Source organism: Equus caballus, chromosome 6 (assembly GCF_041296265.1).
Source record: "Equus caballus isolate H_3958 breed thoroughbred chromosome 6, TB-T2T, whole genome shotgun sequence".
Lineage (NCBI taxonomy): Eukaryota > Metazoa > Chordata > Mammalia > Perissodactyla > Equidae > Equus > Equus caballus.
The window spans coordinates 10,947,105-11,019,193 of NC_091689.1; the positions used below are offsets into that span (position 1 = coordinate 10,947,105).

A 72,089-nucleotide genomic window follows, 5' to 3' on the forward strand; every position below is an offset into this window, starting at 1 on the left:
TAATCAGCAGAGAAACAGGAGCCTCTGAAGGACAGGCCTGCAATGGGGAGGCGAGGGGAGAAGAGGAGACTTTTAAGTTGGACTCTGCTGAGTTTGCTGTTGTTTAAATTACTGAGACATCAGGCCTAGATGCCATTATGAGGCTTGAAAGGGAGATTAGATGGGCTATAGTTGGAGGAAAATTAAACTTTCATGTTTGTATCCCAGCAGTCCAAAATGTTGATGAAACTGATAACACAGCTGTTAAAAAGACTGCGGAACTGTTAAGTCAAATAAAGCGAGTATCTGGTTTCACTGTTAAGTAAAAGAAACAAGTCACAGAACAATGGGTATGATACAATACTGTTTATATAAAAGCAAATTTTTAAAAGACTGTTTCTAAATATTTTCCTATCTATATGCCTATCCATCTGTCTACCTAAGTGAAACATATTGTGTCATACACTAGCTCTGTGACCTTGGGTAAGATGCTTAGCCTCTCTGTGCCTCAGGTTCTCCCTTCACCCCCACTGGTAAAAGAGGAATAATAGCGGTAAATGTTTTCTGGAATTTTGTGAAGATTATATGAGTTGATCTAGGTCAATGGTTTAGAATTACATCTGGCATTTGGTAAGTGCCGTAAGTTTTGATATTATTCTTCTGATGTTTAATGAATAGGAAAAGGTCTGGAAAGATATTTAGCAAACTGTTTATGGCAATTATCTCAGGATGGAAGAGGATATTGGGTAGAGAGCTAAAGATTCATTTTTACTTTTTACTCCAAAATGGCCCCACTTAGGATTATTAGAATATTTATGCAGAAAATATATTCGTGTGATACTTGTGTCATTTTAAAACACAAAAATAAAACGTTGGCTCTAAAAGATAACCATTTGCCCTTCTAACAATACTCTTCTATGAATCTTCCAACACTTACTGGTCTTTTTCGCTTCTTATCAGCCCCCTGCTGATACTAGCCCTTGTTTTGTGATCCTGTACCAGGAGTTATCTTTTCTATGTGCAAGTTTTTTCTTTCCAGGTGGATATTCGGGCACCTCGATGCCTGCACTGTCTCACACCTCTATTGTAACTCCCCCCATGATAAATGCAATGTGGCAAATGTGGTCAATGTCTAGGTTAACTTATTAACCACCTCTTAAATCCAGAGATGCAGAGTAGATCAGCTCTTTAAGCTCCTCTTAGGCATCCAATCCTCAGGCTTCGTTGACCACACTAGCTTCCCTGAGTCGCCAACAGAATCCCCATCACAAACAATCCAGCTTTTAGGTCTCATACTAACAATAACAGTGACAGTTACCATTGAGATAGTTCCTATATGTTATTAGACAATGTTCTAACTTAGCTGTCCTCAAATATTTGGTCTTTGGCCCCCTTTACATTCTTCCTCGAGAAAACCAAAGAACTTCGATTTGTGTGGGTCATATCTATCAATATTTGCAATATGAGAAATTAAAGCTGAGAAAATTTTAAAATATTCATTAAATCATTTAAAAGTAATGATTCATATAAATCACAAATTTCAGATAAAAATGATAAATATGTTAACAAATATTTTTTAATGAAAATAATGTATTTTTCAAAACAGAACAATTATAAGGAGAGTTTTTGTTTTCCACTTCTGTAAATGTCTTTAATGTCTGGCTTATGAGAAGATACCTGGTTCTCCCATCTTCCTTTGCCTTCAATCTTGAGATATCACACGTCACGTAGCCTCTTGAAACTCCACTGTACACTCATGCAAGAATCAGAAGGAAAAGGCATATAACATCTTACTATTATTATAAAAGGAGAGCGAAAAAGGTAAATATTTCTTCACATTATTATGAAAAGAGCTTTGTTCTTGCAGAACCCTTGAAAGGACTCAGAGACCTCATAAGTCCCCAAACCACACTTTGAGAAGATCACACTTTGGGAATAGCTGCTCTCATTTAATCCTCAAAAAGACCCTGTAAGCCATAACTAGAAGGACCCACAACTAAAAGATACACAACTATGTAGCGGGGGTCTTTGGGAGAAAAAGGAAAAAAAAACATGAAACCTTTAAAAAAAAAACAAACCTTCTGCCAAAGATAAACTTTAAAAAAAGAAAAAGACTCTATAAGATGAATATTATTATTCTTCCTCTTTCATAGACGGGCGAATTAATGCTCAGAGTGGTCAGGGTGGTTGCAAGTTATGTCAGTTAGTAAGTAGCAGAATTAGGATTTGAGCCCAAATCCAGACCCCTAGCCACTATGCTATACTGCCTTTACAGTAGGCTATGCATAACTCCATGTCCTGTTATGCTGGCCACAGAGGTCAGTGATGCCCTTGTCTGTCTCATCCACTTGACTATATACCTATCTACCTACCTACTTTGGAGTGACCATTCATAATTCATCTTTGTATCTCTTTTCCTGACAGCGTCCAGTAATGTAATTGGAATAAACGAAAGAGTAAAAGTATGGGCTTTTTTGCATTCACCCAAGTAAGATTAGGACTGAAAAATAACTTCTTCAACAGTTATTTCAACCACTGCTACTGCCCCAAGTGTGTGATACACGATTCCTTATCTTAAAGCTGGGGGATAGATGTAGGAAGAGTGGCCTTTGCAATAGACTCCAGAGTAAGTGCTGTTGGAAATACAGTCAGAGAAAGCAGAGATCTAAGGCCATTTCAATATCTGCCTGTGATTTAGAAGTACACCAATATATTTGAAGTCCGCATTCCTAGCAAAACGTCATCTGCTTTTCTAATATTTAGTTCACGTTGGATGGCTCCAAATTATACATTGTCAGATGCCTGGAAGGTCTGTTCCCAGCCTTTCAGTTCAACCACATAAATATCCATGGGTCCTTTGTGCATTCAGTCATGAACATCAATTATTCAATAGACCCAGAATATGGGAAGTAGGAAAGAAAATTCTTAAGCTCATATATCTGACAATATTTCATTATGGTCAACCTCATTCGAAGCTAGTGTTAGAGAACAAACTTTTGGTTTAACTTTATGGTGAGCTGATTGTTGAAAGTGATACTTTGTACATCACCACAAATGTTGGGGTCTGAAGTTACCCACAGGGCAGACCATGGGACTTTATGTGCTGGAGTTTCAATCAGGAGAACCACAGAATAGCTGGGTCATTGTTTTACATTGGTGCTCTAAAGTTCTGAAAAAGAACACATGAGTGTGTAAAACAGAAAGGATGAGGAGGGGAAGGAGGAGAAAAGGGAATATTTTTGTGCTTACTTTAAATTAAAGGAACCTTACAAATAAGTTACTTTTCCTGATTATTCTCAAAGAAGGGCCCGATTTCTCTCTAGTCAAGTTCTTGTCCTCACTGCCAGCACCCTGAGTCATATTTTTTCTCAAGTAGATTTTTGACCTGTAGGTACTTGAGAGTCAGTGGGAATTTTGTTGTCCTTAAACTTGTCCTTTTGACAAGGAAGGAGCCTAAGGGGACCAGAGTCCGAGGTGAACAAGCTTTGGGTAGACAAAGGTGGGTCAGTCAACCTCGGAGGATCTAACTTGTCCAAAAGTAGCCATATCTTACACATGATTCATCTTTCTAGCCCATACACTCTCATATATCCTAGGACAGAATAGAAGAGATCAAGGCAAACAGCCACGCCCTTTCCTGGAGAAAATGCCTCTCCCTCTCGGAGCACATTGCTTCTCATGGCTCCCAAAGCCAGATGACTCATTTCCATTTGCATCACTGTCATTGCCTCCTGCTCTGCAAAATTCAAAAAGATGACCATAGTCCATTAAGGGTAAGCAGAAAAATTCTCTAACCAGAGATGAAATAGTGGCACCTCCAGATGATCACTTAGGAAAACTGCAATTCATAAAAAAGAGAGAGTAACCTGATGCAAGAGTATGGCAAACTGAAACAATTCATCAGAAAGAAATGTCTGGAAAAAGCATTATCTGATGAAAAAACGCTATTAAATGCCAAAAATTAATAAAAAATTAAGCAAATGATTTCTCAGTATTTTATGATGGTAATTCACTCAAATTTATATAATCCAAGGAGAGATGATAATGAGTGGATGCTTTCCAAGGAAAGATTCATTTAACAAAAATGCAAATTATTTATATATTTTTTTTTACTTTTTGAGATAGGAAATTGACAGTAATATCTTCTAGAACAGTTTTGCTCTGAGCAATGTGTTTTGGAACAGAGATTATATATGATGAGTAATATGACCTTTTATACCCTATTATCTGCCTCATTTGAAGTTCAACAGATGTATTACCACAATTAAATATCTCCAGCTAAAATACCAATTCTGGGAAAAATTACCATATTCATTATGAAACATTCTTCCTTTCTAATTTCTATTGTCTGGAAAGGTCTGAGCATCCTGTGTTTCTAGGGCGGCCCAGAGTTTTGAGCCATTGGACCCACTCCCTAGGCAGGCAAGATTTCAGTAGGTTGCTGATGGCCTTTGGCTTGAGCTGCACACCCAAACACAGTCCACATACACATCTCATCCTGACTTCTGATGGTTTCCCTACTCTTCCATTTCAAACCTTACCCCTCACATTGGACTTAATGCTTATCACCGCCTTCCCAAGCATGACCTTCGTGCTGTGTTGCCTTGGTGAGTCAATCAAGATGCTTGAGCCTAAACCACAGAAATGACCCTGGCTGATTTCACTAGGAAAAAGAATTATTAAAGATATATTGACTAGCTCACGGAATCTCTGGGAAGTGTGAGGCCTCAACCTTACATAGTGAAGTCAAATGTCTAAAATCATTGTGCAAAAATAGTCTGGTGAAGACACATCTGCTGCTCCCGATAGGTGGGAGATGCTGCTGGTCGCATAACAATACCACTGGCACGAGACACAGGATGCTTCTAGTCCAGAGGTCTATGTGGTTGAGCCTATGCATGATTTCTATCACTGCCACAAAAGCCATATCACATCAGCTATTCAGGAAGCATCAGGGTGGCTGGGCAAAGCGGTTCTGACAATTATAACGTGGGGCATCTTGACCAATTGATTTTTGGATCTCCTGAAGGCTAACATGGCTACTCCCTCTAGTAAGTAAGTGCCTAGCCTACCAATGGAAGAAGCCAACACCAGACCCAGTATGGCATTATTCCTTCAAGAGGGACAGGTGGACAGGACTAAGGCACGGGGAATTAAACTAGTTTCTGGTCTTATTTTTTCCTGTTTTTCCCTTCTTTCAGTTTCTCTTTTTCTTTATTCTATTTCTCATCCTTTCTTATACCAGTTCTGCTGATGTGATGGTGTGGACTTCAGCTTCTATAACTTAATCAGGACAGCAAACCAACCGGCTCTTTCATTAGGATTTCATTTCAAGAGATATTCCCACCATTACACAGCCCTTCTGTTGGAGCAACGCTAATGAATTATAGTGTTGGAATCTTGTTTCTTTATGGCAGAGTTTGAGTTTGAAGTTGATAAACCTCTGCATTTTATTACCCCAATCCCCATGATGGCAGCAAAACCTTGGAAGTACTGGTTAAGAGAGATTTATGGATTTGCTGAATGACTGCATCTGGTTTTCTAGAATGGCTTTTTTCTCTAGATCAATTTTCAAGTATCAACATACAATTCTTACATACACACAACTGATGAACCAAGGAAACAGAGGCAACAAGAGAGAAGAAGTGGATAATCCCAAATCAACTGTATTAGGACATTTTAGTTGCAAGTGACAGAAACCCAACTCAAAACAGCCTAAGCAAAAACAGGAGTTTATAGACTTACGTAACTGGAAAGAATGTGAATGAACAGGCAAATCTGGACCCGGAGATTCAAATGATGTGACCAGGTTGTCCTCTGTCTCAGGGCCTTGCTGGCCTCAGGCCCCCATAATGGACACTGGCTTCTCATCTGCGATGTGGATAGTGGGGGAAGCATGGCCACAGGCAGACTTACATTTACATCATCCCAATTTGGCTACTCCAGAGGGAAAAGAGAAACCTTAATTTTCCCAGCATCTGTCTAGAAAATCCTCAGGGAAGGACTGATTGGTTTGGCCTTAGGTCACCTGCTCACCCCTGGGCTCATCACTATGCTCAGGAAGAAGGGTCATTTTGATTGACCAGACCTGGGTCCTGTTCTTATATCTGTGATCAAGGGATGGGGCAGTATAATCAAAAGCCTTGCTAAAACTACCGAAAGAGGGAAAAGGTGGTTATCTAAAATATGCAGGAAGCAGTTCAGATGATAGGAAGTAAGAGATACTGACACAATGAAAAACAAGATGTCTACTCAGTGGTGTACGGGTAAAAGTTTAACCACCATCCTCCTCTCCTAGAAAAAAAGTCCTGACTTGTAGTGTTTGCTGATTCCGACCGTGGCCAATTTCAAGCTACATGTGACATCACTGAATGCCGAGTTGGGAAGATAAGCACAGTAGCATATCACTTTATAGTTTTTTCCCTATGCAGACATAATAGAATAACCTCAAGGGCAATAAATAATGAATAACCTCAAGGGCATAGATCATAGTAAAATGCAGTAATTAGAGGAAATGAATTTGAATATTTATTACCTTTGTTTTCAATACAATTTGTTTAATTTCAAGTTTACATAACTTAATTTTTAATAATTGCTGTGCTCAACAACTGGCTCACAAATTTCCTGAAAATTTAACAAGTAGTCATACAAGCTGGCTCCAGCACACTACAAAGGGATTAGAACAAAACTAGCCAATATAAGATATGAAATTAATCAGAATTGCCAAACACACGCTGAGGCAGCCACAATGGGAGGAGAAAATTGGCGCCTCTTTTCAAAATGAATTTAGGTAACTGCAATCTTGGGGTGCATGAGGCTCCTGGTTCCTGTCTACACCCACGCTGGAAGGGTCTGGATCTGCGGTCTCACTTCTGCCCACGTTTGTGCATGGTACTGGGAGTGCAGGTAAATTTCAGAGTCACTCTGGGAAGGGAGGAGAAGAGCTGGCTACAAAAAAAATATCTGACTCTACTTTGTTTCGTCCATCAAATCATAGTCAGCCTCAAGTTCACTCGGTTACACGGTCTATTATATTTAATTTCAGTTAATACACGTAACAGATACTCCACAAGACAGCCCTAAAGTTTGCTCCCTCCTTCCTTTTTCCCTCCTACCTTCCCTCCCTCCCTCCTTCTTTCCTTCCTTCCTTCTCACCTTCCTCCTTCCTGCCTTCTTCCAGACATATTGACAGCTGACTATGTGTCTGGCACTGTACCAGAGATGGGGTCTAACTGTGGTATACAAACACAAAATGCCCCCCTAACAGACCTGACAAACACACATCTACGTATTTCTCATACAATACATCTGAAAATGATGCTATTGTTAACAATATCATGTGTCCTATAATTCTCACCATCTGTAGGATGTGTATTTCTTATTGCACAGATGGCTTATCTTGAATTATCCATAAATTTCCTTTAAAGCAAGAGAGCTGGTTTCCTATTTTGAATGGTATGGCCTGAATTTCTAAATCCCTTCCCCAGAAATCATTACACGTTGGCAAAGACATCTGGTCACTTACCTGGTAAATATAGGCCTCCCCACAAAGTCCACCCTGACGCATGACCACATATGCCAGATTTGCCAAAATAGGTCCTGCAAAGCCGTGAAACAGCTGCTGAGCTGCTTGAATCCTCCCACTTCCTTAATGTTCTAACTTCCTTAACTTCGTCCTATTTATACAAAACTCATTTTCTTCTCTGGCCTCACAGCAACCTAACTCCATGCTTGCTTGCCTCATTTATTTATAAATGAGCATAGTGATTCTTTCCTCTTTTACCTGATGTTCTCAAATGCTTTTCCCAACCTCAAGCTTATTCTAATCTTTGTAGTCATTTTCCTGCCGTGCTACTCCCATTCCTGATTTCTGAATAGACCGATGGAGAAGCCATGGATTCTCAGTTCTGGCTTAAGCGCTTGAGCCCAACATGCGCCAATAAAGATTTTAGCCTAAGAGAAAATCTATTAAAGGCAAGTTTCGATTTTCTGTGTGTTTCTTTTCTAAGAACCTAAAAGTTAAACAAAGAAGTTGTTTATAAAGTTGTCTCATAAATTTACCCCCAAAGAGGACCATTTCTAGACTTACTATAGCGAAACAATTTGTATCTCAAGAGCTGGCTGCAAATTCCCATCTTTTGCAGGAAACCAACACAGGGAAAATGCCCAAACCCCTCAAAATCCAGATTCCACGTTGTAAAGCCCCCCGTCTCCACCATAAGAGAGGTTCGGGACCTGAAAACGGCCCCAGGGCAAAAAGTCATACCTTGATAAGCAAATACAAAATTTTCTGCGTACATGTTTTATTGTACAGGCATCTTCACAAAACATTGGAAATAGAATGAAATATGTTTGATTGGGTAAAACCAAAAGACACATTTGTTATCTAGGGATAATGGCTATCAGACTAACCCTGCAAGTCCCATCAGGCAATCAATATATATTTCTACTTTTCCTTCCTTTCATATTTTCAGTTTATAGTAGCAATAAATACATTGATGCGTGAAATTTACTGGAGTATAATGACCAGCTGGCATTTGTGACCAGCAGCTGAACTGTGCAACCTCATCCCTTCCCCACTGTCATCAACTCAGATAATGTTGCGAGGCTCGGTTACTAGTCCCCAAATGACATTTAATTATCGTTCTAATTGGAGGTCTCATGGCTATTCTTCTAAATTGAGGTACGCTCAGTGAAGTCTTTGTAAAATGATTCGAAATCCACTAAGCAGTTGAAGAATATTGTATTCATCCTTTTGATTTAGCTCAGAAATTGCTTAGCTTACATCTCTCTTTCCCAACACTTTTCCTTCAAAATTAGGAAATAACTGAACTATGTTCTTCACTGCAGAACCCAAACTGCATCAGAATACAAAATCTTCTAAAAGGTATTTTCTACAGAGATAATCTAGTGCACACCCAGCATAGGCACGACGGATGTTGCTATTTGTTCTGAATCCTGTCTTGGATGCTGTCAAGGCACGAGAGTGAAGAGTCTGACATATGGCTATGAAGCACATCAAAAGAATTGTTGGATGTTATGTATTTATTATTGCTAATCAGATTATAGCTTACTTTCTTTTCTATTATTCATTTTTTCCATTCATTCTTTTTTATTTTTCCCAAAACTCCTAGTACATAGTTGCATATCCTAGTTGTAAGTTCTTCTAGTTCTTCCATGTGGGACACCACCACAGCATGGATTGATGAGCAGTGTGTAGGTCTGCACCCAGGATCCGAACCAGCGAACCCCGGGCTGCCAAAGCAGAGTGCACGAACCTAACCACCATGCCACCAGGCTGGCGCTCATTCATTCTTTTAAATAACTACTTCTTAAGGGTCGTGATGATCATTTTTTTCTCTAATAGAATTGTTCTTCTGTGATTGTTCTGTGTTATTCACATTTTGTGCTCTTTTAAATGAAAGTTTATAATATAAAAATTGACCACCAAGGGTCTTATTTATCATTTCACATTTCAGCTTCAGAAACACCAAATTATTTATATAGAATGATACATTTTCAACTATATTTTTTTCTCTATAAGCTCCATGAAAAAAAAAAAGACATTATCTATCTTTTTACCTATTAAATCCTTACCGTCTAACACAGGTCTGGCACTTAGTAATCACTCGAATACTTGCTGAATGACATTTGGCTGAATGCATACAGATTTCATATTTTATGACTATATTGGCCTGTTATATATTTGTTTATGGTGTCATATCAGTCAGAATAATCAGTGTCAGTTTTTAAATCATTTCTTATTTATATATTATATTTGTTCTAGTGTATATGGATTTTAAGATAAGTGAAGGCCAATGTAGGAAATAAAATGATTCTACACAAAATATCGTGAAATAAAAAGAACCTGGTTTCCTGGGTGGGGGATCCACACTTCAAAGAATGGGCCTTCACATTAAATAAGAATATTTTGTATCTGCCGACTACCTTTTACCTTATTCTTTCCAAAACATTCAAAGAATTTTTTCACCACTTACTCTGATGATGGGCAAGTCTCGGTTTTCTCAACTTGTAAAGTGGGGCTAATAGTTGTATCTGTTCTACGGGGTTGTTGAAAAGATAAAGCGAAATCAGCCATCCGGTTCTTTCCTCCTGGGCCAGGCACATAGTAAGGACTCCCCACATAGCAGCTGGCATTGCTTCTCTCTCCCGCTCCCTGCCTCGCAGCTCTCAATTTTCTGACGTGGAGTGATCAACGATTGTGGCAGGCAATGCTGTCCCAGGGGCTGATGAAAGGGCTTCCCATGTATCTCTGGTTGGCGATAAGAACAGAAATGATCTGCTATAAAACAGAGAGCTAATGACCTCAAATCAAGAGAGGGAGGTTTCATTTTACCAGCAACAACACCTGGGCAATTTCATGTACCTTGAAAATGTGCAGCTTCAAATGGAATCTCCATTCCAGTAATTTTTTCCTGCTGTTCTAAAAGAATGTGGGGTCCTAATTAGCCCGAGGAATTCAGGAATATTTCAACGACATGGTTTGCTCCTGTTTGCTCCAGCCCCTGGGCCTGCCATAGCGCAGACACGATTTGGGCAGCATCCGCCCATAGAGATTGCAATATCTTGCTTCCCACTTTGACAGCTTTGCTGATAGTTTACAAAGCCAAGAAGCCCAGAGGAGCAAAACAGAAAATATTATTTGAAATCTGCTTCTGTGATCAGTACAGACTTCACAAGAGGAAGGGCATCTTGTCCTTTCCTGATCCCATATAAACACTCAGGCAGATACACAGGAGAGGGATGCGTAATTGCCTTGTCGGGTCCCTGTTGTCTCTGCTTCTGACTGCTTTGGTCTTTTAGTTTGAGAAAAATGAGGCTTAGCACTTTCCCTATAAATCAGGAAAGTGACCCAGTGGCCCTGAGGGGCCGAGCACAAGTGGGATTAAATTGTAACCCAGAGGCTTTATGGAATAAACCAAAAGGGTAATTTACAACAGCAAAGTTGCTTGATTCTAAGAGGATTATTCTTACTGTCCTGCTAGAATGGTCATCATGCTGCCCAAATTATAATCTACTTTTTGTCAAATCAACAATTAGATCACAAAAATGATTCGTCTCCTCTTATTAATTTAAACTAAGTGATCAACCATTTGCCATACAGTTATTTTTCTTCTCTAAATAAACACAGTCTTAGAACCTGGTCATAGTAAGATGTCAGAGGTCAGAAGATAAATTTTGGTTCTATTTTCTGTTTTCATTTTTCTCAGAAGGAGGTAGTGGGGGGTAGGGCAAAGCTTGGGATTTAAGCTCACACCTCTGGGTTCAAGATCCATATTTACTTAAAAATGTGTGATTTTAAGTATGTCACAAACTCACTGGATTTTTGGCTCTTCATTTGTAAAATGAGAATGATGACTGTCCTTACTCCCCACACCCAAGACTGTTGTGAAAAGTAGTGTAGAAAAACTGGATTTAAAAGTAGAAAAGCATTGGTGGTTGTTATCAGAAGTAAAAATTGGACTTTTTTAAAGTAAAATGTAGCCATTTAAATATTTGTTGAGCAACTTTTAATAATAAACAGTCTTTGAACTCAGAGAAATAAGAGTATGAATCTTAATTCCATCACTCGCTACCTGAATGACACCAGGTAGGTGACTACACTCCACATTTACTCTTAGATCTCTGAGCCTTTGCCCCCTCATCTGTAAGTGGGACAATAATGGTGACTCCACAGGGCCAGGGGGGCTCAGTGGCAATGCATGTATCAAGCATCTGGCCTAAAGTCAGTTCCCTTTGCCTGTTTCCTAAATGACACTGGTGTGGTCACATCAGACAATGCCAGCAATACAAATAACAATTATTCTATAAATGTAAAAGAAGTAGCAACAGTTCTCTACATCCAGCCTCTCAGATGTCATTACCTTTCTTCCACTGGCCTCTCCCTCAAAACTAAATGCTAGCTTCTTATCCTGGGAATCACAACAGAACCAAACTTTAAACTACCTGGGCATAAGGTTGGACCAGAAGGGGAAAATTAGGGAATAAAAAAGAGTTCAAAACACTTCCTAAATCCTAATAAGATCTATTGACCAGGTTGAGGAACCCAACTCCACCAGCCATTGTAGGACATAAGTAAACACTTAAGCACCATCAAATGGGCTTGTTGATTCCCATAGATTTATTGACTCCATTGTAAGATGGTGTGAGGACAAACTCAGTCTCTTTTATTTGGACATCATCCTCTGTTTTGTTTCATGTATTTTCAGGCTTTGGGAAGCAAAAGAATTTTTATCTAGCTTTGTGTTCTGACATGTTAATTCAGTCCCCAACAGTGCCCCATTGCTAGTCCCTAAATTCAATTTCTGAGTTCATTCACATTTACTCCTCATAAATTTAGCTAATTAAATTACTTGTGCTGTTTTAAAATGGCAGGCTAAAGCAATTTGCTTAATTCTAAATCTGATTATTTGTCTTTTTATTTAGAAGCAAATTTGTGGAAAACTTATCACGTCAGTGTTTTGGAGGGTTAACCATTGATGAGATGAAATCAGTTGGATTTTAGATACTTTTCTTGTCGGTATGCAACGAATTAGGCCTTTCTGGCACAAGAAGGCTTGGCTTCCTCTATGTGGACTATCATTAGTGACCACGTTCTTGAAATTTTCTGCCGATCTTGAGCGGTCTCTATAAATCTTTGTTAGTGTTTATGAAGTATTTTGAACCCTCTCTCTGTTTCTCTCCCTTTTTAAAATTCCCCAACTGTCCTCTGCTGGTCTGCTCTATGCTCATAAAGTTTAGACTTTGGTTCAGTTGTGATTCCGAAGAGGAGAAATTAACAGTTAGTTCTGGGGGAGGGGACTGGTAGAAAAATGAAATTTCTATTGGAATTCCAACAATTTGAAATGGTTGAAAGGGCAGCACACAGGAACCCCCAGCCCTCTAGGCTATCTCGAGAGAGATGGAGAGACTGACGATGTATTGGCCTCAATGCTGACAGCACTTTTTACCTCCCTTGGACGCCACAAGAGTGTTTGGGATTTCTAAATACAGCATTTTTCAAGGTATAAGAAACTACTAGGATAAGAAAGAAAGGGGAGTCCCTCTTTGTAAGAATTCTGATTGTTTCTCAGTCTTAAAACATCTCAAGAGCAGTGGCATGTGAGTTAGAAATGCTCAAATAGCTCTTTTAAGGGGTATATCTGTGTGGTTCAGTTAACACTCAAAGACTGTGACCCAAATGGCCACTTTTTCAGTGCTCTTTCTGTAATTCATTAGAACCCAGTGCTGTGATGACAGCTGAGATAAGGATGACCGTGAATGCAAGCTTGAATGTATGTTTCCTTTTCCCTATATTTTCACCTATAAAAGAAGCTGTTTGTTTACTGTTCCAAGATCTTTCATTTTTCTATGCTTTTGCATTGATAGTAAAATGTCACTCAGGATGCAAAGTCCCCTTGAAAAAAGAACCAAAGCTAAGCTTTGGCATCTGGGGTAGAAAGACAGTAATGACATCACCAGTGGTAGTAGAAACAGTTGTGATAGCAGTCAACACAGAGCCCTCACTACACGCCAACCCCTTTTGAACAAGAAGTTCAGCAGGTTATGGAGTTTCCTGTGAAGCCTCTCACATAGTCAGTGTGGGCTTGGCTGGGCTGGATCTGTTGCTCAAGTTGGGGAGGGAAGAAGGGACAGTAAGAAAGCACCAGGACCAAATGGAGGCAATAGATGAACAGGCTGGGTTCTGAGGTCATGGTTGAATCTATTTCCAAGGCAGGGGTGGGAAAACAGACACAAAGAGCCCATTGCCCTTGCTGTACAGACGTGGACATGTTTCATCCTTAAAATACCCCAAGGAGGTAAGCACTACAGGTTACAAGCCCCATCCACAATCCTGAAACTCAAATTTCTGAAACACAAAACAGTTTTATTGGGTCTGTGGCAAACTCACTTGATCTCAAAATCTGACCTGAATTGATGTGATGCCAACTTATGGTCTTTATCCCATTTGGGGTGAATATCTAAATGTTTGCTGCAGACATGGTGAAATTATAGGGTGTTTGCACAAACTTCAGTAAGGCATTTACCTAAAATACAGTGTGTGAACCACACGAGCTATCTAACATCTTAAAATTCTGAAATCTGAAATATTTCTGGTTCAAAGATTTTGGAGAAGGGCTCATAGACCCAATTTATAGATGACCAAATTGAGGCTTTGAGAGATTTAGAAAACTGCTCAAGTTCAAGCAGTTTTTAAGTATAGAGTCATTTCTCCAACAAACCTTGTACAGACCAAGTGATTATTGGTAGGATTTGAGGCCAATTGGTGAGGGCTACAGTCATGTGTGGACAAAGTTAGGGAATTACTTTTGTTTCCCAAACCTTAACCACTGCTCTGACTAGAACCAAAGATTATAAATGGAACAAAACAAACGCAAGCAATTCCAATGGCATGATTTGTGACAGCAAGGGGGGATGATAGAGCCCACTTGAACACTTTCAGTCATGGTCCACTCTGGGTCTGAACAGTTCCAGTCAGTAAATGAGATCCATTTGCCTGTAACTTTGACCCATTTGTCCTGATTTTAGCATCTGAAGGATAGGGAGAAGGAAAGAGGATACTTTGAGTTATGGTCAAAGGATAACTCTTCAGGATTTTTGATGTCAAGGAACAGAGGACCTACTCAAAACAGCTTACAAAAAGGGTGGGGATGAGCAGGGGTTGTTAAAAGGATACAGATCATCTTGGCTAATCTAATTCTGGACTTTCAGAACCTGGAACATCATCAGCTATTTTTTCTCCATCCCTTTTTCTGGTCTCTTACCTCTTCTTCTCCCCGAACATCTGCTTCTTTCTTATTTTTATAGACTGGATTCATCTGACAGGCTCCAGTAGCACTGACTGGCCATTGAGCCAACTCTGATCTTGTGGCCAGTTCCACTGTCCCCAGCCATCTGACTATAATTTCCTTCTTTCGGTTTTTGAGAAAGGGAATCCGAGACATGTGGCCCCTGGTACAATTAGTTGGAACCAAGAGAGCAGGGTCATCTTCTGTAAACACAGCCAGCAAATTAGCATCATTCAGCAGGTGTATGTCTCTGGTCTATGTGCCTACGAGAGGAGGAGCACTTAAGAACAGAGGCAAGGCAGAGCCCTAAAATTACATTTTCAGTATTTGTGCCAGGAATTCTTCTGGAGACTTTACCTTCAATGACACGTTCATTTTCTTTTCTGGAACAACACAAAGAAATTCACTCTCGCTTTCATTTAAGAAATCTCCAGCTATCATAATCCTCGCAGGTGTTCTTAGATCTAGGAACCTGAATATCTTTCATACAACACGGTCTCTACAAATTACTCTCGAATTTGTCAGGACTGCAGAAAGAATTAATATAAACTTTAACAACCTAGTTTTAACCCTAAATGGAGCATCTGCAATTATGACAACATGTATTTGACTATGTTTTTCTGATCATGAAAAACTTCAGATTCTGCCAATGGTTTCTGGATAAATACTGAATCCATTTGTAGACATTCATAGAAGTTCTTTACAGAGTTTTGCATCCATCTTTATTTTTTACATAATGAATGTTTCTGATTCATTATGGCAAAAATCTGAATGAGCCCTTTTATGATAAGAAAAACTCTTCAAAGTCTATTTTATTCTGTCTTGCTTAGATCACATCTGTATTAACTCATAAAGATCACGAGAGAAAGATTCAAGATGGTGCAGTTTGCTTACTATTGTTTGGATGGGCCACGGGTAGGTGCCTGCTATTTCTGAAGGTTTGTCACTTCTAAGGCCAATGTAGAGAAGCCTGTGTGAAATAGAAAAAAAAGAGAAAAAATTGATTGCTTTGGTGTCATCTTACTCCGGCTCAGTCTAGAGGTGAATGAAGTCTTAAGAACAGAAAAAAAAAATTAAATCACTTAAATGGCCTTGAAAACCTCTCTCAAAGAGCTTGCAATTTGTTACCAGTCATTCTCTTGGCCCAGTTGGTAAAAGCTTTTCTCTCATTCACTTGTTTATTCCCCCAAAGCTTAGTTTGTCATTTAAATCAAAATGATTTAGATAAAGAACTTGATCGGTGAGAATAAATTTACAGGTTTTCTCCTGCACAGAATATCTTATTTTTTAAGGTGATAAACTTAAAAATATGTTCTGTTCAATACTTGTGCTTCTCATTTCTCTTTCTAAATGATAGTGTGATGTTGTGTCATCTGCTGGTAAATCACCGCAGCATTTCATTCCGGAGGTGACAGGATCTTTAATGGTCCAGAAAATGACACTACATATATCAATCTGAACGCAGCTCACCTGCACTCAGGTACAAGTCAGTGTGGACTCTCCTTACTGATTTCTCTCCCTTTTTTTTCTAATGAGTTTGGAAGGAAGCCTGTTGTTTTGGCTTTCTTTGCTCGAGACTCCTGTTGGTTGTTCTCAAGGAGTGAGGAGAGATGAAAGGTCAAAATTTCAATAAGTATATTTATTTACACTTGCGTGAGACTTGGCAGATAAGCTACACTATGAGTTAGCAGTTATTACCTGGTAAGAACAGTTGTAGAATTGCACTAATGCTGATTGGAGAATATCTGTATCGTGCAAGACCAGTACCAGGTACGTCTCATAAATTTAACATATTCGATTTAATTTCCAAAAAGTCTTAGAGTCAAGATGAGTATATGTCAGGCTGCCTGAAATGGGGGTAGTTGGTGATGTTGTTTGATTCAGCAAGTCTACTCTTGTGTGTTGAACACCCAAAACATCCATCCAACTGAACCCATGTTTAATGTGATGTTATGTTTGCCTGATACACGGCAGGGATCAATCAAGTGTAAGTGCCCCATAGGTGGTGAATTTTCTATAAGGAAAATGATTTGATAAGAGATGTCCATGTTCTGTGTGGACACATGATCGAGAAAATATTATGAAAAAGGAAAAGAAAAGAGAGGTCCAGAGAAGATTCTACTTTGAAACAAAGCTCCAATAATATTGATGTTTCTTGTCTCAACTATTCCACATGCACAAATTTCATAAACATGGAAAAATGCTTTCTTGCATGAATGTTCAATTTAAATAGGAAAAAGAAAAGCAGAAACAACAGATGTGTTCAACACCAGGAGATGAAAAAATAAGTTTTAATATATCCATATAATGAGATAATATGTGGTCACAAAAATCACTATGATGATGTAAAAAATATTTAATGTATGACATTAAATGATGAAAGTATGTTTGTAGAATATTATCATATTCAGCATTTGGGTAGAAACAAAATTTATACTCTATAATATTCATGCCTGAGTACATGCAGATACAATTGTGAAGAGATATTTCCTAAAATATTAATAGTGGAAATCTCTGGAGGTGAGATTATAAGTGATTCCCCCTTCTATTTTTGATTCTGCATATTTATATTTTCTAAAATGAGGATGACTTATTACTTAAGCAAATAAGTTAAAAAATGTAAAATCAGGAACAAAGCAATAAATACATTATGATCAAATAAGGACAGAAAGAACACAAACCCAGATGCTGACAATGGTTATTCCTAGGGAATGGACCATGAATGCATTTATTTTCACCTTTCACTTGTTTATGTTGTCAAAGTTTTCCATAATAAATGTGTATCATTTTAGAAGAAAAATTTAATAAAGATGTGGAGAGCCTGCATTCCTCTGCTTTAAGTGACCTACATTTAGTAACCCATGATAATTATAAAAACGTGAAAGATTAACTGTAAGATCTTGGAAGGACTGCTTAGAGGGAATCAGTGACCATGTGAAGAAACCCTTCACCACTTGCATTAGAGTTCAGCCTTCCCCGAAGTCTCATATAACAAAATGTAGTTTCTTTTTTATGTGACTTTAACTTCTTGAGCAGTGGCTCATATACCCATGACCCATTTGGCAACATGTTGGGAGAAGGACAGATGTGGGGTGCGTGGGGTGAAAGCTAAAAAGAAAACAAGAAATAGTTCTTGACCTTGAGGAGGTAACAATTTGTTGAAGTAAGATTTGGCTACAATAATGACTAGGGTTTTATTTGTGGTTTATGGAAATTAGGTATATTAGGAAGGCATAATTAGATAGCATTTCAAAGTAACAAATAAACAAGGGCGTATAAATATAGCACTGATGAGTCGGAAGAGAGGGGGATCATAAAAGCCATATGTTACCTTGATAAATTTCCCCGTACTACTTAAAGCAGTTGTACGAAGGTCAATAGACCTTAGCTGACTTAAGGTAACCCTCAAGGGAATGGGAGATGGGACGTGGTTAGATTCAGAATCACAGACAATATGCCAAGATTCACACTAATGTGAACATAATTCTTTCTTCTATAAAGCAAACATTTGCTGAGCATCAGCTTTCATTGCTTTCAATCTGGAGATTTGAGGTAATATGCCAGCCAATACCAATATCACAGACTCATTTCCCTAACACTTCCATTTTAATTTAAGGAAGTAAAAAACATTAATCCTAAAACAATAATAGATAAATTTGAGAACTGAATTCTGGAATGAAGTCATTTATACAATAACATTTTATTGAATGACTACTAGGTGCTCACATGGTTCTAGGCTCTGATGGAATGAAGTCCTTTCCTTATGGAGCTTACCTTCTGGTATGTGTGTGTGGTTAAGTGTATATAAAAACAAAGATGTGGGGCCGGCCTGGTGAGACAGCGGTTAAGTGCACACGTTCTGCTTTCGTGGCCTGGGGTTCAATGGTTCGGATCCCAGGTGCGGACATGGCACTGTTTGTCAAGCCATGCTGTGGTAGGCGTCTCACTTATAAAGTAGAGGAAGATGGGCATGGAGGTTAGCTCAGGGCCAGTCTTCCTCAACAAAAAAAAACCCCCCAAAACAAAAAACAAACATTTGTGTAAAATATATGCTTGCTGTGATAAGTGCAAAGGGAGAAATGAACTGGGATGAGGGAAATATGGTCATGATGGGAATCAGGTATATGATCATCTGGAAAGGTGATTTTAAGCAGACACCTGAAGGAAATGAGGGAGGAGGGGATCAGATATCTTGGAGATGAGTATTCTAAGCAGAGGAACAGCAAGAAAGAGGTCCCTGAGGTAGGGGTGTGTTTTGTGGGTTCCAGGAACAATAAGGAGGCCAGTGTGGCAGGAGTTGAGTGACTGAGGGGAAAAACAGTAGGAGATGATGTGGAAGTGAGGAGTACAGAATTCAGCTTTCATGCTCAGTGGGTTAGGAAGCTATTGGAGGATATTAAGCAAAAGAATGACTTGATCTAACTCGGATTTTAAGAGGCTCTCACTGGCTGTTATGCTGTGGGTAGACAGTATGGAATGGAAGGATGGGGACAAGGGATGATGGTAGCTTAGACTATGGCAGTAGCAGTGAGAGTAAAGAGAAGACATTAACATCTGGATATATTTGTCAGGACTTGCTGATGCAAGTGGGGTATTAGGGAAAGAGTCAAGAATGACCATAAAGGTCTTAACCTAAACAATTGCAAAATTGGATCTGCCATGTATTAAGATGGGTTGGGAAGAAACAAATTTTGTGTGACTTCTTAAAGTGAAACTAAAGACTTCAAACGCATTGCCAGCCTGTGATGAGACACACTGGGTTGCCCTCTGAAGTGGACATTCAATAATATTCTTCTTAGACTCTGGCAAGAGGGGTCCCTGCCCAAGGCTCTGCTACATCCTCCTGCAGCTATACCCCTTGCCACAGGGTGAGGAGTCCATGAGGCCAAAGAGATATGCCCATTCAGAGACAACTCTTTTTCCAGCACATGCTCCAGGTAACTAGAACTCCAGAATTCCCCACTCAACGGGCCCAAACCCACTTGCAGGGCTGATGTGGGCCTCTTCCCAGGGTCCATCCTCTGCAGGCTGACCACACCCTAGTCAGTGCCCCTCTAACCTGCTGAGGAGCTGGTTGCAGGGTGTTTGAATGGAGCTTGTACATGAGGGCTGGGGTATCTACACAAGCACCCCTCAAGGCGCAGCCAGAGCCTGGGATGAGAAGCAAAGAGAAGCAAGCTAAGGGTCACAAGCTGGGGCTCACTCTCCCCACATTGCCAGCTTAGAATTCTGAGGAGTCAGCCTTCCAGATCATTATAAAGGTACATTTGCCAAAGTAGGAGATAGAACTAATTTTCTTAGTCTGTGAGCTTGATTTAGAACATAAATTTTGATATTTTATTGCATATGAATGTCACTAGACAAGGGTGGGAAATTTACAAATAGGATTAACACAGGTTTTTTGTCTTTAAAAGTGTTTCTAGATCCAGTCCCTGTCCTATCAGACATTGCCAAGCCTTCTGCCTTGGGAAACACCCTGAGCGCATGAATCCCACCATGTGATAATTGCTTCTTGCTTCTCCAGCTCTCTTACCAGCCTGGGAGCTCCCAGAGGCCGGGAAGAATGATTTAGCCCTCCTTAACTCTGTGGAATCTAGCAGAATGCCAAGCTAGTGGGTAAGGCTTATGCGGGAAAGGAAGGGAAGAGGGGACAGGGAAGAAGGAAGAAAAGAAATGATCTGATTATGAAAGAGCTAGTAGGAGAGATTAGACGCGGTAGTACCCCCCATAATGGGAGGGACAAAGTAACTCCTGCTCTAGGAGAAGTATGTTAAGTGCTAAGGCAGTTCAGCAGTGAATATGGACCTTTAATGCTTCCTACGGGGGTGGTTCAGTGGCCAGAACATTTGGCTGATCATGGATGTCAGGTCACCTACCACTGCTAGTCCTCCGTAAAATGGGGCTAATAATACCTCGCAGGGGTGTCAAGAGGATACATGAGATAATATATGCAAAAACTCTTTTACTTTTTCAGAAGAAAGACACTATGTAAACCTAAGGTATTATTATCATTCATTTTAACTTTGGAATAGCATCATCCTGTCATTTCTGATCCCATAATTACAAGACATCAGGTAAGCACAGATTTTAAAATCAAGGGAGCGCTGTACAATGAAGGGAGACATGAAAACTTTGTCACATGAGAACAGACCTGACAACTTCACAAGTGCCTTAGGGCTGCATCTATTTCCATATTAATGCAAGCCACATACATCATTAAAGAAAAACGCAAACGTGTAGTATTTGCTAGACTGTACCTCTCATTTGACAGATACACAAAAATCGTCTGTTTGGGCCTTGTAGGAATGGGTAACCGCTGGCAATAGGCACTCTTTACATAAAAAGGGAGTGAAAGTTCTTTTTGTTTGAAGCCATGGGCCACCACTGCCCAGCAGGGACAATACAAGTCCCTGATTCCAAAGCAAAATTTGAAATCTAGCAACATTCAGTCTCTGGCCCCTTTTAAATTAGATATCCATGCAGCCTGGCCTCAGAATTTTTTCTAACGTGGCAATTCTTAGAAGCTATAAGTGCTAAGTTCCGCCATTTCAATATCTTTTTCCAAATAAAATATTTTAGACAGTTTTTGTCAAAAGGGTTTTCTTTCTTTCTTTGCCTTATCCCCACGAGGGCCCACATATTCCTGTTAATGGAAAGAAAGACCACTGGTGTACTCACTAGGAGGTCCCAACAATTAGGAGACTTTAGCTTTACACTGATCTGATGTGGCCTCAACCAAGTCATTGGGCCTCACTTTCCTCATACATAAAATGCAAGGGAAGAAATGAGGTCCTGCAGTCCTCTGGTTCAGTCAACAAAAAAGAGACAATACCCAGTTTAAGATTTGTGGGGTGACAGTATAGGGATTAGAAGAAAAATGACCTTTCTGGCTACCTTTCAGTCCTTCTGTGCACCGTTCTTACTCAACAGTGTTCTTTTGAGTGTCCAAGGTTATTTCTGGAATCACCGTCAATTTAAGAAATGATACTGGAGAAGACTTCAGTTGCTTCTCTGCCTGGTGGAAACCCTGCAGTGTTAGGTAGCTTTAATTAACAGTGAGATATCATTGTTTTGGATGGAAAGCAAAGTACAGCCCTTTGGGTACCATTTTGGCATTCATTGCAGAGGTTGCACAGTGATGCCATCTCTGAGATTCCTTAAGCAAGACAGTGATGCTGGCCTGAAGTGTACATGGGCAGTCAGGTGAGGGCTCTCCTCAGAAATCAGTGCTTTCACAAGGACTCTTGGCTGTGAGAGCCTGGGTATATGCCCCGCTCTGTGAATTCAGCCCAAGATGCTGTAACAGGCCCCTTTCATATCTCTCTGTCTCCACTCTGAGTCCTGTGGGTCAGAGGCCACCTGTTCTTGAGTACAACTGCTGGATGCATAATGTGCACTGAGGGTCTTGCCATCAGAGCTCTAGTGGCTCAGGGAACAAATGTTTTCTTTGGCTCAATTGACGGGAAAAAAACAAATTATTGCGGAGTGGAACCGCTGGAGATATACATGGAGCAGAGATCACATGGATTTTATCCCCCAATTTTTTCCCTAACTTTCCTGTTGGTACAAAAGTCAGCAACATTTAGTTAGTTTTGTATTTTAAAGAGGAGGGGGATAATGGGTCTGTTGATACTAATTTGGATTTTTTTATTGATGACCCCAGAGATCTCTTGTGCATAGAAAATCATATGAGGAATAGAAATGACTCTTCAATTCAACCCCTTATGGGCAGATGGGGGTAAAAATAGCCTGATGGTATAATTTAGGTATTCTCCACTGATCCAGATGCGAGACCCATTAAACTCATTATGTGCCAGACACAGTCGAAGGAACATTTACCGACATTATTTCATTTAATTCTCACAATCTTGTGCTGTAGCCTCATTTATAGGTAAGAAAGCTCAGGTGAGGAGTTAGCAAGTGGCACATCTGGGACTGGAAACTAGGACTTCCAATCCCAAGTTCAAGATACCCTTTCCACTGTATACATGGCTGTCGAGGACAAATCATAATTCATCTGGGGGATGCCCCACTTTAAGGAAATAATTTTTCCTAGCAATGGGAGAACAGACAGGAAGGGGTGGAAATGAGAGGAAGAAGCTTAAATCACTAATGAAATCAAAATATATCTCGGTGGCCTCGAGGCCAGACTCTGTCCACTGATGCATTACCCAAAACAACACACCTCTGACCTTAGAAGTCTTGATGAATAAGCCTTATATTTGGTTTTCTTGAAAGAATTGTGTATGAGTTTAAATAGCACATTACACACATTACATCTTAAAGCTCCTAAATATACATCCTTCTGCCAAAAGACTCCACAATAGCTGCTTTCCTTCACACATTCTTTGCGTGTGTGTTTCTCTATCTCAGTTTCTCTATGTGTGTATTTCTCTCCCTGTGTCTGTCTGACTTGCTCTTTTTGTCCCCCGATACCACCATGCCAATTGCCCATCCTTCTTTCCACTCAGTCGTTACACTCATGTACTCTGACTCCTGACCCCCACTTCATGCAGAGCCCACAGGGAAGCCTCATGACTGCTATTAATCTCATAAAGCACAGGCCCTGGAATTTTAGTGAATAAAACTCTCCATCTCATTATATAGGTTAATAAGCTCCTAGAGCATGTTCAGATCCTATGAAATATTAACAACATGACACAGAAGTTGTAGGCTGAGGATCTCTTAGAGCATTAGAAGCCGCTGCCAGTTGAACATCAATCAGAAGTTAAAACAAAGCGTTTCTAAATGCATGATAAAAATCAGTGGGAAAATATTTGATTTCTAAACGTCTGATACAGGAAACAAATTTGGGAGAGAATATTTATTGCCACTTCAAGGAAGATACACTTAAAACTGGATATATTTACATGTTTCCTGCTAGGAAATAGATGGTATGCACTCGTTACTCAGAACAAAACAGAAAATCAAATTGGAAGTCAAGAAATAAGTTGTAAAGTTAACATTTAGTGACAGTGGCTCATTACAGCACCTGACAGGCAGTAGGTAACATAAACAGCATTTGCCTTCCAGTTCAGAACTTGGTGGAATCAAGTCCCTTTGATGAGCACAGCTCTGAAGTGAGGCCCACACTGCAGCTTTGAAAACAACAGAGGAGGTCTGAGCATGAAACCAAAGCTCTCCCAACAGAGTTTCTGATTTTATGCGCTTCTCGAAAATAAATGTAGATTTAACTTTTACACCCAGTGTCCTGCATTGACCTGTGATGTTAAAAATAGCAACCTTGAGCATTGAAGGAACCATAGAAGAGTTTCTATCTCTTCTTAAGGGGCTTTTCTTTTGTTCTCTTTGCCTGTGATAAGACACTTAATTGCTGCAATATTGCCATTTTAGGAGGGAAAACTCGCTGGTCCAAGTAGCACAAGACAGAGCCTGAAGCTTTCTGGAAAATTTGAAATTGTACTGTCAGTGTTCCAGCCTCCAGCATCACCTTGCCCAGACAAGCCCTCCACAGCAGGTGTCCTACTTGCTCACAAATTCCCCGAAATAGTCCTCCAAATGACTTCATGGCCAACGTTTGCCAGAGTCCTAGTCAAAAGCCACAGATGCTCTGCCATTGACACAGATTCTCTGTCAGGTCAAAGTTCTCCCCACTTTTACATTCTAGGGGATAGTTTGGAGAATGAGGGATAGAATGGAGAATTAGAAAGTGACTGACTGAGTTCCAGAATAGAGAGAAAGTTTCAAGAGAGGAAAAAAATAAATCACAAGAGGGCAAGTGGATTGTCAAATCATCAGCCAAATAAAGACATCCCCAATGGACCAGGCCTGAGCTCTGGATTCCTAAGTCAGGAGACAAAAATCATGATACTAGATTTCTAATGGTGGGATCATAGTTTATAGGCCGACTCCCCAGTTATCTGGAATTCCCTTTTCATTTGGTGCCTTTCCTTGAGCTTTCCTTGCAGCTAGGGGTAGCCATGTGACACAGTGCTGCAAGGAAACATAAGCAAATGTCTTGTGGGCAGAGCAAGAAGATCTGGAAGATTTTTCTTTCTTAGTAAAGGAACCAGTATAACTTGCATCTGCCTTTTGCCCCCACATTGAATGTAGAGTCTGTGCCTGGAGACACAGCAACCATCTGGAGATCATGAGGTCAAATGTCAAGACAATGGCAGAAACACCAGCTCTGGCATTGCTGAGCCATAGAACCAACGCCAGCAACTGCCTTACTCCAGGTACAGTCATGTGCCACATAACCATGTTTCCATCAACGACGGACTACGTATACAGCAGTGGCCCCATAAGATGAGTACCATACAGCCTAGGTGTTTGTAGGCTGTTACATCTAGGTTTATGTAAGTATAGTCTGTGATGTTTGCATAACAAAGTCACCTAAAGATGCATTTCTCAGAACATATCCCCACCATTAAGCAATGAGTGACTGTACTTTATTATGTAATACTAAAAAGAATCCCTTTTCATTAAAAGGAAAAAAAATTGTAACTATGTGTGGTGATGGATGTTAGCTAAACTTATTGGGGTATATATTTCACAATATATACATATATGAAGTCATTATGTTGGATACCTAAAATGCAATGTTATATTTCAATTACACCTCAATAAAAAACATCGATATATTTACAGCAAAAACAAAGAATCCTTATCTATTTGAACCACCTTATGACAAGTTTTCTGTTACTTGAGCCAAACCCTTCCTAGAATGGATTTGGTACCCTGCCTGGGGCTTAGCAAAACACTTTACAACCAACAAGGTCGAGCGAGAACATAGGAAATCGGGTTTCAATAACAACCTCAATAGCAATCACTCTAAAACCTGCTCCTCCAATGCCAGCCTGCTTCCTGAATTTTAGAATCATGTACCCCACCGCCTAAATGTCACTCCCAACAGGATATCACACAGCACCTCAAACTCTTCTTGTACCAAACAGAACCCAACTTTTTACCACTACATCTACTCCCTTGAGTTTCTAAGCTATGCTTTTTTGTTTTTTCCTGATGAGGAAGACTCACCCTGAGCTAAGATCTGTTGCTAATCTTCCTCTTTTTTTTTTTCTTCCCAAAGCCCCGGTACATAGTTGTATATCCTAGTTGTTCGTCCTTCTAGTTCTTCTATGTGGGACGCAGCCTCAGCATGGCTTGATGAGCGGTGCTAGGTCTGCTCTTAGGATCCCAACTGGTGAACTCTGGGCTGCCCAAGCGAGCACTGGAACTTGACTACTCTGCCACTGGGCCGGCCCCTCCCTCGAGTTTCTAATTTCAATCAATGGCCCGATAGTCCCCCAAATGTTGAAGTCAGGATGCAAGCACTGTCTTCATTTTACTCTATTGGGCTTGACCAGAGTTTCAGAGCCTTCGTCAGGATCGATAACTGTTCCAGAGTATTTTCTTTTTAAATCTACAAACTAGTCATGTAAAGAATGGAGAATAAATGCAGCGACTTGTGGTTCTCTCACATCTTTGTGCCTCCTCCTGCTCTCATATCTTCAGACCCAAGGACAAAAAGGAAGAGGAAAGAAGGGAGAGATTCACACTCTGCCCTCCGGCTCATCCTGGTGCCACCTCACCTCCCTGGCCTTGGTGAGGGAAGGATGCCTGGAGAAGGCAGGGCAGCGTCAAGCATCCAGACTCATCAAAAGGCAAGAAGGTGGCAAAAGGCAAAAAAACTCCTCTCAGGAAGGAGCTATGTGAGGACCAAACTATTAGAATATTAAATATATGTTATTGTGGGGTTTTTCCCCCCCCCCCCAAATTACGCAACTTAATTCTACCCACAAGGGGCATCAATATGAGTCTCTCCCTTCATGCCCTCAGCCATAGTTAGGACTCCAGTTGAAAGTGGTCAAGAACCCAACTCCAACTAGTGAAAGCAAATAAGGGAAATGCTTTGGTTCACCTGAACTGCCCAGGATAAAGCTGGAGTGGAAATGGCCCAGGGCCCAAGGGAACCTGGGGTCAAAATACCCTCAGGACGTTACACTCTGCCTGTCAGCTTCATTCTCTCAGGGCAGGAAGGCTGCCTCACACAGGCCACCAGCATCTCAACTCAACCTGGAGATTTGGGAAAAGCAGTCTCGCACCCTGCTCAGTTCACACAAACCCAGGGAAGAAGTCAGGATTTTTCCAGGGTCCGTGAAGCCAGCCTTTATGCACATAAAAGACTGTTTGCAGCTACTTGGTTTCTAGAATAAATATTCAATATACTGAAGTTTTTTTTTCTCCTTAAGCTTTTAAGTTCAAACTACAAATCTTATTATTCCATCTATAAATCTAATAAATTTTTAAGGGGCACTTTACAATTTCAGCAATTAAGTTCCTTTAAACAGTCTAAACCACATTTATAAATTTAATATATACGATTTTCTTATTAAGAGCTTCAAATGCTTGATTAACAAGCAAAACTTTCCCAAGTACCTGAGCAGTTCTTATAAATCTAGTAAATTAAACTTTTAAATATTGTGACCCTAAAGTTCTCTCAAATCTTTCCATACTGTTTACCAACTCAGCCAACCTCTCTTGGAACTTTCAACTTGAAAGCTTTAGTTTGAAATCAACCGCTTAATTAGATGTTTAAACTAGAATCATGTGGCTAATTACAAGGTTGACTATGCCAGAATCTCTTAAACATTAAAAACACTTTGCAAACATTACAATTTCATTAGCAAACATATAGAGATTGTCCTAAATTCAACATAAAAATGTTGAAAGTGTGGGTTTTGTTTACTCCATCCTCTCTGTAGTTAATTCTAAAACCTTCCAAGGCTGGAAAACACTTACCTGATGAGGGAGCAGTTTTATAATTCCCAGTACATTGGAGCTACCTTCTTACTGAACGGCCTTTCTCATTAACCAGAGATTTAAGTCCACATATGAGCTCAGGAGCTAGACTGTCGACTTGAGAGTTCTTGCTTTCCTGACGGGCAGGATAAGCCTTTTCAACCGGTCAGCCTTCAGGGTGTGCTGAGCCCACGTCCTACAAATGGGATCCACTTGGCTATAAACTGAGTCTCCCGAGGAGAGCTAAATGCTTATCTAATTTGCTTGTAATTTTCTTCACCTGTTTTCATCAGAGTTGCGTCGCTGTATTCCCTAATCTCCCACCTAGATTCCTTCATCACTTGATTGGATTCAGCTAATCTTATTTAGGCTTCAATTCTTGTCCTGCCCACCCATGGGCTATGGCTGCAAACGCCATTTAATAACAGGAAGAGGGAGAGCTCTGGCTAGTTTGGTCACTTGTCCACCCACTGGGCCAGGTGAGCTAAGTATCTAGTTATGGACCTTTTGTTTGTGGGTCCACAGAGAGGGTAGGAGAAGAAGAAAGAAGTAATGAAGTCAGTCCTTACAGAACCACAAGCAGCTACCTGAAAGGGTTCCCCTCCACCCATCCAACTCCCTGTCTCCCAGTTACCTGCCTCTCTGCAGCCAGTGTGACTCTTAGGTGTAAATCTGGCCTCTCACGCTCCTCTTTAAAATAATTCGACGGGCCTTCATCAGCTACTCTTGTAGATCATGACCAAGATCCACTAGCGATATGCAAGGCCTCTGTTGAAATGGCTACTGGCCTCTTTTCAGCCTATTCTCCTGACACGCTTCCTGCCATTTCTGACCTTTTGATCTTTCTGGCAGATACAATTTATTGTACCATCTGTAATTTGCTGATTTACAGTGCTCTAAATATGCTATGACCTTTTATGCCTTTCTTCTTTTTATATGCCAGTCCCTCCACCTACAAAAAAACATCTTTTCCTGCCTCATTTGCCCGCTAAACTCCTGTTCACACCAGGAATCCAGTCCAGGACTCCTTCCCTCAACACTCGTCTCTCTTTAAGATGGACCCTCTTTGGGAGGCCCATACCACCTTTATGCTCTATTGTAGCACTCATCACAGTGTTTGGCAATTATTTGTCAGCATACCCACTTCACTATCAGTTCTTTGAAGGCAGAGATATATCTTATTTCTCCTTGTATCCCTAGAACCTTCCACAATACCTGGCATATAGAGGATCTCAATAGACACCTCCATTGTGAGGCCCCTGAAACTAATATAACTGTGAAGTGTGGGAATAATTAATACCTATTATACTGCACAATGACAATTCATGACTGTGTGTGTGTGTGAAGGAGAGAAAGAGAGCTTAGGAACCACAGCTAAATCAATTAATGATCACAGAACTAGCAGAAATCTTAAAATTCTTAGAGGCATAGGCAAATATGGGGTATGAAATGTTTAATGTCTTTTAAATCCTTTCTAAATAATAATAATAGCAAACACTTAAAAGTGCTTACTATTTGCCAGGCATTATTCACTATGTATTAGTTAATATACTTCTTACCAAAGTCCCACAAGATAGATACCACAATTTTCCTCCTTTTAAAGAGTTGGAATCTAAGGTACAGAAAGGTTATATAATTTATTCAGGTCTCTAAATATATGTAGCTTATCTGTTTGAATACTCAGTGCTTTATTATGAGATGGAACCAGGTAACAAGAAGACAAGAAATGGAGAACATGACAGAATAGAAAGAATGGATGGAGAATTCAGGAAAAGAAGAAGTTTCTAAGGGACAAAACTTTGCATGAGAGTATTTATTGATATTATTTGCTGTCTGTGGTCTTATCTGAATGAACATATTCAGTGTGGTTAGAATAACCACCCAGTCGCTAATGGATGAGGTCCAGATCTTAACATTTGATCAGACCCACCCACAACAGCCAATGTAGCGTAGCTGTCCTCTAATGGGTTTGCTAAAAACATAATTAACAATCCCAACCACTCGCAGCTAAACAAGAGGATTTATACTATTTTTAACTGAATTAACTAGTTGAAACTGGAATACTGTAACATCAGCAAAGATCAGCTTCCAGCCTATGGTACTCTTGGCTCAGCATCAGGGTCTCCCCAAACACCCATCTTAATTGCGCCATTGCTGCACTGTCACTAATGGTTCTACATCTCTCCACCAGGGTCAAGCTAAGATGGAAATGTCAGAGAGTGAATGGATCCACGTTTCCTGATTCTAGGAACTCCTGTCTGTTTCTTTGTTTGAGTCAGTTTTGTAGTTTCTGCAGAACTGAAAGGCTGTCACTGCAAATGATCACTCTTTCAGTGGTCAGTCCAAGTTGTGACACAATTGTTAGCAAGTAAGACAGGAACAGTAAAGTTACTCTTGGCTGGACTTGTGGCAGCAGGATGGGTTTCTGCACTTGTGACATCAGTTGGCACCATGAACTGACATGTAAGGCAGGAAATTAAGATTATAGAAAATGAAGAGAGAGCTTGAAGAACAATGCCTTCCTGTTTTAATCATGTGCTGGCACATGTCCCTATCGTCTCTTTAGTGTGAGAAGCAAGGCTTTTTCCTTGGTTATAGATGCACAGTGGATATGCTTCCATGGGTTGTTAGGATAATGAATGCCAAGTTTGTGTGTGTGTGTGTGTGTATGTGTGTGTGTTGTGTTTGAAGGAGGCTGGGCAGATTTCTGTAATTAATAAATTCTTTAACTGGTAAATGTGTTATTATATTTATGATAAATCTCTTTTCCTTAATCTTGGACAGATTCCTTTATGCTTGTGAGTTGTGGGTCCATTTTGAGAGTACGTTGCTTGTAAAACTTACTGAGTGATCTTGGGCAAATATCTTATCCTCTTTAGTTAGCTATCTCATCTGTAAAATAAAGGGTTTGAAGCAAATCAAGTCTGTGCTGTCTTCTAGCTTTACAGTTCTGGAATTTGAGATAATCAATAAATACTTGTTGGTGTGTTATAAAAGCCTTTCATTTGCAAAGATTTGATATCCAGACACTAATTTGTTTAGAAATAATACTATCCAGAGAAAGAAAGAAAGATTGCATCATACTATTTATGGTTGGTGGTTTACTGATCTGTGTCACTGGCTAGGACCTAACACCAAATCAGTAGGTAGTAAAGGTTGCTGGTCAAGCATAAGGTAATAAGGTAACTCTTCTGTTAAAAGGAAATTAAAGGCATGGATGAGGGGTCTCACACGTTTTCTCCAATCTGTGCATGCTCATTCACCTGGAGAATGTAACATGTTTATTGGACAGTGCACAGTTGGATCCCTCCCCAAGGCTTCCCCTGGGACAGGCTAGTGTCCTTCTAGAACTCAATCCTCTCCTTTAGTTCTCTGATGAACCCAGATTCGAAATTCACCCTCTGTTCACTAGGGACCTTTAGCAAAACTATAACAGCTTACAAAATGGTTCCATAATGTGCTAGCCTCTTTCTTGGTCATCATGATGTGAATACTTTGTCTTATCAAGGCAGTGTTTCTGAGTCTCACTGAGTCTGATTCCAAGGACAGAAACTAAGAGCACAAGCATTTGTCTGGAGCATGAGCCACTGCCTTCATTAGTTTGGCTGCCCTCTCTGCTCTGGACTTCTGCTTTATACACTTCTCACAGCTCTGACACCTCTGTTCAATATGTCTTGTCATTCTTGGCTAATAAAGTTGGTCTTATGCCAAGTCAACCATTCTCTCAAATCCTGGGTGTCCCATCCCATCATGTCTTCCTTTTATCACTGAATAAAGTGCAGTACTGTTTGACCAATGTTGTGTGTGTGTGTTTCTTTGTTTTGTCCTGCAAATACTAACCTCTTCCCACATAAGACTGGGCCATTTTCTCAATGATGGTTTTGTTTCTTCTCATTTTCCTACAGCTAAAGAAGTTTCTAAAAAGAGATTTTTTGAGATGTGTGGCTCTTTATTCCCTTTGAAAGTATTCAATCACTAAGAGAAGCATTCTTATTCTCTATAAGTCCATCAATTTGCTGAAGAATCTCATCTTCCACTGGGACACTCTGCTTCTTGTTAGGAGTATGCAGTCTATATCACAGACCAGATGTTCAGCATCTCACTCTGATTCCCCCATTACCTTGTGAGCTGGGAAATCTATATTGTTTAGTCCCTTTTGCCCAATTACCCATTGGATTTTTTTTCCCTGCTTTTATCTCCCCAAATCCCCCCAGTACATAGTTGTATATTTTAGCTGTGGGTCCTTCTAGTTGTGGCATGTGGGACACCGTCTCAACATGGCCTAATGAGCTGTGCCATGTCTGAGCCCAGGATCAGAACCCTGGGCCGCCGAAGTGGGCTTGGCCACGGGGCCGGCCCCCCATTGGATTTTTTAAATTAAACTTTTGTACATATACATATATATGCATAAAATGTGCTATGTGATATCATGTATAATTTTTTGGGTTTTTTGGTTTTGGTTAATTTAGTGCAGGTTTTTTCATTCTTTTCCCTTTTTTCAGCTCTTCTCTCCTGTTCTATTCACCATTGTTCCCACCGATCATTCCCCTCCACCCAACTTTTGCCTCTTATTTTAACCACATAGTATAGGTCCTTCTATATTTCTCTACGTTTATGTAATTGTATACAAACATGGATAAATATATATAAATATTCAGAAATAGAGGTTGTATTAGCTAGCGTCTCAGCAGGAGACAGATGGCGACTTCCACTTAAGATCATTCCAGGAGAACCTAATAATGGGATTATTTATAAAAGTGCAAATAGGGTACTAAAACCAAGAAGGAATGGAGCTGTACCCAGAGCTGTTAGTGTCCCCAAGACTAAAGGAAGGAGGGGTGGAGGTGGTTGACAGAAACTGAAGGAAAGTCATATAAAAAGGGCTGCCTTAAGAGAAGCTGTGATATTCAGACTCTCAGCTGCCTCAGACCTTCCTCTCCTGCCAGGGCTTCTGATTGGCTGAGCCTGACAGGAAGGCACTGGCTTCAGAGAACCCACTGGTCTCGTCCATAAGGGTCAGCCTCTCAGGGTGCAGATCAGAGTGGAGATGGTGGAGCGTGGGTATTCAGGGGAAGATTGAAGACATCTGGCTTAGGATCGTCTTTGTTGTTATTTATTTTCTAAAAATAGGATTATATTCTTCATGCTTTGCTACATCCACTTTTCTCCACGATATTTGGCAGACATCCTTCCAAATTAACTGGCATAGCTTTCATTTATCCTTTTTAATGGCTGTATAAGAGTTCATAGTGTGGGAAGTTCCAAAACGTATTCAAGTTTTTTGCTGTTTTGAGCAATGTTGGAATATGTGTGTAAGTTTGTGTGGTTTCATGTATATATATATGCTGTGTATGTGTGTGTGTATATATATATATATATATGTATGTATGTACATATACTGGTGCTTTTAAGTATACTCTTTTTATTTTAATACTTTTTGCCAAATTGCTTCCACAGGCTCTAACTTCACATTAACAAAATATGTGAGGACCCTTTTCCCCTCATCCACTTCAGACATACGTGTTATACTCTTCTGAATTCTTTCCAGTCTGAAGGTCAAGTGATACCTCATTGTTACTCTAACTGGTGTGTTCCTAGTGAGTATTGAACTGGAATATATTTTTCAGTTTGTTGGCTATGTGGGGAAACTTCTGGACTTTCTAACCCTCTGGCTGTTTGCCGGTAGCCCTCTTTAGGATCATGAATGTCTTCCTGATATTTGTATCCCACTGACCATGAATGTCTATACCTCTGTTCACTTCCATAGTGGACATGTTTTCCCAGGGGTAATGCTCTTTATTTGGTGACGAAACCTGTGCTTTCTGCCTATTGGTATTGGCCTTCTCTCTGGTACCTATGAGCAAAGCTCAGTTTATTCTCTTTGGCATGATGACTGACTTTCTGGTTAGAGTCCAACCTAAAAATATTTTCCTTTCTGATCAGCATCATTATGGATGCCCCTGGAAACAGCAGTTGTAAGGTATTACTTACTTACAGCCACTTCTCTTGCTAGAGCTGTGTAGGCTCTTGTATGACTTTAACAGAACTTAAGGCATCACTCCTTTGAAATGCATCCTGCGGAGACAAGGTAACTAATTTTCTGATGTGCCTACCTGCTGTGCCAACTACTGTGCTTCTGCCACCTCACTTATCTTACCCCAAACCTTGAGATCAAGGCACAACAAACAGTAAGTGCCATCATCAAACTCAACTGTGCACAGCAGAGGCAGCAGGAAAGAAGCTTCTAGCACCTGAGAGCAGAGCAGAGAATCCCTGAGCAGCAGCTCCCTCCATGCCGAGCACCATTTTGCTATGGGTACCTCTGCTCACTGGCTCTTGGCTCATTAAATCACTGAGGAACTAAGCCCATCAGTTAATTTATAGCAATCAACCTGAAGCAGAGCCAAAGCTTGTCCTTTTGGGGTAAAAGAAGGCAAGACAATGGGAAATGTTGTCTGGAGGATCACGGACTGAGCACCTCTCTGTGCCTCTGAGCATCTCTGAGTACAGAGAGGAACACAGTGGACAGGACCTTGGCTCCACGCAGCTCACACAACAGCCTCTATAGCAAAGCCAAGAACAAGGCAAAAAAGGAATAACAATCGGTTCTCGAGTGGGCCAGGTCTTGTGTAAGGACCTGGCACCTCACATCCATTATCTCACCGTATTTTATTTTCACCACAGCTCTATGGCAATGAGCACCATCCACACTTTGAAGATGAGGATTCAGAGATGCTAAGTGACTTGGGCTAGTCACACAGCAAGTGAGGGTCAGGATAAGGATTTACATTGAGGTCCATCTCATTTGTTTTTGTTTCCACTCAACAAGAATTGATTCAGTGCCTACTCTGGGCTTGGTAATGCAGTATGTGTCCAAAGTGTGTTCCTCCTATTATACTGGACCACCTCTTCCCTTTTCTCCCTTATTTTTGAATAAAAGCTAAATATCTTAAGGTGATTCTATCAACGTATTCAAATTTAAAGAAGAGAGAGAGAGACTAACTGTACATCTCATATTCCCAAACACTATTTTCCTGAGGAAAAAACCAACATATTTTCAGGTGGGTTTATACATACATTTGCCTCATTTGAACCGACTTATGTGGATAAAATTAGAGTTGCCAACTCCTTCACAAAAGGGTAGACACCATACCTTCTGTGTGTGTGTGTGTGTGTGTGTGTGTGTGTGTTGTGTGTGCACTTGAGAAACTTCTGGGAGCTTTTGAGAAACATTATTTGGTGATAATATAACAAACCTAATGAATAAGTGAAGAAACTTCTTCTGTTTGTGACCTTCGTAAAAGAGGTCAAAAGTAAGCATTTTCTTGTGTCATGTAGGAGCACACAGTGATTCTTTCTCTGGATTGTGCCATTTTTTTCAATTAGCTGCCCTCTCCTGGATCTCTGTCAGCGTAGGTTGCAAGAAGTGGTAAACTATTAACTTCCAGTTTCACGAAGCTTAAAGTACAATGCCAACCCTGCATGGTGCAAAATTTGCAAGTTGAATTCCATGAGAACAATCCCTTTGTCGGACTGAGTCCTGCTGGGGAGATTGGGAGGAATGGGGCCAGAAGTCTCCCTCAGCCCCCTGGATCCTTTATAACCTTCTTCTGCTTTGTGAGCCATCACCCACCCCCTGAAGGAGCCCGCCTCCATGTTCTTCTCTTATCTTTCCCCAACATGGCTGAGTAACCACGGCGACAGGGAGGACCTGTGGGAGGAACAATGCCAGCCTGGTGTTTTGTTCTGTCACTATGTTCCGCTCGGTGGCAAAAAGCTTTACAATCAAACAATATAGTCAAAGACGTCAAGTCAATGCAAGCTGAAGGCAGCTCAGGGAGGAGAAGGCAATGCTTGTGACTCAAGAAGATGCTGTGAATCAGCCCAGGAATTACCCAGCTGAGAAAACGATCTGATTTTAAAGTCAGTGATAAATTCTTTCCACCTAATCTTTATTTAAGCAACAACGTTAATTAGCTGTGACTATCTCCTGTAATTATCTTAAAACAGGATGAGTATTAAATGCTGATAAAGGCCATCTCAAAAGACAATACTGTAGTGAGTTTTGTTTGTTTCAAGTATACTATTTAAACTAAACAGACGTGGATATGGTGAAATTAGAAATATGTTAACCATCAACACTGTTTTCCATGGTCCAGATTGAAACTGGGAGTTAAAATGATGTTATAGGAACTTCCTACATGCTCTAGATGCCTGGCAGTTGCTTCTCCTGTTTCCAGATGCAATTTTTAAAATGTGGAAGGCATCTTATTAACTGTATCCTGCAATCAATTAATCAGTAAAATATTTATTGGGGCACTATAATCTTCAAGTTGTGGACAATACACAAAAAATACGAGATACGGTCATGTCTCCCCTTAAAGAGATTATAATCTACTTGAGGTGTGTGGGATGTGTGCGCAAATCTTAATCAGAGGTACTTAAAAAACTATGTAACTGACTCTAACTTTGGCTTTATCTGAGCAAAAACTTTTACCCTTGACTCCTACCAAGACTTGAGAACACGCTCATCAATTGCAGATTACTACAGAGCCTATAAGTCTCCATACTTCTAGGAACATTCAGCTTTTAAAAACAACTTGGTTTTTCATTTGGAAATCATAGCAGGATTAAGCTGCAAAGAGACCTCAATAGGTTGTAGTAATGGGCTAAACCTTAATTAACAAGGTTAACTTTAACCAATTAAACCGGAGGGTCTGCATTGGAGGACTGATGAGATTCCGGGCTCTGTGAGACCAGAGGTGGATGGTGTCTACTTCTCCTAGGGTCAGTATCTCCAGTGCCCAGCACAGTGTTTCTGACATGGTTGACGCTAAGAAATATTGTTGCATGAACGAACCTGCTCAAGTTACACAGCTAGTGAGTGAGAAGAGCTAGGTTTCACAGTGATTGATTCTGGAGGCACAGCAAAGGGAACATTTAACATGCTGGAAATGCCCCAGAAAAGACACACAAAAGAGGAAGGAGGGAGCCTTGTTTAAAGGAAGGGCTTTCATTTCACTTCATGGTATTTTTCCATTAATGGGTTGACCTATTCTGGATTGAAACCCGTGACTGGTTAATAAAATTAATTGTTGGTTCAGGATTGGCATTTTTTAAAATGGAAGGGAAGGGGAGGGTATATGAGTGCGTTAAGGTTGAAAGGGTAAGTCTTCTTTCCATAAACTTTTATTTCCATCATAGGAGTATACCTTATGCATTAATACACGTATTACATATACATATATATTTGTAATGTATTACAATGTTAATGATAACCAAAAGATTTTGAACAACATTTCTCTAGAAGGAAACTTGGTGGTTGGTTAAGAAAGAAGGAACAGTTTAGACGAAGGCAAGAGGGAGTGGCCAAAAAATGTGGGGAACTGCAAGTAATTTGGTCTGGTTATAGGGTAGGGTCCTGAGGGGGAGCAGTGGGAGATGAGGCTATAGGAGCAGGCAGAATACAATGACCAAGGGTGTTTTGCTCAGCTGAGGGATATGAACTTTATGCTAAAGGAATATTAAACAGAAGGGGAAAGAGAAGGCTAATAAAGAGTGACCAGGAGAGTGCGAAGACAAGGAAGAAACATTACAGAAGGTAATTATGCTACAGAGGGTTGACTTTCAAACAGAGGAGAAGCTGGTCAATAGTGTCAAATGCCCCATCGTGGTCAAACACAATAACAATAAATATGGAGGTCATATTTAACAGTTAAGAGGTCAGTGATCTTTGTTCCTACCTTTGTTCTTTGTTTCTTTTGGGGGCACCAAGATCCTACAATAAGAAATACATTTTACAGGGCAACCCAGCATGCATATAATACATAAATCAAACAAATTTTTCACAAAACAATATTTATTGTTACCATGTGCAACACACTCTCTCATTTTTTTCTACTCTATTCTCTTTATTTGTAAAATTCTAGTTGAGATCCGCTAAATTGATTTCACCCCGAAGTAATGGCTGGTGACCAATAATTTGAAAATGAATGCATTCAAACACAATGCAACTATACTGGAATGAAGAATATGGCAGTCAGAGTAGGTTCTCCTGCAACCAAAGCCAGTACTCTTTTCTGTCATGTGTGTCTGTTTTTGTATATCCTATGAGACAGATTTGACTTTGCAAAGCCAAGACGATAACACTTGTGTGTGTATGTAAATAAGTTAAAAAGAATTCTATTCAGTCTAGTCTCTATTTCAGACTTCCAGACCTTTTTTAGAAATGTGTTTTAAAAACCACTCTTACTGGTAGTTGCAAAATTTCTTCGTGAAACTACCTGTCTTTAAAAGCATAGAAGCAATACCCAGTCACAAATATTTTGTGGGATTGTGGAGGTGTGGGGTGGGGGGTAAGGAAAGAGAGCAGAGTGTCTAGATCAGAAAACTTCGGATTATGAAAAACAAAAACAACCCCTATGTTCCAGAGAAGATCATGAGTGATTTTCCTCTGTCTTGGAAAGGAATAGAGTTCAGAGAATGCACCCAAATTGGCTCACTAGGGTAAGAATCAGAACTTATTTAATAAAAATTTCATGATACATATGCAAGTTTTCTATTTTAAGGGTTGAAAAATGTTTAAAATAAGAACTACATTTTAAAATAATTACTTACCTCCCTATTAACAATTTTGCAAAGACAAGGAGATCTTTTTTAAAGCTATTGCACACCCAGGTCATATTTAAAACCTCCTAGATGCTCCATGTGGGGAAAAATATTTTAAGCAAATATCTATATTTCATTAAATTTGTTTGAGATAAAATTTTGGTAAAGAGTACTGCTTCAACGTATTTTCTTAGTTTTAATCCTTACCAAATATAATTATCATCATTTGACTGTAGAGCTTGCTAAGTGTAAACTTTATACTCATACCTTTTATTAGTTTCATTAAAATTTCATTGATTATGAAATGTTTGCTTTGTCATACAGCATCCTGAAAGTTCCAGACTTCTTAGAAAAGCAAGTTTTCAGTTTTCCCTGCAGGAGAGTTGTTCTCTAATGTTCTTCAGAATTGAATGATATCATGAAATCACTTCTTGAAATAAATGAAATGAAATGTAAAACGTTAAACACTTAAGCCCTGCATAAACTTCATGGACAGGATGGAGCAGGCCTGGGCTCAGTAAATAATAAAACGCTCCTAACGACTTCTACAAAACAGAAGGATTAACCGACACTTACCATTGCTTCTGAGAAACATGCCAACCAAACATGCCTAGTCAGGAGGCTTTCTCCAGCGGAGCCAAGCACTTCTGTCTCCATGAGTTAGTCCTGTGCTTACTCACTGACAGTAGGTTTGTGCTTGAACCTATTGGAGCCAGTTGCACTTGGCATTACTGATACAGGGGAATTCCTTTTCCTTTTCCCTACTGCTGGATTCCATGATGAGGGATTTTCCCCCAGCGCTTTCCAAACCTCTCTTCTCCGCTCTCATTCTGCCCCCGGGGTGGAGAAGTAATTTACAAATGGTAAAGATGGGAAGAAAAACTGAGCTGGTTGGCTTAGCCTTGCTGTTCTCTCTTGGATAAACGTGCCTACTTCTGCTCACCCAAGACCTCAGTCCCTGTGAGGGAAGGCCAGCCCACGTCCAGTGCTTCTTGGGACTAGATGGTTAAGTCCTGGCCTATTTCCTAGTTGTACTATCAACTTGGCTAATAAATCTAAAGTTGAGTCCTTCAACCTGGCTTCTATCATTATGAAAGTGATATTCTGACCTCAATATTTACTGTTGGTTTTACTTTCAACTTGTTCAGAACCTGGGTAGGAAAGAGGGGGAACTAATTATTGAGTCCCCTTTTGTAGACCTGTAACTTTAATTATGTGATTTAATTCAATATTACTTAAATCGATGAAATATAATTAGAGTTGTTTTAACTAAGTTCAATACTTTGGAAAGACTTGACAAAGGCAAATCATTTAATAAATGCTATTGATTTAAGTATAAGTGTGAAAAGTGCATTTAAAAATTATAAAAATCCAGAATTCTTCATTCATATTACTTCTCTAGTGTCTTGTAATTCTCTCTTTAATTTAAACAGAGACTAGAACTCATGTGTGATGCTTTTAAAGGTGTGCTTTTTACAAGACAAACACAGAATTCCAACCAGTTTATACAAACCAAAAGAAAAAGGCCTTGACCCTTCACAAAAAAATAACAAAATTTGCATATGTATATGTTTTAAGTCAAATAAGATATTTAAAGTCTTTATGTATCTTTTTTTCTTTACAATTTCCTACTTAAATCAATTTTCTAAAAAAATTCTCTCTTGCCCCAGAAAACTTCTACCGAGGTTCTTATTTAAAACTTCTAGAATGTGGGGGAGCCAGGAAACCCTTCGAGAATCCGGTGAAAGCTGAGAATCTTTTCCTTCCTTAGAGGGCACGTACGCACAAAGCTGCGGCTCACAGACCCCATGACCCTCATCTTTGCTTGAGTTCCGTGAAAAACCTTCCATCTCCAGGTGTTACTTGATGGCTAGACTAATATTTGCCACCATCGCAGGACAGCCATCAGATAAAAGCGATCTGAGGCAGCGGAAGTAGGAATCTGTCACTCACTTGATTCAGATCTCATCTGGCTGCATATCTAGAGGACTGCTTGAAGGTCAGGCACCGTATTTTCAGAGGCGGATTCAAAAACTAGAACTTATTTAGAGGAAATGGCTAGGATAATGCAGGATGTGGAAACTTCGCCACAGCCACAGGACCAAAACTGGGGAGTTTTAATCTGAGGAAATTGACTTCGGGATGAAGAAGAACTGTCCTTGTTGAGGAGGGACTGGCAATGAACGTGTGGGCTGTTCTGTGTGTTGCAGTAGGTAGAATGTGGAACAACAGGAAGAAGCTACTCCCCGGCAGGTTTGGGCTTTGTCCGAGAACCCTTTCAGCTGGAGAAATGATTGATTAATTAACTAATTAACAAGCATTTATAAAGAGCCTACTATCATCTCAAGATTTTAGGCTCCCTCTCTCTTTGACGAGGTCTGAATGTATTTTAAATCAATCTCAGGTCCGGAAAAGCTGAAGGCACTGTGTTATAAAGATTGCTTTTTCACTTGCATGTTATTCTCCATTTTTAAAAAGGTTATGTAAGTGTTGCAGTCAGGGGCTTCTATAATATTGCATTGATTTTCTTGGTATTGTGCTCTCGATTTGTCTATTCAAAAGAATTTCTTGATTTTGCCTCTTTTTCTGGGCAATCCTTAATGTAATGATAAAACAGTCTACAGTTTCCTTTAAAATCTCATCCATCTTTTGACCTACATACTAATCTCTCTTTTCCTCCCACTCTATTCCAATTTTTGTGGAAATATTCCTGTAGGGAAAAGGGGGATTTATTCTTATTCGTGGTATTTTAATTTTCTAGGAGAAATTGGATAATGCCAACAGTGCTTCTCTCACTTCCTGCGGTTTCTTTTCTCTCTCTCTCTTTCACTGTCTTTCCCTCTTTCCCTGTAACTTGTGCCCAAATTCTTCCTGAATAGCTGCACAATCAAGGCTGGCTACATAATTTGCTGACTCTGTGTAAAATGAAAAGGTGGGGCCTCTTGATGAAAAATTATTAAGAATTTCAAGATGGCAGCAAGAGAGCATTAAACCAAGTGCAGGGCACTTCTGTGTGCACAGGTTGCACACCCATGAGCCAGTCCCATATGTAGCTGTCATTTGTTGGGTACCTTCTAGTTTCCAGGCACTGAGAAAACTATTTAACATGGATTATCTCATTTAATCCTCCCTGCAATATTATCATCCTAATTTTGTGAATAAGAACATGGAGACCCATTGGGAGGAGATAATTTTCTAAGGCCACATGCATAGTAAGTGGAGTTGTGGGATTAGAACTCATGCCTTATGCCAGAGCCCCTTTCTCTAGGGAATTAGGGAAAAGATGTAGAGAAAATGTAAGCAGCTGAGACTATCACTCATCTTAAAGACCTCCCCATATAAAGCAAGTAGCTGCTCTATATGCATTAAATCAGAGCATGTGGACTTCTAGGGAGTCAAAGAAAAATAAGACGAGCCCCTGCCTTTTAGGCATATGCAACAAAGCAGAGGAGGATCCCGCAGGAGGATGGTGTCTCACTCAGAAGATGAACTTGGTTTAGTAAGAATTCTGCTATTGAGTGAAAGTCAAAAGTCCTTCCCATCAACGCATCCCGTAACCCAGGCCTCCTCTCCCCGGCTCAGTAATGGTATACTGTCTTTCCCACCCGCCTCCCTCTTCCTGAGAAGATTTGGCTAGCTGTAAGAGTCATGGCTGCCAGGTCCCTAAGCCCCTTTTCCCTCCAAGAGAGGAAAAGCAACTCATTGGATTGGTGGGTAGTAAGGATCTGGCAAACACGGGTCCACTTTTGGGGGCTGGGTGAAGTTAATTTATCCAAAAGCTATAAGCAGTGGAGATGCACTCTCTTTGTCCCATCTGCCCTGGACCAGTCGGAAGCAGTGATCTTAGATATTTATTGCTCTTCTTCAGGCTAAAACTCTTCTTTGAGTAATCCTCTTCTTGAGGCCTACGGTTGAAGAATAGGAGTGTTAGCAAGCCTTGTGATTGCACATACGGAATAGTATTTTCCAGTCAATGTTATCGGTAGCAAAGCAAATATCTGTTTTTGTTCTTCATCTCTTGATCTTTATAACTTACTTATGAATTGCTTTTGGAGTTGAGAGGAAGAAAGGATATTACTTTTTGCTTTCCCAAGTCACAACAATGATTCTCCACCCCCGTATATACATACATTCCCCTTTTCTGAACCCTTAAAACATCACTTTGCTCAGATCTATCACTCAGTACTGGTGGGTACAAAATTCCTTCCACTGAAATTTTTCTGTTCTGTTAAGTAGAGCACTAAACTAAAGAGACAATTTCTGAAGTCAGCTCTTTCATTAATTGGTTGTCTGGCTTTGCACAAGACACTGTGGGCTTCAGTTTTTTCATTTGTGAAAAGAAGAGTGGGATCTGGTAATCTCGAGAGTCCCACCCACCTCTGACATGCTCTGAATCATTCCTTTAAGGTCAGGGTCCCAGCGTCTTTCAAGATGCCAGCCCAAGGGATCCCCTAGCAAGTTAATCTGAATAGCTGCAATTACGTGACAGGGATGGAGAAGGCTTCAGGTAGCAGGTACACTTAGCTAAGATAGTTGAGACACAGTGTCCCAGCCTATGTTCTCTAAACAGGGGTGACTTGAAGGGTGCAGACTTGGGGCAGCAGACAAGGATGTTGCTGCAATAGTTTAAGAAGGAGTATTTTGAGAAGACTGGATTTCATTGAGCTTCCAACATCATGCAACATAGGTGACCGCTTACGTTTTCAGGTCCAGGTGTGCTATCTTTTCTGAAAAGATTAACAATCACTTTAATCATCTGCTTTCTAAATATTCATCTTTTGGGCATTTCCAGGTGGCAGGAATGCTTCTAGGCATTGGATTAAATCAGTGAATGAGACAGAGTACAGTCTCTTCCCAGGAGGAACTTACATTCTAGAGAGAGTAGAATAGAATTCAAGGAGGAGAAAGCAGGACCGAGCCTCTGAAACACAGACAGACTTGGCTAAGGTTTAGTGAATAAGGAAAATGTAATGGTTAATTTTATGTGTCAACTTCACTGGGCCACAGGGTGACCAGATTTGGTCAAACATTATTCTGAGTGTTTCTGTGAAGGCGCCTAGGGATGAGATTGAGTTTGAAATTGGTGAACTTTGAGTAAAGCACATTGCCCTCCGTAATGTGGGTGGACCTCATCCAAGCCACTGAAGACCTGAATAGAACAAAAGGCTGGTCTCCCCTAAGTGAGAGACAATTCTCCAGAAGACTACCTTTATCTGCAGCATCTGCTCTTGTTGGTTCTACAGCACACAGCCTTCAGACTCAAAATGGGACATCAGTTCTTCTGGGTCTCCAGTGTGCCAACCCACCCTGCGTAATTTAGACTTGTCAGCCTCCATGAACAGTGTGAGCCAATTCTGGATAATAAATCTCTTTCTGTATGTATACACATTCTATCGGTTCTGTTTCTCTGGAGCGTCCTGACTAACACAGAGATGGACAATGAAAATAAGATGGAGAGGTAGGCAGGGTCTATGCCGGGTTAGGCGTTTTTGACATGGTTGAGAATTGTATTTTAAATGTAATAGGTAGGCATTCAAGGCTTTTTAGCAGGAGGATGTTAGCACCTGGTTTACCCCTGGCTCACTCAGGCTGTTGTATGGAGGATGGATTGAGGAAGGCAAGCATGAAAGCAGGGAGACCAGAGAGGTGGCTACTGCAAACATCCAGGCAAGCGATGATGGCATGTTTAATAGTTGAAGAACATTCATTGAAATTTGTCAGAAGTGGTCAGATTCTGGAAACATTCAGGAGTGAGTGCTGGCAGGACTTACTCTTGGATTTCATATTTATTTTCAAATTTGAAAAACAAAGATTATTTTCTTCTGTCATAAGAACACAGAAACAGAGCAGATAAGTAGGTCGTGACTCTGGCCCAGAAGAAACTGTAGTCATGTGTAGATTGACGAAAACAAAAATAAAGTTTGTGCTCATTAATATCAAAGTGGATCTCAGAGTAATCAAAAAGCCCATGATTAGTCCAAGTGCCTTTGAAGACAACCATGCCTCAGTTTCCTCATCTGCAGAATGATGATGATAATAGGACCCACCACATAAGGTGTCATAGGGATTAATACTCATATAGGACTTAGAAAAGTGTCAAACAGAAGGTGAGCATCATCTAAGTTTTTGTTATTATAATTGCTATTATTATCATTATCCTCATTATTATAATTGGTAAAAATCCAAGGAAAACCTAACTGAGACAGAATCAAAACCCAAATACTGTCCTAGAGGGAGCGAGAGTCACGCTCTGGATTAATTCTGAGCACAGATTAAACAGACAGAGGCTTATGGGAATGATGCAGACCTGCTTGTACTGAGAGCTATTGTCCCAGAAAATAAACAGCTCAGCACTCAGAGCCTCCCACACACACACAAAACAAGCAGGGAAGTTCTCAAGTGCTCTGGAGAACATTTAGTCCTTAGACACCCGTTCTGATTTAAAAAATAAATTCTCTAGAGTAATGATAATAAAATCGATCAGGTACCTACAACATGCAAATCAAGCGCTAGCATCTTTACATACATTACCCATTTAACATAGTTTAATTCAAGTAATGACCTAACAAGATGTATTTTTACCTGTGTTACAGGTGGGGAAAGTAGGCTCGGAGAGGTTAACTAACGTGCTCAAGATCTCGTGCTAGTAAGTGAAAGATTCACACTTTTGTTTATTTCAAAACCCGTGTTTTATGTGTTGAGTTGGAAAAGAATGAGAATTACATACAGAGAGAGCAAGGAACCTCATTCCTTGGTTAACAGGAAGGGAAAAGCCTTCTCTGTTTGTATTGCTTCGAACGCGTAGGGATTAAGAATGTGAAATACAGCCCCTGATGCCGTGCCTCACTGATGGGAGCAGCTGCTGTTACCCTTGGGCAGGAGCCCTCTGATGATTATTCTCCCACACAGCTTCCCTCACTGCCCTTCCTCACACCCCTTCACAAATAACAACCACAATGAAAGATAAGCCATCCAATCACACTTCCAGCTCTTACACACAGTCAGATGCACTCTCTCGGCCCGTTTGGTGGGGTGAAGGGGTCGTGTTGGAGGAGCGTGGAAAGACTTCATCAGTTTTCTATAAATCGCCTGACTCGGAGCTTGGCCTCTCCTCCCTGGATACGTCCCTCCACGAAGAGTTTTTCCCTGACATAACAAAGATGGAGCAGAACCACGGCCCCGAAGAAGCTAAAGAGACTTTCCCGTTGTGTCTAAGGAATGTTCGGTTGAATCTGGAGCTAGAGAGTGAGATCAATATCTTTCACTCCTTTCTGAATGGCTGGAAAGAAGAACTGGAAGATGGTGATTTTAAGACACAAAACTGTTGATTATTTACTTGATGTCTTTGGGCACACAGCTAGAGGCACACCAGTAGGACATGGTTAGCACGCATCTTCATGAGTGGGTCCTTTGTGCACTCCTTTTGGGGTTCTGGGGAGCATCAATTCAGTCTTCACTTGCGCAGATATGGTATTTGAGAAATATCCAGGCTTTCACATTCCCCCTGCTATCTCTCAGCTATCAACTGAACCAGAAACAAACTACGTTAGGGTTACCTCAACCCTGTTCATCATCCCCCTTTGGGCCCTGTTATTCGAGGTGTGATCTGCAGACCAGTATCATGGGCACTGCCTAAGAGCTTGGGAGAAATGTAGAATCTTGGGCTCCACCCCAAACCAACTGAAGCAGAATCTTATTTTGATAAGGACCCAAAATGATTCATACGTACACACATTAAGGTTTGAGAACCATTGTCTTAGAGTATTAAGGATTAAACTGGGGCCTTTAAGGGTGGGCATAACTCCCAGCAACAAGGCGCAGAAAGATGCAAAAATTCTTTGTCAACCATAGTCTGTAAGGGGTGGAGAGAAACACCTACACCTATCCCTATCACACCCCAAGAATGTAGTGAACTAGAATTGTTGGTCCATCAGTTATGAGTAATTTGGCCTGTTAACCATCAATGAAAATGATATGAAGATGAACAGAATAACAATCCTATACATACTGGTCCTCTAAAGGTGATTTGAACCATTGGTACCAGGAAGGCAATTTACCCAATAGAACTGATAATCGTCACCTTTTCCCTTCCCCTAGAAAACCAACTGGATGGTTTTACATGGTGGCATCAACCCCTTTGACCTTCCGTTCTTACATGGTTTCTGAAACATTTATCCTTCCTACATAACAAAATGAGTCCCACAAAATAGGAAACAGGGCAGATTTCCATAGTTTTCCCAGATGGATGTATGCTTTATGGTGGGGTGGGTAGAGAGAAGAAGGAGAAGGGGTTTCTGGGCCTGGATGGTGGAGGGAAGGGTGAAGGGTAGGGCATTATCTCTCTCTGCCGACCTAGGCAGGATGATACTGACACATGCAAACATTTTGTGGTTTATAAAACACTTGTATGTACTTTATCTCATCTTACTCTGACAGAAACCTCATGACAGGGATTTTTATTGATTGCACCGTTTTGCAGATGAAGAAATAAGACTGGGAGAGGTGAATCGACTTGGCTAAATTGACAAAATTAGTGAGCAGTGAAGGGAATCCTCATAACCAGGTAGGTAAGCAAAGTGAGAGTATTTTCTACTGTACAGAAAAAAAGAGGAAGGGAGGGAGGATGGGAAAGAGGACAGGAGAGAGAATAAAGGAAGGGAAGGATGGAGGGAGGAGGAAAAAAGGAAGGGTAGATGGAAAACTGCTCATTTTTTATTGCAATTTTCCAACATTTTAACTACACATTTTATCCCTTTGCCTTGTGAATTGATCTTTCTCAACTTGGTCCTACTGCTTGTCGTTGTTGACTTGACATAAAAAAGGTCCCTAGTAACTCTGACTACTAATTACATAAAAAAGGGAAATGAAATCTCAAATGCTTTGATTAAGTGTGTAAATTAACTGAACTTAGGACACACACAGAATCATAGTGTGTTTTCCAGAATCTCTTTTCTGCTACAGCTTGTAATTTTAGTTGGTGTAAGGCTGTTCATCCCCAAACTTTGACTGCATTTTCTCTTAAATGATTTTGAAGTTAATGTCCTCACAGTGATAATTTATCACTGTGAAAAGGGAGAAACACGACTTAAGTATGCAAGTATTTAGACCCACGTTTGTTGTTGGCTTATGTCATGTTGTTACTGTCCTTCCAGCTTCCACTGAAAAGGACAGCTGAAATCCTAAAACTATGGAGTATCAACACTGGAGAAAACCCAAGAGGTAACCTGTTTCAACCATGACATTTCACGATGATGACATGGTGGCCCAAAAGACGGAGCCACTGGTTTGTCCAAGATTCACAACCACTAAGTTAGTACTTGAGCCCAGATGTTTAGATTACATGATAAGAAAAATAATATGTCAAGCAAGCTAAAGATTTCTCTTTGTTTTTGGAACATTAGCATAATCACTCTGGCCCCTCATTATCAAACCAATCAGATTTTTTTTTGTTTTACCTACATGGTCCAAACAAATCATTTTCACATCACTATGCTTTGTTTCTCCCCTCAAGGATAAGAACAATGGAGCCACATTGGCTCTGCATCTTTAATTCTCAAAGATTTTAATTCCATGAAGGATAAAGAAGGACTTTTGCCTGAGACATTTTCACATTCTGTTCTACCAGCTTCTGAATAGTCTGATGATCATTTTGTGTCCTCAGCACCTGGCACAAAGACTTGACATTGAGTTAACTGCTGGGAGTAAATAATTTATTTAATTTTTACAATCTTACCAGTGGTAGAATGCCCATTTTACAGAGGAGAAAACTGAGATTCCTCAAAGTTATGTCACTTGCCCAAAGCAACACAAGTTAGACTATGTTGATGGGAAGCGGGGAGGGAAGAGGACAAAAGGGGTGATTAGGCACATGTGTGTGGTGACAGATTGTCATTAGTCTGTGGGTGGTGAACATGATGTAATCTCACAGAAATCTAAATAAATAATGATGTACACCTGAAATTTATCTAATGTTATAAACCAATGTTACTACAATAAAGCAAAAAGAAAAAAGCATATGTCGAAGCCCTTACTGAACCCCAATCCTGTCTCATTTGAGACCCAGTGGCTTTCCTCTGCTGTAGATAAATACAAAAATTGCCTCTTGATGAAGTGAATGAATAAAGAATCAAAGGAATGAAAGACTATGCATCTATACCCCAAGATCTGGACGTTGCCCCAATCATTCTAGCAAAGCAGTTAGGGAAAAAAACCTATACCGGTTTGATATCTCAATTGTTTGCTAGAATCACCTGGAAGGAGACAAAATTGCCAGAGGGGATCACCAGGAGAGACATTGAAAGAGACTGACAAGAGGAGTATTGCTTTCCTAGCTCCTGCTGCGTCAAAGCGCGCTTCCGAGAGAATACGGGGCCTCCATCTCTCGCTCCGTGCCACCGGGGCAAGTGGCCGGCTGCCAAGCTGCTATAAATCTGTTTTTTAATTGAACCTTCTCTCTGGCCTCGCCATTGGGATTGCTGCACAAACAAGGAAAGCAAGAGGAGCCCCTCTGTGATTATCATCACCGGAAGAAATTTAGAGGATGAAATAGAAAAGACAATAGCAGCAGTGGGGGGACTGGAAGGTTTATTTCAGGATTGCGTGAGAGTCTTCATAAATAATCGAGAGGAAGAAACAGGTTAAACTGAAAATAAATGTAGCATACAAAATTATCTGTGTTCCTGTACAAGGGAAGTGTTTAAATACAGCCAGAATCCTTGGAACAAAACCAGAGGACTCCTGTTGTCTGCGTAGCTAGTCACAGTAAATGGCTCCTGTGACTCCAGTGTGCCAATTAAACAGTTTGTCTCTGCCTCGACCTTAATTTGGCAGACAGCTCTGTTGTAAATCTGCGGACTGGGATGGAGGGAAGTTGATTCTTAGCTGCACCCCCCAGAGCTTACTCTTTGCGTAACGCAGAATGTAAATATGTCATTGTGTTGTCTGAAAGTCGGATGAAAGATGCCAATTGGAACAAAATATGCAAGTCTCAGATTAATTACTACTTGAAATATTCTAATTTACTGCCCATGTTTTGTGTATCAGAAGAAGCACAAGGACCTGTGGACCTTGCAAATGCAGAGCGACTTCAGGACTTCAGAGGGAGAAGTCTAGAAATTCAAAGGACTTGTCCCTTTGTCAAGATCAGGTTTCTAGAAACTGCCTGTCTAAAAACTAGATGATGCCCATCAAGGGTTAAGATGCCAGCAATGTTCTAAGTACCAAATTTAGTAGCCACTTGACATAATTTAATTATGTCAAAGGTCAAGAATCATATTCAAACATTTTTTACAAAGGGTTCATTGTTTCTATTTTTTGATTTGGCGGTTAGCTGTGAGAAACGTAAATGGCTACCAGCTAGTGGGAACAATGTTGGTAGATTTTATAGGACAGTTCCACTATAAAAAACTCAAAAGACTCTCTGGAAGTCAGAGATCTTGGTTCTGCGTTATAGGTAATGATGATTCTCTTGCTGAAAGAAAGATTAAACAACTTCGGCCAGACCATCTAAGTGTGGTTGCTGCAGTGAATGCCAGAAGACAATGAGCTGAGAGGATTTTAGCCCAGTCTACCATTTACAATATTGGACTGAATCTCAAGTTCTCGGGCCATCTCATTCCCACCCACAAAGCAAAGGCCTGGTTTGGGACAGCTATGCGAAAAGGGTGGTCCAACCTGGGCCTACCTTATCATTTAATTCAGGGTTCTAAAATCATTGTTTAGGTTGGTTCCCATCTGCTTTGGAAATGAATGGAATGCGACAGTGGTAGGTAAGCTGCATCAGACGATATCACTGACGTAATCCCCTCTTTTTCTTTTTGAAAAACTGCATATTTACAGAAAAGTTGCAAACATAGTACAGAATTGCTGTATACTCCTCACCCAGTTCATTTTACATTACCGTGGTGCATTTGCCAAAAGAAACAACACTAGTTTATTACTATCAACTAGCTCCAGATTTATTCGGACTTTCCACTAATGTCCGTTTTTCTGTTCCAGGCTCCCATCCAGGATATTCCATTGCATTTATTGGTCGTGTGTTCTTAATCTCCCATGGTCTGTGACATCCTCATCTTTCCATTTCTATTCTTTGGAATCTAGTCTCTAAATCCTGCTCAAATGAGGGAGGTGGTGTCAGGGGGTGACTAAGCTGCATCTCCTGGAGTGGGCAGCATCTATGTCTATTATTTTGAATTCGTCTGTAAGGAAGATTTGTCTTTTCTCCCTCATTTATTTATTTATTCAATTATTTATTTATATTACTATGGACTCAAGTATATTTATTTTGTACATTGGTTTGTATTTTTACTCATGTATATTTATTTTGTACTTTGGGTTCTTATCCAACACTATGTTATTTATTTTGTTGCTCTAATTCCAGCTTTAGCCATCAGGAGCTCTTTCAATTGCCTCCTGTGTCTGTTTGATATGTCCCCATCCTTTGATTTTTTTTTTCTTTTTTGGTGAGGAAGATTGTCCCTGAGCTAACATCTGTGACAATCTTCCTCTATTTTGTATGTGGGACACCGCCAGAGTATGGCTTGATGAGCGGCGTGTAGGTCCATGCCAGGGATCCAAACCTGTGAACCCCGGGCCATCAAAGCATAGCACATGAACTTAACCACTACACCACTGGGCCAGCCCCATCCTTTGATTTTTAAGTACTTCCTTACTTTCTGGTACTACAAGATGCTCCAGGCTCATTTCGTATTTTCCTTGCCCCAACCCTAGAATCAGCTGTTTCTCCAAGGAACCTTGATTCCATTTATTGGAGAATAGAATTTTGAAATTAAGATCTGGGTGCTATATGTGCTCATTACTACTGGGGTGTTTTGCTTCCAAGCCCTCTCACCTGACAGAACTAGGGAACATATGTGTGTATACCGAAACTCATTGACACACATATCTGTAATTGTTCCTGTATCTGTCCATCCATCCATCCATGAGTTCATGCTGATGTCCCAGACTCTAACCCTGTACCACCTGGTTCCTTCTGACCTTCCCTGCTTGCTCATCTGCAACCTCCCTCTCCAGTAATGAGAAGCCTGGCTCCCACCATTCGTCAGCCATTTACTGATATGTTCAACCCCAGTATACATGTGAAGCATTTTCAGAATTGTCAGTCTATACCACCAGAAGAAACAAATTTACCAGCTAAAAACCAGTCAAAATATTGTCTTCCAGAATTACTTAGGTCGGCTCCTTTATCCTTCAGTCTGTACGGTAAAGTCATTTCATACTTTTGTAATACAACAAGATTCACGTGTCATAGTCTGCCCACCATTGTGGTTGTTGGTGGTGATGATTTTTTTAGCTTGCGTACATTACAGTTTATTCCTTGTGATTTGCAGTTCTATTGCTTTGAGATAATTCTTTTTTTTTTTTTTTTTAACAGATTGAAGCTTCTAAACTGAGCCAGTGCAAGAGAGGAGAGGAAGAGCCTGCACCAACTGCCCAATCTCTGCACCACCACAACCCTGCCTTTTTGCCTCATCCTCTGGGTACCAGGACTCAGGAATTCTCTGCTGAAATAGGCTAAACCTACTTCCAGGTCCAGCATGGACCTCTTCCCTAGGTTCCTTCTCCTGAAGCTGAGGGGAAGCCAAGGGGTTGCTGTTTTTTGGGTGGTGATGTCAGGATTGGGGGGGGGGTGGGAGAAAAGCAACAAGCAGTGGGCTGGGGATGGGGGACTCCCCTTATCCTCTTGCCCTGAGCCCCACAAAGATATTAGGAAGCAGGTCATGTGCTATGTGCTCAAATTATCCCATTTAATCCTTAAAACAATGCTGTGAGGTATCCACATTATACTGAGGAGCAAGAGGGCACAGAAAGCTTATGTAGATTGTCTAAGGGGACACAGTATGCAAATAGCGGAAGGTGGGATGCAAGTCCAGATTTATTTAACTATGGACTTGGGGCTTTAACCAATACACTACAGTATACTGTCTCTTTCAGAGCTGCCATGTTGCATGACTCCATTCATGCTGTTGTCAGGTAAGTGTACATCCTGGAGTTGGGGACCACACAGTCAGTATGGCTGCACCAGGTAGCCAGCGCTGTGAAAAGAAACAATTGCTCGTTCACAGCATCCAACCTGTTCACTGTGCTCAGCCTCATTTCCCACCTGCTCCTCTGACCCTTTTCTCCTTTTGGATTTGTCCTCAGCCAGCAGCCTGGGCTCCCGAATTTACAGCATCTGTGGTCCTCAGCTCTCTAGCGCACATGCATGTACTTGAGAAGCCATGTGTCTTTCCATCATGAGGTTTAAAATGGGTAAGCTCATTCTCAGCAAATGGCAGGTATGCCTCTCCAGGTGGGAGGGCATGACATTTCTGCTGCGTGCCCCTCCTCCCCCCTAGCCTCCCCCACAAGGGAGTATTTTAATAGAAGGTTAATGGAGGGCATGCAGAACAAAAAGAAAACCCTGTCATCGTTATTCCATGTTTTACTGTAATAGAGGTCAGTTCTCCCAATTCTTCCTAGTATCCATCTTTAAAATGAATTATTTAGCCTCTGAAAACAAAACTAGTTTATTTATGATGACAGAGAAGCTGTAAATGTGCTCCTGATCTGTGCATTGACTAATTAGATTAATTAAGCTGCATGCATTTCAGAACAGGCAGGCAGGTGGCAAATAACATTTGAGATGATTTATATGATATATTCCATCAAGCTTACAGTTGATAAATAATATCACGTTCATTCCATTAAGATATCGAAGTGGAAAAAGAAAACAGCGCATTCTTGGCTCTGGGCTGTTACCAAAAGAGCAACTGTTGAGATTACTGCATGGGCATTATTTACTCTGCTCATAACAGTGGAGGAAAAAAATGTGAGCCAAATTTCAAACTCAAGTTAGGCTCATCAGGCCCTTTCATTATGCAGAGATAATTCTTTGCCATGGCAGTAGAATTGAATTTGAGGAATAGAGATGAGATTTGAATTTTAATTAAGCCGTTGCTGCTTGCTACCAAATTTTGCTAGAAGCTCTCATACCATGGTCCTTTACTAATCAGCCTGCTTTCAGCGGGTAGTCTTGGTAAATGAGTGTGAAATTGGCTGAATACAAGATCTCTCCTTCTGCGGTCTTCAAACTTCCAATTGCCTAAGAATCACTGGGAATGTTTGTAGAGTGCAGGTTCCTGAGCCTCGGCCCCGGTGGGTGTGGAGGAAGCCCAGTGATCTGTATTTTTTAATCAATACCTTGGATATCAATATTAGCCCACACCAATAAGCTCACATACCAAGAACTGAATCCTGTGACTTGATCTTTGGTCTTTCAGGATGCTCAAGTTCATTGACCATATTAGACTCACTTCTTCTCTTATAGTAGTCATTGTTTCTCCATGTTTGGTCAAAAAACCATATGCATTAGAATTTCCAAGGGGATATTGTAAAAATTCAGATTCCTGGGCTTCCCTCAAAACCTACTGAATTTGAATATATAATGAGAATCTGCATTTTAGCAAATGATCCAGATGATTCTAATGCATACTAAAATTTAAGAACTACTGCCTTGAAGCTAGAAATATTTGATATAGGTGTAACAGAAAATGGCAGAGTATCTGCCCTGTAGTCATAGTTTTGCTTAAAAGACAAAGATGTGTGTCTCGCTCTGCCTAGGTCAATGACATCTCTAAGAATGATCTTAGGCCTGGACAGAGGTAGTGCTGAAATGGTCTCCTCTCCAGGACTAGCTTCTGGCCTTACAATCTTGGGAGGTTTATCCCAAGGAAGGAAGGTTTATCCCACTGGGAAGGAAGTGGGTGAATGGGAAGTCGTCTGAGCAACTGCTTTTGGGATATAATGGTGGGTCACACAGATGTGGTGGCAATGATTAACGGCAGAAATTGATATGTGAGACAGACCTCAGTGAAAAACTGACATCCTCCCCAGCCCAAAAAGAGATGGTAATATTTTCTATATAGCTGAAGGGCAGGCAAAGTGGCGGAAGAGAAGTCTTCAGAATAGAGATGGACAGGTGCACCAGCCAGGTAATCCAGGAAAGGGGCAGCCACATTTTACAGAGCATATTAGCCAAAGCAAAATCTCCACCAGAAGCATATGATAAAGTCTTTATTTAATCTTTGAGCAATCAGGTAAACAGAGATAGAGAATAATTTGGAAATCGTAATAGAATTCTAATTCTAAGATGTTGTCATTTTGTCCCAGACTGCATCAGACAAGGATGAGCTGGGTGTAAAAGGTGAACTTTGGAACATGGGAGGAGAGGACCTTGTTGAAGATAAGAAAATACTGGATAAAATTATCACTCATTGTACAACGAGAAGGATCTAGAAATTGATTTCAGAGCCTCTTTTATATGCTTCATAATTCTTGCAATAATTTCTTTTGCTCATTACTGTATATTGTTTTTCCATCGATAATATAGATCCAGGTCATTCTCAATAAATCCTGTGTTCATCTTCAAGGTCCCAAAGAAAGAACGTTCAGGTATTGATGCATATTAGGCACCTTAGATGAGTAAATTCTGCTTGATGGATACAAAGATTGTAGTTCCCAGAGTGAACAAAACCTTGTAAGCAACATTCCTCCGGAGCATCTTTCTGAATGAGTGGGCTGCATCTTTGCATAGTGAAAGGAATATCACTCAAACCTGTAAAAATCTATCCCAACACATTTAAAATGTCCAAACTAGTAAAGCATTGTTGATAAGATGGTCTATTAAGCTATAATTTCAAGATTATACATAGTTAAATAGCTTTCCTTTATAAAGAAGTTTCTGTTGGAAATCAGTTCTTGAGCAGCCTGTCCCCCTGAAGCCTCGTTGTAACTGTGGCTTGCTCTCCTTTGAAACTGTCCGGCAGCCCAGAGGCAAATTGAAATCAGTAACAAGCCTGGTCAGGTGTTTTTTTGTCTAGGGCACATGATTTTGTCCTATCTTCTCAATTACTAATCTCAATTAGCCTCCTGTCTCCTTATGATTATGTGTATGTTTTAGGTTTATTTTATACTCTGCTTGTTTCTAAAAAGGTTCTTAATATCTGATAATAAAAGACATACAAAAGGTAGGTTTTATTAAAAATAAATAGAAAATGTCAATTATACCTATAGAAAGTGCATTGCTAATCCAAAGGACATTCATTGTTACTATGATTGAGCATTAAATTTAGCTACAAACTTCCTTCAAGCCAAGGCCAACATGGACAAAAGATGTGTTGCATAATTATTATTATCTAGAGAAAAATACCAATTCTTTAAGGCATACTACTTTTCAATCAGCTTTATTAAAGTATTATTTAAATAAAATAAATTCACTTATTAAAGTGTACACTTTGACGAACGTATATAATCATGTGTGTAACCATTGCCACAATCCATGGAAATTTCCATGACCCCCCAAATTTCCCTCCGTCCCTTGACTCTCAATCTCCTCCCCTCATTCTCAGCCCTCGAAACTGATCTTTCTGTCACTATCCTTTTGCATTTCCTACAATTTCTTACAAATGGAATCATACAATATATAGTCTTTTATGCCTGGTTTCTTTCACTTAATATAATGCTTTTGAGCATTATATAGAGGTGAATCACAATTTGTTTATCCTTTCATTGGTTGATGTATATTTTTTCCAATTTTTGGCTATTGTCAATAAAGCCACTACGAATTTTCATGTACAAGTAATTGTGTGGACATACGCTTTCACTTCTCTTGGGTGAAGATTTGCAAGTTGATCCACACCCTTGCTATGCTTCCTATTGTCAGGGTCTTTCATTTTAGCTATTCAAGTAAGTAGATAGCGGTATCTCTGTGGTTTTAATTTGCATTTCCCTAAAGACTAATGAGATTGAGCATCCTTTCATATGCCTCTTTACCATTCATATATCTTTGGTAAAGTGCCTGCTCAAATTTTTGCACATTTTTTATCAAGTTGTCTGCTGTTTTATTTTAAAGTTGTAAGAATTCTATAGATTCTATAATCTATATATATTTTAGATTCAAGTTCTTTATCGGATATGTATCTTGAAAATATTTTCTCCCAGTCTGTGGCTTGCCTTTTCATTTCCTTAACAGTGTCTTTTGAAGAATAAGGGTTTTTAATTTTGATAAAGTTCAAGTTATCAATTTTTTTCTTTTATAGTTCATGTTTTTTGTGTCTTAAGAAACTTTGCCTAATCCAAGGCACAAAGATTTTCCCTTATATATTTTCTAGAAATTTTATAGTTCTAGTTTTAACATTTAGGTTTATAATTCATTTCATATAATTTTTTGTATATAGTGTGAGTTAACAGTCAAGGTTTATTAATCATTATTACTGCATTGTATCATTACTATTTGTTGAAAAGACCATTCTTTCCTCATTGAATTACTTTGGTATCCTTGTCGAAAATCAACTGACCATTTCTGGACTCTACTCTGCTCGCTTGATCTGTGTGTCTATATTTATGTCAATGTCTTCATGTCAATATATTTATGTCAATGTCTTCTATATATATGTCAATATAGCTTCATGGTAAGTCTGTAATTCACATAGTGTGAGTTCTCTGACAATGTTCCTCAAAATTGTTTTGGTTATTTTAGGTCCTTTGCATTTCCATTTGAATTTTAGGATAAGCTTGTCAATTTCTACAAAAATTAAAAAAAAGTCCTTAAAAACTACTTTTTCTACAGAAGGAAATTTTCACACAGCTCATATACTATTGCAATAACACCTTAACCTTATCTTTCTTTCCAATCTCCCTCTACTGCAGTCCCCTCCCATCTGGGCTACCAAATTAACCTTCTAAAAATTTCCCTTTCATAATAATGTTCTCCTGCTGAATATAAATAAGTTCCCTGGAAGAAAGTGTGTGATCCAGGAGAAAGAGCAGAGGTTTGGAGCCACGCAAGACTGGTTTCAAACGCATTACCTTGTTCTCCCTACATCTTAGTTTCCTCACTGTACTTACCTCACTATCGTGAGTATTAGATGAAATAATGGCGGTGAGGCACCTTGCACAGGATTGGCTAAGTGGTCAGGATGTGTTCATTTTGTCTTTGTTTGCCCACACAACAGTGTCAGAGGACATAAAATTTCTTGAAAGGCAAAAGATATGGAAACATGCAGAGCAGGTCACATAGAACAGGAGATGACTGCACGTCCCCTTGCACTGATGTAGACATCCAGGTCCCCATGAGGCCATAGACCTACTGAAGATACCACTGCATGGAGCAAGGATTCCATCTGTCCAAGCTCAGCTTTGCTCTTCTCATGGGCATGTTTATACACTTCTTCTGTCCACTCTCTACCATCACCTAACTGTTCTGGAAACTGACCGTGTTCCCACCTGCCTCTCAGGTGCCCATCAGGGGTACAGAACCACCCCAGCCTCTTCCTAAGCTGTTGCTGTGAGCCTAGCTGAAATAAGTTCAGTTGTCAGGTGTAGCGTCCCTCAGCAGACCCAGGTTTTGGATCTGCCTGAGGTTCATTCCTTTTGGCCTAATATCAATAACTCTCAGCCAAGTGGTCCCACTTTACTTTTTTGGCTTTTATTTCACTACTGCCTTCCATGTAGCCTCTGCCTTAGGCAGGATGTATGCTATATCACACGCTACCTATGACGTTGGTCTTCTTGCTCCCCTGACTTTGACCTGCCTTCTGTTGCCTCTAAGGCCTATCCAGTCTTCAAATCCAAACTCTAAACCAGCCTCTTCCATTAAACTTTTTCTGACCAACCCCAGTCCACAGGGATATTTTCTCTCCTGGTTTTCATTAGAATCTCCTATATCAATAGAACCCAGCCTGGTCTAAAAGTCCATTTGCAGGCTTAAATATAATTCAAATGGTATAAGAATGACATGTCCAAAAATGAGTAACGTATCAACAAATTCTAATTAAAACGGGAACAGATGATCCAACAAACCACAAATGTGCCTAAGTGTCTCAGGGCAATAAAAGATTGGGTAGAATAGAGACCACATCCTGGTTCCGGGGTCAGGATTAGCAACAAGGGTCCTAATTTAGGATCCATGGATCCCCAATTAATAAAATTGATTCAAAGGGCAGACAAAGATCTGAACATGGACTTAAGGAGGTGTAGTTATTTACAGAGCATTCAAAGGCAGACACAGGAGGTTGAAATTGGTGTTTCTATGTCAGTTTTCCAAGGTGCCAATTCTAGTGTCCTCCGGTGGCCACCCCACATCTTTGCATGGTTCTTCCATGATAGATGGAGAAAACAATCTGTAGCCAATAGAGGACTTCTAACAGAGCCAGCAGAACTTTGTCAACCAAGGTGAAGTTGATAGCTGGCATGAAAGATGTGTCCTATGAAGGCTATTTGTACTTTCTTGGTACATTTCTCATCTTCTTGGGGTTGGGAGAGAGCTTTAGGACTCTGGAATGTCCAAACTGGATATCTGAGGCATTTCTGAGTCAGTACATAGATATCGAAGAGGTATTTAGAATGATGAAGGTAAATGTAATCTGTATCTATATTTGTTTTAACTTGATGGCCAGACAGGGGGTAGGCCAGTGAAATCATTTTAAAATAATGTTTCTGTTTCTCCTGAGGGGTAGACTTGAATTCAGCCTTGACAACAAATTGTTCCTCTATTTTAGGAAAGACATCTTAATGAGCCCTTTTGATCATTTCAACATCAGTCTTGAAAAGGAGTCAACTGGTCCTCTGAAAATGGAGGCAGGGGCAAGGACCAAGGGTAAAATGACCCCATTGTAGTCCCCATGAAATGTCTTAGTCTGTAGATTCTAGTCACACAGTAGCCAATAAAACCTAATATTTTTCCAACATGATTCCCTTTTATTTTCTCTCAATTTCAGATTATCCTTATTTGGATAAAAGGGAACAGTGCTAGACCTAAGGAAATCTGAATAAAGTATAGATATTAGCTAATATTAATGATCTATATCGGTTTGTTAATTATATAAACATACCATACAATCTTAGCAATTTTCCTGTAAATTTAAAACTACTCTAAAAATAGCTTATTTTTTTTTTAAAAAAAGAAATAGTGTTTTCTGAAGACTGGACATGTCTGGGACACCTGGGTTATACAAACTTCTTTGATTTCTCAATTTTTCTTAGCTCCAGTTATGTTTACCTTCACATGTTGGAAGACAAATAGAAACAGCGGGGTGAAGAATTACCATTGTGTATTGCCCTGCAGGGGTGCAGCTTGGTGAGAAGAATGTGGTGGAACAGCATGGTACATGCCAGAATGCAGCACATAATTTATGACAATTTCCTTGTTTATTTTTTTAAGCAACTGACTTGCTTTAAAAAGAGCCAAAAATTCTATAGTTTCTCTCCCCTATTAGCTTATTAATTCCTTGAAGGGATAAGCCATGCCTTCGCATTCTTTTTTGCAGCACAAAGTACCTTGTACTCAATAAATAGCTGTGATTTGGATCAATGTTATAAATAGAGGCACTGATGAACATTGGGCGGTCTACACAGCTATTATAAGAAAATATATAATAGCCAATTTAGATTCTCATCAATTAAATATAACAAATGCTTGTTACATCCCCTAAAAATTAACTGCTATTAAAATTACTAAGGCAATTAAGCCTACACCACGAATTCAGCATATTGAAAGAGCTTCTCTACCCAGAAGAAAATAAAAGGTTTTCAGTTCAACAAGCAAAAACCGTATTTTGAAAGATTAATTTCCATCTTTTTGACATCCTTGTCACTCAGCGCCAGAAAACTTGATTTAGGGGTTTCAAACTCTGTCACTTAGAACAAATTTCAAGCTGTGGATGTCTATGCAAAATTTCAGTGGTAATGTTTTCCTGGCCAAGATGTTGTGGCCTTCAAAACAGAATTTGCAGCAGAGACTCTGGCAGGTTCTCAATGCAGCAGATTGAATATTGATGTAATGTCAAAAGAGTTCCATAATTAAAGGTGTTTCTTTATGGCATATCCCTTCATCCATTCATTAATTCAACAAATATATATTGAGCAGCACCTCTGTGCCAGGCCCTGCATTAGTCAGGCTTTTGTGTTTCCTGAATCAGATAACGTCATCTGAGTAAATGAATGAACCAATGAATCAGGAGATACTTCCCAAAGCTACGTTACTGCGCTGGTCCAGAGCCCATCCAGGGTGGTGTACGTGAGGGGAAAAATTGAAAAGTACAGAAAACTCACTGGCTTAGAAAGGTCTCTTTTCGTCTCACATTCTCCACTCGTTCCAGATTTCAACCCAGGAAGGGCACTGGGCTATCTTCTTCTGAGCTCTTGCCTTGTTCTCATTCTCTCTCTCTCAGTCTCCTTCTCCAAGCCCAAAAAGCCTTTCCCTTTCCATCTGTTAGAAATTGCTCTTATGTCATATCCATCTTTTGGGGACATGGAACTCAGTTTCATGGCCTGATCTGTGTTTTTTATTATTGTTGTTGCTGTTTATTTGTTAGTTTAAACTTACATCATGCAGAATTTAGAACACACAAAAACAAAACAAAATCGTATAATAAGCACTCATGTACTTATCACACATCCCCAAATAACCATCAACCCAGAGCCAATCCCACCCCATCCACACCCTCATCTACCACCCCATTCTAATATTATTTTGAAGCAAATCCCCAGCATTATATATTTTCAGTTATACTCTGGACTTAATGACAGAAAAACTAGATGGAAAATCTCAATTTTCTCAAGGGGGGGGAGTGGAAAGTACTTCAAAGAAAAGTTATTGCCCTACAGTAGGATAACCTGAAGAAATAAGAGGGAAGTGGGTGAATATAGCCCTAGGAATGGCAAGATCTGGGGACCAGAAAGGAGTCTGAACTTTTTGTCTTGCTCTTGTTCTCTTTCCACCTCTAATCCCTGCATTCTCTTTTCACTGGCTCAGTCCATCCTCAAACAGAATGACTTCGCCCATACAGAGGAGATTGCAGGAGCCATTTCTGAACTTAAAACCTAATAAGTCCACGATCCTTAAGGAACAAGACGATCCACTCCTCTCAATTCAGTCTGAAAAATCCTGGGGAGAATTCTGATTGGTCCAGCTTGAGTCATGTGCCCTTCCCTGGACCAATCACTGAGGTCAAGGGAATGGGATATTCTGGTTGATGCAGCTTTGGCGACACCCACTCCCCCTCCACAGGGATTAACTGAGTGAGGTACAGAAGAAAGGAAGGAGGCACAAAGACCACATAGGAAGGAAAGGGACCTGGTATTTATTGAGCTTCTAATATCTGATAGGGAGTATCATAATTTGTATAAATGAAAAAGTCATAGAAAGTAAATATGAAATTGTTTGCATTTTTGAATGAAAGAAGGGAAACTCAGAAAAGTTAGGCAGTTTGCCCAAACTTTGGCTCTTTTGGTATACCCCTATTTCAATCCTTACTCATGCTATTCCTGAGTACATGATGTGCATACATTGAGGCTTTAAAGGGGATATTTCAAGTGAGAGAGACTACGAGTGATTTTGACCGTGTGAACTTTAGACGCATAAGACAATCTGAAACTGTATGACCTTGAGCAATTTTCTTAACTTCTCTGTCCCTCACTTTCCTGGTGTGTAAAGTCATGATGATAATATCCAGGCTGGCTGCGAGGATGCAGAAAAGGAATACATGTGAAGTGCCTCACACGGTGCCTGACTTGTAGTATGAAATAAGCAAACGGTTGCAATTGTTAGGATTATTACTACAGTCCAGTGTTCCAGGTGAATACAAAGAGATGATTCTCAAAGGCTAAGAGAAAGCCGGGGTCACCAGCTGTGAAGAATTGCTGTGATTGTGAAATGCAAACACCTTGCCTTTATTATTTCTTGAAAGGTAAGATCCAAAGAATACAAAGTTATTTGTTATTTCCATATCAATGGAATGCTCTTTCCTCCAAATCCAGGAATTTACCAAAAGCTAAACTGAGGAGGATGATGAGGTTACTAAAAAGGGAAAAATTGAGAAGTGCAAAAAACTCGCTGACCTAGAAAGTGAAATGTTTGAGTGGTTTTGTCAAATTAGAGTAGATATCATTCCTATTTCTGGTTCTTGTTTGAAAGGGAAGCCAATAAAATTGCCTTAAAGAGGAAAAGTGTCCCAGTGAAGGGTTCTAGCCCTCTAAATCTAACATCTAATGATGTGACAACAGCGTTTCTATTTGCTGAAAACCAGGCAACTGCTACTGTTGTTACAACTGGAAAAGATTGGCAGTGAAAGTAGGAAGACAATTCTGGATAAATACCACCCTAGGAATATATTCAGCACTCTAAATAAAATTGTCTCTGCCTCAATTTGCAGCCTGCGAAATAGGTTTCTTGTTTTGAAGAATACGACTCACTCTAGAAGGGGATTGTCTAAGAATGACTCAGAGAAATTTAAGGCAATGGAATGCAGAAATTTCATACAGCCCCACTGTGAGGTTTCTGGAACCAGGAAACATCTGGTTATAGGGAGATCCAGACAGTCTGGAGAGGTAGGTGAGTCTCCTTTCCTTGATGCACATCATCGTGCTGTCCCGTGGAGATGAGTTTCTATCATCTCTGATCACAGCCAGATTCAGTTCTGAAACTTTACTCAGCAACTTGAACCACAGGAAAATAGAAAATCTGATAGTGGTTGTCAGGGAAAGCAGGATGTTTTGTCTTCCATGTTCCTGACTACCCTCCGCTCTTTCTGTGACCTAGTGAAAGTAACGGAAAGAGCAAAGGATTTGCAATGAGAAGCCTTGCTGTGCAAACCACAGAGGCACCCTTTTGGCAAAGAGGCATCCTCGTTTTTCACAATGTTGAAACTGCCCAAAAGATATCATTAGAACAAATCCATAAGCACCTGGGAGTAAGAATTATATTCCATTCAGAATTTTATCCCCAGGACTTATTACTCTGCCTAGAACCAAGAAACACTCAGCGAATGTAGACTGAGTGGATACTTGAATGAAAGATATACACACGACAGAGTCAAATTTCACACAGCCTCCAGAATTGATCAGAAGCAGATATTTTCAGCACTTGTCAGTCTGATCTGCCAAAATCTGCAATCAATCTCTATTTCATACACCAGAGAGACAGGCTGAAGCTGGGAACTGGAGTCAGCACAGTAACCAAACATGGGAACTCTCCTTTTGCATCTAACATGTTGAATTTTTGCTGAGCTATTAAAAGAAGAACTAGGGTTCATTTGCTTATTCATTCAAAAAACGTGTCTTCCTGCTAACTCCATCATCTCTGTGAAATCCTGAGGTGATGTTCAGATGGGGAGAATTACTACAGTCTATCCAAATCTGTGATTCTAAAGGGACCAAGCTCCTATAAGACTCTGTAGGGTTGAGTAGGTAGGTCTTGATTCCGTGCAGGCGTCTAGTGCCCCTCACACGATGAGGAACGTCAGTGTAACATACTAAGCTCCAGTACAGGAGAGCGAGCTGGGATCAGCCTGCAGTCTCTGCTTATTTTCACCTAAACCCTCACCTCTCTGGTTATTCTCATTTCTTTCTCTCCTGTTTCTCCTTTGATACCAACCAGGCTCGCAATCTCCAACCCGAGCTCTAGCTGAGACGTTGCTGTGCCCACACTGGGTGGCCAGATGACTTCTCTTGCCTCTCACGATTTTCCTGATCTTGTCAGTAGCCCACTCTGGGCTGCCTGGACAAACAATTCTATGTCACCACTGTTGCTGAAGCCACCATGGCCCTGGAACCAGTTTGCCTACGTTTTAAATCTATGTTGGCCCATGGCCCACTGAGTGGTCAAGGGCTAAACATGACTAAATGATACCAGATTTAGCCACAAATCGGTAAGACCAAACATGCACTTTTACAGTCTCTTTATTCAATAACGACGTTACTAACAATTACTTTAAAATTTTTATTATGGAAAATGTCAAACATATATAAAAGTAGAATGGGATCGCAACCTTCCGTGCACCCATTAGACAGCTTCACAATTACTTTCTAAGTTTATGAGTATAAAAATAGTTGCATAACTAGCAAATCCTCTCCATACTGCATAATTACGTTTTGACTAAAGCCGTGTTTGCAACTTGGCAGTGTTGGCAGGCCTGCCTTTCAAGATCATATTCTGCCTCACACAGTTATTATAGTGGACCATTCCTCCCAGCAGACTTAGTCTGAACTGCTTAAGCAAATCTACCCAAGACATTATGTTTGCTCCTTTTCTTAAAAATAGAAGGTGATTTGAAATGTCATAAAAATGTTCATTCATCGGGTCGGTCCATGCAGTTATCCTTTTTGTCCCTGATAGCAATTTGGCAGGAGGGCATGTTTATTGCCTCTGATTTCAACCATAAAAAGACCAGGGAGGTAACACAAACCATGCCAGCCTCCCTTCATAATTAATTACGGTCCATGCATGACTTTATCTAAACATTTTTTGAAGCCGTTTCTATTTCTAGTCTGTTCCAGTTCTGAAGAAGCCTGGTAGAGGCTGTGGAGATAACAGAATAGAATCAGGTCAGTGGGCAGACAATTAAATACACAGACATGCATTTTACCCCCATAGACACAACTTGGGTTAAAGGGAGTCCGAAGCCAAGCGGCTGAATTAGCAGTTAAACCAGCACAACTTTCTCTTTATTACTAAACAGCTTATCACCCAAACCATAAATCCTCACACAGTCAAAGGTGAGTGCATTTTTAAAAAACTAAGGTTACTGTAAGGTATTTTATAACCCACGGTACAATCTAGGCTTGTGGAGATAAGGTATATATATATAAATATATACACGTATGAGCTCTTCCCATCCTTAGCTCCAATATCCTTAGTCTGGACATTTATCTTTATTAAGTTAAAGATGAATATTATGTGTGTATGTATATATATATTCATATAATATGTGATGTACATATATTTTTAAGGTAAAATCAGACATACTTGCTGAGTTGCATTGTCTTGAGGTTAAAATGTAATTCTGAGGCTGATGAATTTTCATCTCCAAACAGCTCGTTAGTTTTACAAACAAAACCTTTAACTCCACACTGAGGCTGCTCTGCATCCCTTCCCCCACCTCTTCCTTTTCCTAATGCATCGTGTATTCGTCTTTAGTGGGATGAGGTGCAGGAGGAAAGGGCTGCCAGGAGATAAAACCGGATGACTGTGGGCATAATTCAGTAAGGGAAAAATTCAAAAGGCATAACATTTTTGAAAATGAGTTCTAAGAGACGTCATATATAAAACACAAACATTTGTGTATTCTATGTAATCACTTTTTGCATAACTTGAATTAGAAAAAATGTAGTATAAAAATACTAATATGGTCCCATCCAGTGGCCTAGTGATCAAGTTTGGTGCACTCTGCTTTGGTGGCCTGGGTTTGGTTCCCAGGCCTGGACCCACACCACTCATTGGCAGCCACGCTGTGGTGGCGACCCACACACAAAATAGAGGAAGATTGCACAGATGTTAGCTCAGGGCAAATCTTCCTCAGCAAAAAGAGGAAGATTGGCAACAGAAGTTAACTCAGAGTAAATCTTAATCAGCAAAAAAATAAGTAAAATAAAAATATTTTATTTTTTAAATACAATATAAATAAAATAAATATAAAATATAAGTAAAATAAAAATTAAAAAAAATCTTGCTTTAAGAACAAATGTTATGTACTACGAATTTCCCCAAATCAAAAATTTATTCATCATAACCTGTGTTTATGCTGTTACCGCTTAACAGTAATGTTTTTGGATACATCAAAATAAGCGTCATCCATCATCAGGTTTAGTCTTGAATCGTGTGAGTTTGAACAAGATCCGAAAGCATCCCTTGAACCAAGTGCACAGTGTATTGTCAGCAGATGCTTTTCCTTGAACAGTGCTTGGTTTTCTGAGCTGACTCACTGAATTTCTCTCCTGGAAGCCACAGGCGATTCCTTAGGGGCCAGAGGAGAGCAGACTGTCTGCCCAGGTGCTAACTGGGGCACAATCAGGCAGAAGACAAAACTGAGTGATGGAGGAAGGGCAGTATTGCAGCTTAATCATAGAAGGAACTGTGACTCTGCAGCTGTCAAGTACGCTCTAGGACAGAGACTCTATGCCCCAAGGCAAAGAAGAACGAAGGGCTGTTTCCTTTATCCATCCTGGGAGACTTGCTGTGCCGTCTGATGGCAGGACAGTGGAAGGCATTGCCTCTCTCTTGTCGTGGGAGGGAGATTTGCGCTTGTGTTCCTTTGCCTGAAATGTTCTCACCTCCAAGAAATGGCTCCTTGTCCTGTAGATGTCAGCTCTTCCCCAGGGAAGCCACTCCCAGTCTAGGCTCTTTAAGCTAGGCAAAGAACCCAGGTAATAGACCATTTACACTGTCGTAAATGCTTCAGCATGCACAATGTGTTTGTCTTGATCTCCATCTTGAGCATGTTTAATTCATAGTTGAGGGACCTTAGTCTGAAACACACATGCAAGGTGTGGTTGGTTAGCATGGAAAAGCCCTAATAAAAAAATGTACCCTCCAGAGGCAGCTACACAAAGCCTTCAACTATCTATCTCTGATCCTCCCGAGGGTTTGATAATCAGCAAATTGCATTTTTTAAAGTAATTTTTCATTGGTTTAATGAGTGGCATATAGAAAAAATGGATTGGCTAGAAATCTCGTATACCCTCTCTGGCCTTCACCAAAATAGGGTAAAGAATTGAGCAAGTCCAGTAGCATAAACTCTTCAGAAAGGTGCCTTAGGTGTAGGAGTCCATCTGGTTCTGCTTCCAGAGGATGCTGACACTGGAATCCTGCTGCTGGAACGTCACATTCATTTCAAGTGAGGTTTTTTTTTTCTTTCTTTTTTTTTTTTAGGGAGATTAGCCCTGAGCTAACATCTGCTGCCAATCCTCATCTTTTTGCTGAGAAAGGCTGGCTCTGAGCTAACATCCATGCCCATCTTCCTCTACTTTATATGTGGGACGCCTGCCACAGTATGGCTTGCCAAGCGGTGTGTAGATCCAAGGCCGGGATCTGGGCCGGGGAACCCGGGCTGCTGAAGTGGAATGTGGGAACTTAACCACAGTGCCACCTGGCTGGCCCCTCAAGGGAACTTTTAATAGAGCACCCACAAGCCTTGCTGCTGGAAGTGTGGTCTGAGGATGGGAACATCAGTCATACCCAAGAACTGGCTGGAAGTGCAGACTTTCAGACCCAACCCCAGGTCTTCTACATCCTACCAAAGTCCAGAGTGATTTCTGTGCACATTGACACTGGAGAAGCAATGCCCACATTTACGGAGTGAAGCCTGGAACTTCATCAAGCTTACAGACCAAGCTGTATGAATGCATTATTTTTTCTTTTTGTATGCCAGCATACTGATACCTATTGGTGTGACAGAATTCCATCTGAGGCTTATTGTCACTGTAATTAACACCTGGTTGTGAGGAGGTGAGTGGAGATAACTGCAGACCTGGCCAAAGTTAATTTTTGAAGCCCACCGTTATCTACCGTAAATAACCTTATCATCGTGAACTATCAAATTGCCCGGGTCAGTTTGCAGCTCTCTCTTTCTCTGGTCTGTCTCAGTTTGTGATCTTACATTCCATGTGTGATTATTTAGTTAATGTGTGCCTCCCTTATTATACTGTGGGCTCCAAAGGGCAGAGACAGGTTTTGTTTTTTCACTTTTACCTCTCTAGTCAAGTGTCTAGCACTGGTACTAGCGGACACAATAAATATTTGTTGAATGAATATTGTTGAAGGAAGGGAATGTTTATAATTTTCTGAGCAGGCAAGGGAAAATGCATTTAAGCTTTTATGGGCTTTAGAGCTTCAAACTGACTCTTGGGTGCTGAATAAATAACTTCCATTGGGATTTGCCCCTCAAAATCCAAACAAACATTTCCCAAACTCCTATCTCGTGTCCCTCTAGTGCACTACAGTGAAGCTCAGAGGTGGAGAACTGGTTATAAAAGCATTTTCCTTTTCTTTTTTTTATTTTTTCTCTGTTCTTTTTGCTTATCTTTATCTGGTTGAAGCTTGCTAATCAGGTATGTACAAGTTTAATAATCGTGGAATGCATAACCACAATGTTAAAAGGAACACTGGCAAATTATTTCATGACTTCAGTCCATTGTTCTGGGCTCAGAGTGGCAGACAGCCATTTTACCAGAGGGAGAAAAACTAGCCAGTGGTGACATACATATGCCTTCTCCCAACTCCAGTCTTGTGAAACAGAAAATCTTATCAGAAATATGTAATCAATTTAAGCTTATTTTATGCAAATTATACCCTATTAAGGAAGCCTGTGAACAAAATCTCCAAAAACAAGATTCTGCAGACTTTTTTGGCACTGCTGTGATAGACAGTACTAAATGCGAGCAGACTTGCATGTTTAAAATATCGAATGATGGGGGAAAATATAAAATTAATTATCTCAGTGAGAAAAAAACTGTCAGACAGATAATTTATTAAAAACTATTTTGGAAAATTGTTACATAAAACATTTCTAAATAAGAGCAATTGATCTATCTAATAATAGGGATTAGAACTGTATCAAAATGGTGACGAATTAAGATTTATGTTGAGCTCCAATTCGAACAATAGATGAAATAGATTGTACCTATAATACACAATTGATTGCTCGTGGCAATCTCAGGCCATCACACACACATATATGTATCTCACACACACCCATAATATATATGTATATATATTATATATACGCATATATATCCCATTGGTTCTGTTTCTCTACATATGGTCTACTCCAAGAAAGATCTTACCTAGCGCTACCTTCATCATTTTTAGGACTGAAGATTCCTTCCTGTATTCAAAACCACGTGCATAAGGAAAGAAATATGCAGGAAAGAAATCCATACACTGTAGTAATACGTGGATGAAGTGATTGAAATGGTTAAGTAAGTGATACTGTATTATTAAAACATAATATTTTGTTTAGTCTTTCAACCTCACATAGGGAACTTACCATTAGAAAAGTACGAAGTTGTAAGATTTTACTGCTTAGAGATATTTATGCACATAGATCCCTGAAATGGAAAGGCATGCATTTTATCACCCTGCACCTATAACTCAAAACTGTTGAATAGATTTAGTATTTTTAGAATGAATTAAGGCCACACATAGGCAATTTAAACCCCAAAGCTTGTGGTTTCAATAAGGAATGAGGAGAATAAAATGGTGATGATGGAAAAGCTTCTGCACAGCGCTGGGTTGTGCGCTCTTACTCTGAAAGAGAGAGGATGCGTAACACAGAAGTATGATTGACACTAAGAATGGGGAAAGAAAGCAAAGTGAAAAGATGGACAGCAGACAGGAGGCTTTCAGCTTCCTGGAGCCCAGGTCTTTCTTATCCTCGAGTGGAGATGGTCCACAGTATAGATCCGTTCTTGGGACCCCAGGGTGGAAGAGATTGCCTTTGTTCCAGTTTCCTCATCTTGCTATTTCTGAGCCTGCAAATGCCATAACCAAAGAAAGTACATTCTAGTCCTTCTCCCAGTCTTAGTTGCTCAAGTCGAAGAAGGGATGGCTCAGTTCTTCTACTGCTTTGTTACTTTGCATGTAGAGCTTCACAGCCACGTGGACTAAGGAACTGGAAAAGAAGCTGGTCTCACTCTTTTTCTCCTTCGTGCACGTTTCCATTTTTTACTTCCCAGGAGAGCACTCCTGCTCATTTGGGATATTGCAAATAAATGTTTCAGAGCCTTCAAATAGAATCTCTGTAAAATAAATTATTTTCAGGGTAGCAGAGTAATCTTAGAGAAAGAAGACCTACGTTCTAACTTTATCCATTTAACTTAAACAAGTCGTTCGATAAATGTTTGTATAATGTCTTCCCTACGCAAGACATTGACATAAAGACCAAGCTCACAAAAATGTTAATAACAAAGATGACAAGGAGATCCAAGGAGAGAAAGCACACAGAAGTAATTACAACATAATGAGATGTTTGCTACACACTAGATCGCAGGTAGGAGGAAGAAGAAAGCAATCATTTCTGCTTGAGTCAAGAGGAAAGGCTTTGCTGCAGAAGATACAATTTAGTGGGGATGTTATCACAGTCTCTCGAGGCCACGCGCTCTACCATGAAGCTTACATGTAGCCTCTGGAATATTTCTTCTTCTACCTCTCATTCTCTTCTGGGTGTCTCTTTCCTCTGCCATCTTCCAGTCCTGGTCCTTTTTCCTTTTTCCTTTTCTCTCACATCTCTTCTTTCTCTTCGAAAGTTTGCATCAATATCAATCGTGCATCCCATATCTGAGATAATAACTGTATGCCTTTTCTTAAATGTTGACCTGCTTTGTCACATATTCACATGGATATAATTTTACAGAAAAGCAAAATGCAATCTGCACAAACAAAAACAAACTTCATTTGTTTTCATCCGTTTTAAAGCCATGTTGTTGCCCCCATTTTTCTTGCTTGGCAATTCCATTTGCCCCAAACCCACAGGTAATACCTACACCTGTGCAGTCCTACATATTTTCCTCATGATCCTATAATCACACACACACATACATTCATATACATAGCTACATGTTTTCTTTCTCATTGCTTGTTTTATAAAAATGAGATTATATCATGCACACTTTTCTCTATCTTGTCTGTCTCATTCAAAAGTTCTCATGGAAATTCCTAAATCTCCTAGTCGAGTTTCAAGTTGTTGTTTTTAATACTATATAATACTGCATAGTATAGATAAGCAATGCTTTTGTCAGTCATTATTATAAAAACAAGAACTTTGCCTCCTGATTCTTTTTAATACTTTTTTTTTAAAATTGGCCCTGAGCTAACATCTGTTGCCTATCTTCTTTTTTTCTTCTTCTTCTCCCCAAAGCCCCCCAGTACATAGTTGTATATTCCAGTTGTTGGTCCTTCTAGTTCCTATATGTGGGACACCACCTCAGCATGGCCTGATGAGTGATGACAGGTCCAAGCCCAGGATCCAAACCAGTGAAATCCTGAGCTATCAAAGCAGAGTGCGTGAACTTAACCACTCGGCCAAGGGGCCAGCCCCTGCCTCCAGATTTTTGCTACAATAAGTGTTGATATTGTATATCCCCAGATATTTTTATTTCTTCGGTATGCATTCCCAGAAGTTGAATTGTTAGGTCAAGAAACAAACACACACACACTCCATTTTAATAGTTATTGCCAGGCAGGTTGCTTTCCAAAAATGTTTTAATTCACACCACTAATGTGTGAGAAAATACTCTTTCTTATTCCTGTCAGCAACAGATGTTTATAGTTTTTTCAATCTTTAGGAGTTGCTTCCTTCTTTTTTTTGACTCTATTTAAATTTTGAATATATAAAACATACATGATTCCAAAGTCAAAACTATACTACTGATTGCGTTCAGAGAAGTCACATTTCTGTCACTGTCCTCTCCGTTCTGTTTCTTCCTTCTCCTATGGGTAATAATTTTTTATTCATTTTTAGTTAATTCTCTGGTATTTCTTTTTCAGCTATACTTATTGACATTTACGTTTATACTTTTAACTCCTTTTCTTACACAAAAAGGAGCATATCATATCTATTTATCTGTACTTAGCTCTTTTCCCTTAAATTATGTCCTGGTTCTCAAGCCACTTGAATGCATAAAGACCTTCCTCATTCTTTTTTTATAGTTACACAATATTACATTGTATGAATGCACCATAGTTTATTCAAGCAGTCTCCAATTGATGAACATTGGGGTGGATTTCAATCTTTGCTACTATAAAAAATGCCACAGTGAATAATCTTGAGCATAAGTCATTTCATATTTCTCCACTGTATTTTTAGGCTAGATTCCTAGAAGTGAGATTGCTGAGAAAAGGATAAATGCATATACAATTTTTCTAGATATTTCCAAATGCCCCTTCATAGGGATTGCATGACATTGTGTTCCCACAAAAAATATGAGAGTGACTATTTCCTCACAGCCTTGCCAAATTTCTTCATTTCCAAATTTTTAGATTTTCATCAGACTGACACATGAGAAATGACAATATAATTTAATTTGTATTTTCTCCTATTATCAATGAGATTAATGAACTTTTCATATGTTTAAAGGCCATTTACAATTATTTTTTCT

The 72,089-nt window shown here is 40.0% G+C and overlaps 2 long non-coding RNA genes across 2 annotated transcripts; both read left to right on the forward strand.

The window, feature by feature from the left end:
• Positions 1-35,348: 35,348 nt before the first annotated feature.
• On the forward strand, positions 35,349-51,658 carry LOC111773786 (uncharacterized). Its single transcript, XR_002808412.2, has 5 exons — positions 35,349-35,474; positions 44,753-44,805; positions 46,596-46,722; positions 47,312-47,378; positions 51,553-51,658. It is a non-coding gene; the product is annotated as an uncharacterized lncRNA (long non-coding RNA).
• A 655-nt stretch (positions 51,659-52,313) lies between these two features.
• Positions 52,314-54,477, forward strand: LOC138924881 (uncharacterized). Its single transcript, XR_011440232.1, has 2 exons — positions 52,314-52,430; positions 54,330-54,477. It is a non-coding gene; the product is annotated as an uncharacterized lncRNA (long non-coding RNA).
• Positions 54,478-72,089: the final 17,612 nt, after the last annotated feature.